Genomic DNA, 63107 nt, shown 5'->3' with positions numbered 1-63107 from the left:
GGCGGCTTTTAGCGTAATAAAGATACAAGGTGGGTTTTATTTAATTTAACACATTTATTAAGGGGAACTGGAATTTTTAATTAATATATATTTATATTATTATCAATATCAATTCAACAGTGTTTATAATTTAGTCTAATTATACATCAAATATGGAACAGTATTATAAATTATACAATCATATCTAATCTACTCCAATGTAATAGTAATAAAGACATGTATACCGATATTAATAACAAAGATGGTAAAGAAAATAAAAAGATTTTGTGAATGAGTATTTACCATCTCTGTAAACATTTGTTGGATGGTGGAATTCATATCATCCTTCACAACATACTGTCTACCAATCCAACTTCGAATTTTTTTTAAATTTGGCGTGCTTAAACTTCCTTGAGTAAAGATCTCCAATTTTGAACATACACTCACAATTACTTGTTCCAAGCATGGGAATTTGAAGGCACGTGTTGTTGGGCAGAAGCATCTGAGGCTTGATAACAAAGAAAGCTCCAAAGTTTTCAATTGGCAAAAAACGATCTCTTCTTCTATCTCGTTAAATTCTCCTACTATTACTTCTTTCAATAACTTGCATCCTCCTATTGTCATTTTTGTGAGTTGGACAAGAGATTTGACAGTTGAGCATGTAAATATATTTACTAATCCATTGCAATCCCATACGTACAGAGTTGTAAGATTTGTGAAAGATACTGAGGATCTCCATAAATGTGTCAAATCATGACATGTCCATATTCTCAGGTCTCTAAGATGTGGAAGAAATTGATCCACTTGAGAATCTTCTTTTGTTGCGTCTCTTTCATATAGGAATAGCTCTTTGGACCTAATATCATGTAGATTAAGGATTTCCAAATTGTATAACCTTTTGAGGAAGCCATAGAAAAATGGAATTGATTCATCATTTAATTCACGCAAACAAAGTTCTTTTAGTTTGCAGAATCCCTCCAATGGTCTTTTTGTTTGCAGTCTAAAGGCATCGACATTTAAAGACAATGATTCCAAATTGGGCATGACCTGTAAGTCAAATTGGATGAACAAGCAAGAAGGTGTTACTGAGCATATCATGTTATTGACCAACAAGAAGTCAGTTCCTTTGATTAACTTTTAGGAAACCATAAGCAAGCAAAACTATCTGACCTAATTTTTTTGTTTTAAGAAAAAAAAAGAAACTAATTGTATTAGGAAGAGACAAATTTGAAAAAGGAACTTGTAATCAGTACAAAATCGGTGAAATTTTTAACTTCCCCAATTAATTAAATTAATTATATGTTTTAAATAAATATACTTCAAAAAAATAAAAAAATACATAAGCTAACAAAAATGAACTTCTTAATTCACAAAAATCAATAATATCTAATCAATAAAAAAAGACCAACCACTTAGTTTACTGCCATTCGGTTTGAAAAGAGAAAAAACTTCAGTTGGTGACTATCTTTTACAGGCAAGTATGCAACACAAAATACATATATCACCTCAATTGTAAGATAATTAGTAGCAATGCCACAGAATTGGTACCATGAACATGTCATATTATGTTTATGTACCGAATAATTAAAATCACCCAAAACTTATGCACAAAATACGTCAAACAATTTAACAATAATTTTCTGCTATTTAATAGACATGAAAAATTATATCCACTTCTATAAAATGCAAAAGGAAATAATAACTGTATAAGGTAAAAAAAAAAAAAAAAATGATCTTATCTTCACAATTTTTCACAAGAAAAAAAAATATATATGATTTTGTTTCTTAGTTTTTATTTTCTCATTTGGTTAGGTTTTATATATATTGTTTAGTTATAAGTAGTTCTGATACTTTTAACCTTTGCATTACAGCTTTTGGACCCAATCAAGTAAGACCTACAACAGAAAACTAAAATTTTTTATTCCCAAGAAATTCTTCTGAATATGATATTGAATGAGTTCTTGGATTATCAAACATGAAATCTCATTCGTTAATTTACAGAATAATTTTTCAATATCAAGTTGGTAAAAAAGATCCAAATAATATATATATATATATAGACGCACACAACATGATTTGAGATATATGGTATCTTGCAATTACAAATTTTTTAATTACAATAGTTGTGGAGGCCGGGATCATGGATTGTTGCAAGAACAGGAGTTTGAGAATTTAACAGCCTAGTTATCGAAGAAGATAATAGCTCTTGCACGTCATGATTTTGGAACTGTCGTTGTATTCTTACTCATTTTTAAATAATAAAATAATGACAATAAAAATATTAGTGATGATGGTCATATATATATATATATATATATATATATAATCATATTAATAGCAACAATGCAAAAGAAGAACAAGCAAAAATATTCATTCATCAATTAATTCATGAGTCAGGTTTTTAAATTTAGAAGAAAGTTGCAATTTTGTTTATAACCATTTAACTTTCCAATTAATTATAGTAATTATATGTTTTAAATAAATATAACTCTGACATTCTAATTATAAACTACTTTAAAGTACAAAAATTATATAAATTAACATAAATAGATATTCAAGTAGCTAAATCAATCATTTATGTCTTACTCTGAAACATGACTAGTGGGTTACTATAAATTCATTCTTGATTTAAAGAGAAAAATGAAATAATAACAAAAAGAAAGAAATTTCATAAATTAACCTTAATGATTATGTTGCATTTTTAAGTTGCAATAGACGAAGTCATACCTTTTCAAACGAAAACAGGGCAGGTTGGCTCTCACCATCTGAAGCATATAATTTTGTCTTTCCACAGTTATACACAACCAACTGTTTAAGCATTGGCCACTCTATTGTATGCAACCCCAGGTAGAAATGTATGAGTTTTGGTAAATTATTAAGTCTGAGGAAGGTTAATTGGGGAAACAAAAAACTAGGGGCGTCATTTACTTCCTCCTTGGCAACAATTTCCTCCAACCCGCAAGAGGAAATCTCAAGCTCTTTAAGTTGCAAAAGACCGGTAGCTATGGAAACTGGGAACAGCCTTTTCATACACCAACAATTCTCAACAATTAATGTTTCTAGATTTTGAAAGGTAAGAAGTCCTTGAGTAGAATTAGAAGGAAAAGTAGTCATCAATTTTTCACAGAATTTGACTCTCACTTCTTTTAGTTTGGAAAAGGAATCTCCATAGAGTTGGTTGTGCCATATCAACTGCAAGTTATCCAAATGAAAGAGTATCATCTTTTCCAAGCTTGTAAAAGCAACCTACAAAAAAATCTGCTCATGTTAATGTTTTGGTAATGATAATGATACTAAAATAATATATAAGATAAAAACATATCAAACAAATTTTTGTCTCTCTTAAAAGAAAAAGAGAAAACAAAAGAATTTATAAGTGAATTTCTACTAATTATTTGCAGATAATGATGACATTAATAGCTATAAAGAATTTTAAAATTTTGAGGCCAATAGACAACATAAAATTTCAATTATAAGAAATAACTTTACCTTTTCGTTGAAGAGGGGATTTATATCAGTAATATGTTTTTCCAAGCTCACTTCGTCAGGTTCTTTTCTTAGCGTGTCTACACCAAAAGAGTTGTGGAAGAATGTCTTCAAATTAGAGCAACTCTCAATGTGAAGTTCATTCAAGGTGGGGAATTCAATTGAATTTCCGGTGCCAAATCTTGTGAGTTTTGGAAGACCCACAAGCTTTAGGTAGAATAGTTTTGGAAAACTCAAATCAATTATCTTATCTTCTCCTTCTAAGCCTTGTGAGTCAAAAATTACTGCTTCCATCAACTTACAGTCGCATATCACAAGCCTTTGGAGTTGCACGAGACTTTTGACTATAGAGGATGNAAGAATGTCTTCAAATTAGAGCAACTCTCAATGTGAAGTTTAATCAAGGTGGGAAATTCAACTGAATTTCCAGTGCCAAATCTTGTGAGTTTTGGAAGACCCACAAGCTTTAGGTAAAACAATTTAGGAAAACTCATATCAATTATCTTATCTTGTACTTCTAATACTTCTGAGTCCAATATCACTACTTCCATTGACTTACAGTTGCATATCACAAGCCTCTGGAGTTGCATAAAACTTTTGACCATAGAGGATGAAAACAAAAATTTAAGATCATTACAGTCCTCCACAATTAAACTTTTTAAGCATTTAAAAGAGGGAGACATTGATTGAGTTTGATCAACCCATATGTCCTCAATTTTAATTGACGACAGTTTCAAGTTCTCCAATCTTGGTAATACAATCTGCAAAAGCAAATCTCGCTCCATAAATAACTTAGAAAGTAATTACAAAACATCTTTCATATATGAAAAGAAAATAAAAGAAGAAAAAGAGAAAAAATACCTTCATGCCAAAACTTATGAATTGTGGTAGGCATTGTAGTACTAGGGAAAGCAATTGAGCGAACTCAAACTTACTATTCCTTTCATTTTCAACCATTAAGTCTACACTGCCTTCACCAAAAATCTCCTTTAGATTCTTACAATCAATGACTTCAATTTCTTGAAGTTGCGAAAACTTTTTATGCTTTGAGAACGAGAAGAGATGCTCCAACATATCACATTTTTCAACTTTCAAAATTCTTAGTTTGCTGAAAGACTCTGCATAGAGTTCGCCATCACATATCTTCTCTAATTTACTCAAATTATGAAGAAACAATGACTCTAACTTTGGGAAGACAGTTTTTCTAGGAACAACGTTAACAACACATAAGAGCTCATGACCATTTTGTACTTGAAGATGCTTTAATTGTGCAAAACCTTCCTCATCAAATTCATCAATAGCATTTTTAACACCATTCAATTCTAAATGGAGTTCTTCAGTTCTCTTCAACAAAATTTTGACTCGATGGATCAAGGAAATACTGTTGTTGAGCTTGATTTTCATCATTCTCGAGGTTTCACCACGAGTAGCATACCAGCTCCAATCCCACACATCTCCTATAAGTATTTTATATCTTTTCAACCTCTCTGAAAACAAGTCTTGTGGTATAATCTGGAGATCACCAACATGTATCTCTAGAGCAGTAAGGCAGGACAATTGCTTCAACTCAAGAACACTAGCATTCTTTCGTTCTTGATTGTTGATCAGCCCTTCAATCTCCCAATGAGAGAAACTATTGCCCATATATAGTTCTTCTAATCGGGAAAGGCTTGAAATGACATTTGGTGCAATTACTTTCAATTTTGAACAACTGGTCAAATCTAGCATCTTCAACCGAGTCAATTGTCCAATTTCTCCAGGCAACTTTTCTATGTCAGAATAAAGCAGGCTAAGAATTTCTAACTTCTTCAGCTCTCCAACTATGGCTATATCTTCTAGTAGGCACTGATCCAAACAGAGTGTTTGAAGGTTTTTTAGGCAGCAGAGTGAGGAAGGAAGTGGCCGGAAACGAATTCCAGTCAAATCCAAAACTTCAAGTTCTTTCATCCCTTGGAATAAGAGGTCTGGGATTTGTAGAGAGTGATTTCGGCTTAATAGATAAAACAACTTGAGTTTCGGATATTCCAAACTCTGAGGAAGCTCATCACCAATATCTCCATAGGGCAAAGTTATAGCAGTTGAAGTTTTGGGTATTTTTTCCTCCAGCACTTCTTTCAAATCACCAGCATTTTTAATAGTAAACTGAGGCGTGTCTTTATCTAAGTATGCAATTGATATAGCAACAGCCTGAATGATGTCATGCATTTTAACGGAATCATTGGTGATACCATCCAACAACAAAGATGAAGCTTTGAGATTATGGATCAACGTAATCAATCTATTTCTTCCATCTTCAACGGTACAAACATCTCGAAACAAATCCAAACCCATACTATATTTTAATAAGTCTTTAATGACTATACCACGACTTGCATTAAACAAACCACAGAGAAGAAATAGTGATTTTTCCTCACTTTCCAAAAAATTGTAGCTCAATTCTATAATTGAACCAATATTTTTAACGATTCCTTCAATGTGCCTGGGATTAGACCTTGTAAGTTGACGCAAGGCATCCTCCCAAATTGGAAGACTCTGACTTTTTAGAGCCTTTGCTACCGTTTCAATAGCAATCGGTAAACGTTCACATTTCCTGACCAGCTCTGCGGCTATAGTTCGAAAACCAGAAGTTTCAACAGAATCGCCCACAATCTTTCGAAACAAAGACCATGCTTCTTCATCCGATGGAAGATCAACCAAGAAGTTCTTTCGAATATTCATATGATTGCATAATACATGTTGAGCTCTAGACGTAAGCAATATCTTGTATCGCCTCTCATCATCTTTTCTATCTTTACAATCTCCTTTTCCTTGGCCAATCCCCCTATGAACATCTCCATAAGGAATTCCAACAGCATCCAAGTCAAGTTTGGCCCATATATCATCTAATATTACTAGAATCCTCTTCTCCCTCTTCAACCTGTCACGTAGCCGATGAGATCTTCCCGATACACTCTCGTCACGAAATGTTAGGCCTAATTGATCAGCAATTTCTCCTTGGATTATTTTAATGTCTGGTGTCTGTGTTACAGTAGTAATGACCACCTCATCAAATAACTTATCGTCCTTGGCCTGCCAAGCTACTTTTTTCACCAATGTAGTTTTGCCCACACCAGGCATCCCGTACACCCCAACCATGTCAACATTAGCATCCTTCAATGCTTCCATAATTTCCTGTAGAACTTTCTTCCGAGAATTAAAGGCCTCGTAGCCTCTAATATAAACGGATCCTGTCTTCTGTATTGGAGGACGGTAGGAAACACTACTGAAGTTCCCCTTTCCCGAGAGATACTCACCACCTGGTAACGCTTTTGCTGCCTTCTTGCCAAGCATGTAACGCTGAATCAAATTAGGACACAACCCTATGAAACAACGCTTCTTTGCTTTATCTTCACCACCAGTTATGGGTTTTACAACCCCTTCAGTGAACTCATTTACTCTTTCAAGCCATAGCTCCACTTCCTTTTCAATTGATTCCCCTCGTCTTTTAGCTTCATCAACTTGATGTTCCACCCTCTCTCTTGCATTTCCCAGATCCACAACTCGATTCTTGAGATCATCAATGTAGCTCTGGTACTTAAACAAATAAGATATATGCTGCCCAATGGAATCAAACGCTGACTCGGCAGCTTTTGATGCAACGCCAGAAACTGTAGCGCTACCTAGTTCAGCAGCCATTGCTCTTTTTTTTTTTTTTTTTGGGTTGCAACGAAGCGAATCCGAACCCGAGTCACCAAAGACAACAAAATTTAAGGTAGACAATCAACAAAGCCTTGTTGAATAAGCAGTGTTTGAAACAAAAAAAAGAGTTTTGTCCTGGCCGGTCTTTCAAAGATATGAATATTTAGAATAAGAAGAAAAAGAAACAAGATTGAGAAATAATTAGAAAATTGACACAAACAAAAGGAAATTTTTGATTAATTTTCAATACTAGAAAAATAATTATGAACCCAGATAAATTTCGTTTTCAACACAATAAATTAAGACGATCTATACATCAAACAAGTTTTTTTTTGGTGGGATTCTGAAAAAAAAAAAGATTTATTTTTGAAGAGCTATAAAATATTTGCAAAAGTAAAATATATTCAAGAAAAATAGCGCTGAACAAAGCAAATAAAATATGCAAAATAAAAACTAATAAGATAATTAACAAAAACTTTGGAAAAAGAAAATCTCAACAAAACTTAAAATTGCAAAGGAACACTAACAAAATGACAAAGCAGGGGAAATAAGGAAAAACCCTAAAGAAAGAAAAATGACAAGAAGAAATTAAGATACCGTGTTGAGGTTCAGAAGCAAGGCAAAGGTGCTCAAGGAAGGAACCAAACGAAAAGTTCTGTGGTAGCTGTGAATGATGATATGATGTAAGAATAAGCCACTGATGTAGACTTCAACAATGTTGCATGTAAATGACAGCCGTCGATTAGTTTTCATATTCGACTAGTATCATCTGTTAAGTGCTTAGTTCTAACTTACTTCAGTATTTTGTTTACTCTTCAGGTATGTTTAGAGAAGACAATTGGCATAAGGACTTACAAGTTTAAATTTTTTTTTGTTTCAGTCTTTTATTTTATGTTCCAAATCTATATACTGAACCTATGTGGTAATTGATTTGATATATCTCTCCCTAAGATGACGAGATAATTAAAATAATTTGACAAAGCAATTGTCACATGAGATAAACAAAGTTAGTATCATACATAAGTTGGTATGTATAACATTAATTCCCATATTAATGATAATAAATAATATTTTTCTTCCATATGTTCATTAATATATATAATGCGTTTTTTAAACAATATTATATCATAAAATTGTTATAATAGTAGTGAAATTAACATATACTGTATATACAACTAGACCATCTTTTATATTATCTTAGTATGATAATTGATAATTATGGATAAGAGAATTACAACGTACTGAGTATATTATTTAGGACAGGAATTTTTTCTTTCAAATCATTCTTTCTTTCTTAAAAATACAAATTAATGTATAAAATATAAAAACAAAACAAAAAATATATACCACATATTTATATTGATATTTAACAATAATATTTGCTTGAATTAAAATTATTATATATAAAAAAAAAAATGCTTTCATATATTGATTGTTGGAAAACTAGCAAAAAACAAAAGCTAACAAATTTTGAATGTAGATTTGATTGTATCCATTTTGAATTATATTATTGAGGAGACTATTCCTATTATTGCTTTCAACATAAAGCAAAGTAAATAAGATAATAAATAAACTCTTACAACTGATTAAACTTTTACAAAGAATTATCTTTAATAAAGTTAGCACTTTATTTTATTCACAAGAAAAGAAAAGAATATTGTCTGCTGCTTTTGTTAGAATATTTGGCTCCACCAATGCAATAATTCTACACGGAATGAAATTTAAAGAACCAAATTCTATTCTCTCACCATTTTAAATCACTTTTTATCAAATCGCTTTTTATCAAATCACTTTTTATCAAATCACTTTTTATTCCCACGCCAAAACTTTTCTCAAAGAGGAAGATTGCTGTAAAGGAAACAATTAGTGTACATTTGTTCTAGAAACTTGATTAATCTGATGAGATTGGTAGATTATTACTTGAAAAAATTGTCTCTATTTAACTCGAAATATGTATGACCTTGTTCTTCTCATGTGAAATCATAATGGATTAAACACATGAATTTAATTTCAGATACTAATTAATTTTCAAGTTGATTATAAAATAATAAATTTTATAAAAGAATTTGAAAATTAAATTATTTTTAAAGTTAATTGTTTAGAAGGACAATGGCTATTATATCCATGTATAATATTTCAGATTACAAAATAACTTTGTATTAAAAATTAATTAATTAAATCAATTAGTAAACATTCTTTTTAAAGAATCAAAAATTTGCAACAACTGCCAACACCGACAATGACACATCCGGTGATACTGTTGAGGCCGCCAAGATCAGCATGAGACAATCAACATGACCTCCATGGAATTTCCATGATTCGTGCCGGTTATTAACTGTATATGGAAGATGAATATCATACACCACGTAGGGTTAAAACACATATTATAAATGCACTTGTTAATTATATATCCAGGAGTGAAGTAAGTCCTTCGACAAATATTACTCTAAACATGTTTCAAGGCCTATACTTTAGAAATGATCTTAAGTGATAAACTTTATTTAACTCTAATGTTAAACAACAATAACTGTTTATTGTCTGAAATGTTATTTTTTATTAGTTATAATACCCAATTTAGAGATATAATCCCTTAACGTTAAGTTTAGTGACAATTTAATTAATTAATTAACGCGGTGTGACACGAAGTGGAAACTAAGGCACCTCCATCATTCAACTTTAATAAAATTCCAGTTCCATCATTGCAAAAATCTATCCCAAATGAAAGGTAAAGAGCTAAAATCTTCCTTAGAACTCTTTTATCATATGGTCGAAGAATACTAAAAATAACTTTAAACTGCAATACAAATGATAATTTTACTAATTGCCTGACTTTAAAAACTCCCAGACTACTTTAATATTTACTATGAGTAATATAAGTGAAAGCTTGAACATTCTTCCTATGCCTTGCAAAATTTTATTATCTCCCAACTTTAAAACATAAATACCCTCCAGGTTTAGTGTAAGTAACAATTAGACTTAGGGATTATATTACAAACCCAACCGGTACAATATAGAGACATTTTCATCCAATAACTGTTGTTAATTTAATCCATTAGATAGAAAGGTAAAGTTGAAAATGCGCTAAAATTTAATTAGATTACAAAAAAAAATACAAAAGAGTATATTTTTGGTATCACATAATATTACAATTGACCATGGGTAACAAAGGGACAACGTAAACATTTTTTGGATTTTTTATATTTATTGTATCTAATAAATGTTTTGTTTATTTTATTTATCATTAGATATGACATAATGATTTTTGTGTCTTTTTGTTAGATTTTGTATATTAGATAATGGGTTAGACTAACAATGGTTATTTTCTTTGATGAAAATATCAATATAATTTCACCACCTGAGAAATCAGAAAGATGAATGTGCAACCCGGGGGCGCTCTATTATTCAACCAAATTTCAAGACAACATCAGTGAAGATAGCAGAAACAAAGTCCCTCTTCATCTTCAGGAAATTAGAACCGCAGTGTATCTCAAAAAATGTATAACAGATTCCAGCTTGCATACGAAGAATGACCTCCATCTTTCCTTAGAACCCTGCATATTCTGCAATCATAAACATAGCATATTGAATTCATAAAATAGAAGAAACAAGATTCAAGCATTCTAAACATCAACTCATCAGTCATCAGCATGACTGATTAGCAATCTCTCCAAACTAGGGAGTCTTGCCTGAAAAATTCAATTACAATTACAATAACGAGATACCCATTATTAGTTACCTGAAAAATAATAATGTGGGCAAACTGGTATCAGCAAAGTACCAGCTACAGAGTAATTAACCTCCGGAGAAGCAAAGAGAACAATCAACTTAAAGAATCTTTTGACGAAAGCTTCAACAACGGGAAGTACGTTCCTTTAACTTCAAGATCAGTACTGAGCATTGGCAATAGCAATATGTTAATGTACTCTATTTCCATGCTCTTCACTGACTCCGTCACTAACTGCGTATCTTTAATCTAAGAACCCATTAAAAATCGGAATAAAATCAACGCAACAGGACCCAGAAAGCTTATATAGGAAATGGGAAAAAGGTTAGAGGAGACCAAAGTAGGAATAATTCCTCTGCATCTTGAATTCGAACTTTAAGCTCTTCAATAATGAATTCATCCTACCTTTTTCTTGACTGTTTTCTTTAGAAAAATTCATGGCTTCAGTACAAGATTGCTCCAAGGCTACTATATCAGGCTCTTAATCATATAGTAAATTAAAATAGTCCTTCCTGACATTAACCAATCTGCACATCTGAATAGTGTTTCTAATGGTATAAAAACTGTAATCCCCCAGCAAAATAATATGAGTTCTAGCTATAGAACTTGAGAATGAATTGAATAGAACTTCAAGTTACAATAATAAAATTGCCAATACTTTTAACCAGCTGTCAGATAAAGAGAGTTCGCTAGCTGTGGGCAAAAATTGACATTGATGAACTAACAAGAAAAATCGTCTCATATGTTTTTACAAGTAAACAAATATTCGAGTTGAATCTCCTGCAAAAGAGGACAATTACCAGCAAAGAGAAAACAAATAAGTAAACAAGTCTCTAAATCTTAAAACAAACATCAGAAAAACTAAATGAATAAAGTTCACACAAAAATATACTGAGTTTCCTGTATTTGAGATTCACCAATAGACTATTTTTTCAATCAAAGCACATAAATAACTTTTCATTCATTCTGCACATAAAATCAAAAGAAATTTTTGAACTCAATTAGCCAAATTCTGATATTTTGTAATCTTTTTTATACAAAATTTCCTTATATACCTCAATACAATAACCCTATTTCAATTTCCCCTCTAGAATGCGCCATTCTCCACCTCCAGCTCCGAACAAGCTGACGGTTACCTCTTCGCCGAAGGTGTGTTTTAATCATCTCAATTTACTTATATTTACTTCAATATCACTTGTATAGCTTTGACGTGTTGTGTATAATGCTTGGGTGCTTGATTTAATTAAAATTCTTGTCTGTATGTTGGTGTACTGTATTTTGTTGTGTTGATTAGTGTTATGGGTTCATGATTTCTTGGGTTTGTTAATTTGCTTGAAAATGGCTATCATGTGTTTGAAAAAAATTCCCCAATGAGAAACACACCCATACATTGTGTAACATTCCCACAATTTTTAACCCATACACTCAATGAGTAACTTTTCCGCCGGACAATCCTGAAAACAAAAGGCAGGACCCTCGCAGCCTAATGAAACAACTTCCTTAAAAGCACAAGTGAGGAGTATTTCAAAAAGATTGTGAGTAAATGCCTTAGGGTTTTGTTTTAAATTTCTTATATTAGTGGAAACCTCTTTTCTGGGATTTCTCTATTGCCATTTTTGTATTTTTATTCATGTACGTTGGTACTGCCGTGCAACACATGATGTACGGTTTTGGCAATGATCCTAATGTAAGTAATGGTAACTGTCTTTCAGCTTTTTTTCCCCCTTATCAACAGGATTGGGACACTGAATTGTGTTGTTGAGAAATTTCAAATATAATGATTTTGCTGTTATGCATGGAGCGGTATTTGCTAATTGATGAATATGTTATCTCCTCATTTTATTTTTTATTCATGTGGATATCTTCCAACCATAACTTTAACTGTAAGCTCTATTATCAGCCTTTATCATACCTAAATTAGCTCATTTCCTTGCATGCCCTAATTTTCATGTGAAATTACTCTGATGTTTAGATTCAGCTAATTTTTTGTTTCCAAAAGCATTGGACTAGCTTTAGTAAACCGGGGACATTTCTCTCTCTCTCTCTCTTAGAATTACTTTTCTTCTTCATTCCATAAAATTACAAGTTGCTTTGATTGCTATGGTTACTTGTTCATTCGGGTCACTTCTTGTTCATTTTGTTGACTCTAGCCAGTTGGTTTTGGGGTATTTTGTGAATTTGGTAAGATAAACCCAGAAAAGAGTTAGCAAGAATCTTGACATACTTTTTGAAGTTTGCTTCAAAATAATTTTCAAATTGTTTGCAGTGTTTATTACCTGTTTTAAGTGGCCTGTAGCTAAAACTTTTTGCAGTCATCATAATCCAGAAACAAAATAATCTTTTTCATGCCTCCTGAACATGTCCTGCAAATACATACCTGCATGCATACACATATATTATCTGATGGTTTATATTCTCTCTCTGAACATATAGCAGCTTTTTAATGAATTGATGTATATATCACTTGAATGATAATTATATGCCATCATAATAATACATGCTTCATTAACATCTAGAGACCTTAGTCTCCATGTGGTCACATTTTACTTTTACATGATTCACATGGAACTGTTGTTATTTTGTTATTGGAATGTATAATGATATGCATTTTCCTCTTTTAAATTTCATGTCTAGTTTGATATATGTGTGAATTTCTTGTTTTGTTTCACTCAACCACTTCCAGAAACTTTGGCACTTGTGGAGGACATAGTTTTGGAATGTGTCACAGATTTGGTATGCGTTCTTTCTGATTAGTACGTATCTTTTTAATTTCTCTAATAAGATGGCATGGCAGGTGTGATAGCTATGCATGCCACTTTTTCTACAGGTAGATAAAGCAGAGGATATTGGTTCAAAAAGGGAAAAGTTATCAGTTGAGGATATTGTATATTTAATTAGAAATGTATCTTTCATGAGAGCTTGTTTAGTTCACCTTGTTGTTAATGGAAACTTCAATGCACCTTTATAAATAAACTTTCTTTGAATAAAAAAATCTCCATTGTTCTTCCACCGAATGTCTGTTTATTCTATACCGTAAAAGTATCTTAGCACAATGATTAAATTATTATCTGGAAAGATTTTAGTATGAGATATTTCCTTGGCTTTTGTTGGAAATGGGAGGTGGTACAATGAAATTGTCTTTTTCTTGCTTTTTAATTTGAGGAAGTTTGGTGCTTTAGAGCTATACTTTTTTTGGTTGTATTGAAATATTGGTTGAAATTTTATTGATCGAGCCGGCAGGATTTGCCAAAACTTAAATCCCTAAAACAAGCAAGGAAAACTTTCGTCGTAAGAGGCCACCAAAAAAGTTGCATAGCATTATCTTCTGAATGACATTCATGCAACAGTTTGTTTCATTTCCAGATGGTTTTCTTTCCATCATAAGCAAAAGGGATAAAAGACAATGATGGTCGTGCTAATATAGTTCACAAGTTCATCTACGATCCATAGGAGTAAGAACAATCTAAACTCTCCTTGAACTAAAATCATATGGCTTTGCATATTGCAATTTAAGTAATTCCGTTATTGGCCTCTGCTTTCATAATAGAGCTCACCATACTGCAGAAAAATGTATTTCTATTTTATTAAGTTAGACTCTTTAGACACTCAGCAGATATCTACTTTCTTTTAATTAGAAGATTATGATGTGGAAGGCAATGATACATTCTGCCAGGGGGAGCCTTAATTAGAAGACTATGTTTGATCTTGAATGATAATGTCTGGAGTTATTTGTGGTAAGAGAAGTCGGCATAATTGTTGCATTGTAGTTTAACCTTAATTGTTGGATTCTACAGTTGAAATTTTTTGAAGGTTTCTGCTATTGCTTTATGAATTTTTCTGAATGGTGTTGGTGGTTAAATATTGAAATTTTGGCTACTCAGAGTTATGGAATGTTTGTGAAATTGTGTTGAAATGAGTGTCTAATATTTCATGCTACTGATGTGGAGACTAGAAGGAAGGTGTGATTTGAGAGGTATACTGATAGAAACCCTCCTAGTACTCAACCAAACCAATGAAATAGTAGCAACCAACAACCATGAAACAAGAAAAGGATAGATGTCTATATTGATATTCAACAAACAGATAACAACAGCAACACAAGATAACTGACACGACCCGCCTCAACCCTCCTTACCCCATAAGCTCCGGGCGCACCTATGAGACTCGGGCGGCCGAGACGTGCCGTGTGGGAATCTAAAAACCTGTATTCTAAATACGTTTTTCATAAAAACATTCGCTTGGATTCGTTTTGAAAGCATAAACACATAAGATATATATATGTATACATTTGAAAATCTGAAAGCTAACTTGTACGTTCATAAAATCCAAAAACGGATGGAATCAGATATTCATATCTTTTATAATCAACACAGGGGATAAACATAAGGATAAAACATAATTCGGTAGCGATAACAAGCATGATATTTTTACACACATGATGAGTCGATGACGTAAGGGCCCAACCTCGAAAGGAATCACTCCTCAGCACGACTCTTCCTGTGAACCTGGGGAAAAGGGTCTAAAAAGGGGTGAGCTGAAATACTCAGTGAGTGGGGGATTGGGGAGAGTTTGNTTCCTCCAACAAATCCTTTGTCTTTGTCTTCTTTTACACTTTCATCCTACGTATATAACATTATACCTCAACATCTACTTCAAATTTTCAAATCACATCAAAACTAGGGTTTTTAATCCTTAACTTAAACCCTTCAACTTGAAGATCCAAGGCTCCTATCTTGTTCTCCTTGAAAAATTATGCAAAACTCCTTTAAAACTTAGAGAGAGAAAGCTTGTTTCATGGAAGATTTGAGAGAAAATAGAAGAAAGGTTGAAGAAATGCTCTCTCCCTTGGGTTGAACAAATTTCCTCTCATTTATAGGAAAATATTTCATTAATTTTCCAAAATTATGCTATTGGCCCAATTATTTTAATTTTATAACTCATACGTCCTTAATTCTTCATATAAGGGCATTTTGGTCATTTCGCACTAAACATAATTATTACTTAATTAATGCCATTAAATGCAATTAAGTCTACCCATCCTTGACTTTTTCAATGGTTATCCATAGACAAAATGACTATTTTGCCCCTAATACCTTTATGTGGATAATTGATTCATACCGTTCCAAATGAATTGACTATTTTGCCCTTAGTTAGATTTTATGGCTTTTAATATAAAATTAACATCTAAAGGACTATTTTGAGTTAGGAACATACCTTTGACATCTTGGGTATTACATTTCTTCCCCCCTTACAATAATTTCGTCCTCGAAATTATAGAAACAACTATGAGTATCAACTTCTCATATCTTGCTCCATTTCCCAAGTAGCTTCTTCTATCTTGTGATTCCTCCAAAACACTTTAACTAGTGGAATTTGCTTGTTTCTGAGTTTTTTTACCTTTCTATCAAGGATTTAAACTGGGCATTCCTCATAAGCCAAATTATCTTGTAATTCCACTTTCTCCATCTGAAGCACATGTGAAGGATAACTAACATACTTACTCAACAAAGAGACATGGAAAACATTATGGACTCTTTCCATGCTTATTGGTAGTGCAAGTCTATAAGCTACTTTGCCAACCCTTTCCAATACTTCAAAGGGTCCAATGTAACGTGGAGTGTGCTAGCCCTTCTTTCCATCTCATAATATGTTTATAAGACACGACTTTTACAAAAAATTTGTCGCCCAAGGTATAAGTCCAAGGTTCAAGTCGTGGGGGAGGTGTTTGCAAAGTGGAAAAAGACCACAAAGCAAAATAAAACTGTGAGTGACACGACCTGCCTCGACCCTCCCTACCCCATAAGCTCTGGGCGCACCTATGAGACTCGACCGGCCGAGATGTGCTGTGTGGGAATCTAAAAAACCTGTATTCTGAATACGTTTTTCATAAAAAAAATATTCGCCTAGATTTGTTTTGAAAGCATAAACACATAAGATATATATATGTATACATTTGAAAATTTGAAAGCTAACTTGTACGTTCATAAAATCCAAAAACGGATGGTATCATATATTCATATCTTTTATAATCAACACAGGAGATAAACATAAGGATAAAATATAATTCTGTAGCGGGAACAGGCATGACATCTTTACACACATGATGAGTCGATGACATGTGGCCCAACCTCGAGAGGAAACGCTCCTCAGCAGGACTCTTCCTGTGAACCTAGGGAAGGGTCTAAAAAGGGGTGAGCTGAAATACTCAGTGAGTGGGGGATTGGGGAGAGTTTGCAAAACATTCTTCAAACAATAGTCATGGCATGCAATAGTTCTTATGAAATCCTGAAAACAATATGATTCTATCAATGTGTTATGGAAGTAACTAAATCATTCCTGTATGCATGTATAACTCGTTTTCTAAAATTGTTCTAAGTACTATAATCTCATTTAAGTTGAAAACAAATCTTGAATTATAACTCATCATTAAATGCTTAAAATTCTCTTTCTGGAAACTTAAAACATAACTGTAAATACTTATGCTTCTAGGAACAATGTTTCCTATAAGTCATGCTGCAACCATCTATGTCATCACTCAAGAATGCATATGATTATGAAAATAATAACTCTACTAGTCATGCTGCAAACATCCAAACCATCATTCAATGAACACTCGTGACTCTCAAAACAAAATCTGGTAACTAAATTTATAACTATTGTGATGATATAAAATTGAAAACTGATTTTTCTGAAGCTATGCACTGATAACTGATTTTGGAATACTATAAACTTTATGCTGATAACTGAAATTTAAACTAGATACTATAGCTTTTACTAATACTGAAAACTATAAGCTGATATCTTATTTTGAAACTGTGGCTAATACTAAAGGCTCTCTTAATATTCTGAAAACTCATATTGAGACTATTGCTCATTGCAGATGCTAAAAACTAAATGTGATTTTGAACATTCTAAAATTGATTCTGATGTTAACAACATAAAACTCTCACCGCAACTAGTACCCTCGGGGAAATCTGTCTTACCTGGTGTGCGTCCCGCACGTAGGCAGAGCAAGGGATGTACCTGTCATACCCGACAAGATCTATCATCGCGCGGGCAGGGCCACTGAAACTGTCATACTTGGCAGACCACTCAATGCCCCAGGTGGAGCCAATAAAATTTGTCATACCTGGCAGACCACTCAATGCCCAGGCAGAGCCAATAAAATCTGTCATACCTGGCGGACCACTCAACGCCTAGGTAGAGCCAATAAAATCTGTCATACGCATGCGCAGAACCAAAATCTGAAACTATCATACTCGGCGAAATCCTGCATCACTCGGGCAGAGCCAAAAATCTGTATCTCTGGGGAACGGGTACTTTGTAGGGTGGTTTGAAAACCACTTTTATTCTTATATATAGTCTAAAATGCATTTCTTCATGAAAAATGCATTGAAAAATATAATATTTATGCCCAAGAGGGAAAATATAGATTTATGAACATGCCTCAAAACTGACAATTTAACCCAGATAAAAAAATTACTTTCAACATCACATTACCATAGCATATGTCAGACACTAATCATAAGATATATACCACATTTCATATAAAAGCAAATCATGCCAAAACGTATGAAATTCCATGCAAAATGGGGGTAGAATACAAGTTTTAAAACATACTTTCAAAACTAACAGAATGCACCCCTTTTTTTTTTTTTTTTTAACCAAGAAACCATTTACCAACATCACGAACCTCAACCCGTATACAATTCAACCAATTCTCTACTCTCAACAGCAACATTTTATTCATATAGCATGAATATATATAAATTCTATATACCAAACTTCATCAAAACATTTAAAATAAAATCACAAGTTAACATGCAAACATGGATTTAAGCTTTTGGAAGAAGATTTGGTTTAATCCACTCACCAAATCAAGCTATAATTTCAATGGGGCATTCTAGACAAATATATGTTGATCCCGTAATATTTCAAGTCATTTCAGAATCAATAACTATTTAAAACACAATTTTCTTTCAACTCATTTAAATCTGTCAACTGTTTCCAGAATTGAGGTTACTGACTTGTAAAATTCATAACAATTCAGCCCTTAATCTAAACCTCATGAAACTCCCCAGAATTAAACTAAACACATATAGGATTCACCAGAATTTAAAATCACTCAATTTGGATAAGTATAAGTGCATTATTTCGGTTCTTAAAAATGCATGCTCTACAGAAAACATGAAATTCCAGAATTTCATAGCAGAATTCAAAATTCATTAAAAAATCCAATACTTCGAATTTTGGGGTGAAATCAATTTTCAACCAATCTCTAATAAGTCTAAAACAAAATATCTGAAATTTAGCTTCATTTGCAAACCCGAAACATATATAAAATTTTCAGAAGTTCAGGCTGTCAGAATTTCACAGCATAACTTTTTATAACCAAAAACATACTTTAATAACTCTTGGTTCTTTAGGATCAACATATATGCTCTACCCATATAGAACTATTGCATTAAATCTCCAGTTTCAGTCAACAACAAAATTCAGCCACCATATCCAACATACTACTTCCTATAATTTATTTTCTATCACAAACATTGTGAATATGCATAAAAATGCACATATGCTTGTCAAAATTAATCAATATATAAAATCCATAATTTCCATACCCTTTGTAGACGTAAAAATCTACCTGTACGGAAGGGGGGTTTGATCCCGTGAGGATGAGGCCACTAGCGATCTGTTGTACCTGCACACGTAGAAAAACACACGCGTGAAGCGAACGGGAAACACCGGGGTAGTGTTTGCCGTAGGCAATCCGACGCTCAAGTCAGCAAGGCTGAAAGGCTAATATAGTGAGGGCTAGGGAGTAAGAGGTTATCGAAAGTCTAGTCGGGGACTGTGACTACGGCGGTGATGTAAAGCTCTTGAGTATGAGCTTTGGGTGTGAAGGTGTAATCTCCCCTCTTTTGTGAGAGGGTTGGCCTCTGTTTATATAGTGACTGTCTGGTCTCCCAATCCTGGTAGGAGTAGGAGTCCTAATGTGACTGTGGTGCAAACCCTAGAAGAATTAAGGTCGTGGTAAGCTGTCTTACCAATGTCCGAATAGGAAGGTGATTCTGATCAGGAAAGTGTTCTGAACAGGAAAATGACTTCGAATAGGAGATTGATCAGGAACAGGAATATGATCAATGGGCCATGGGCTCGGAACTCGCCTATAAACCCAAGAAGTGAGCTGGAACCGGGAGGCCCGTACTCAGATAGTTTGGGTCGGCCATATTTCATATCAAATGGGACCAATCTGGCTTGGGTCTCTTTAGGACTGGGCCCGGTCTTTCCTTCACTAGTGGTCCTGTTTGCTTATTTGGGCCAACGGTGATTTTTGGCCTTAACAGTTTGTCCCCCACTCTCTGAGTTAAGAGTTTCTTAAGTTAGAGAGTAGGCAGCGATCGAGGTGCTCTCGGTCTTCCTTCCTGGACGAACAATTGTCGGCGTGAGTAATCTTATTGTTGCAGGTGATTATTTGGTCGGGTTTCATTCGGTATCCATTCTTGATCCGATGTAGGCTATCATTGCAAAATGATGTACCTGATCGGTGTGGGGGGCCGAAGGAAAAGAGAAACAGGCTTCGAAGGGTCACACGCTCGTTCGCTACGTCCGATCAACTAGAGAACTAAGCTGTAGTACTATAGTCGGGGCGTTTGTTCGGCATGTCGAGTTGACTGAATCAGGGATCATATTGAACCGAAGGTTCACTCGGTCAGGGTATATGGGTGATCAAGTGAGTGTAAAATGCGGGTCTCGACCAGTGATTGACTACTTGTTCGCTACAGAAGAACGAATGAGCAAGGCATCCCGGTTTGGTCGCCTGGAGAACGAGTGTAGGCCGAGCAACTTGAAGCTTCTCGACCGATCGGGAGGACCTCATGGGCCTGTGTAGATTGGATGCGTGCCGGGTACAATCTGGCTGTCGTGTGCTGGCTCAGTCGAGGTGCTCGGCCGATCTAACACATCTTCCATATGACACTGCAGTTTCCTAGGTTACTTAGATTCTTGCCACGCGTATGGTGCTAATCCATCTTCGTTCTAGAGGCGGGAAAACAAGGAGTCTCTCTGATCCTTGGCCACTCATGGGTCGCCACGTGTCGGCCTATGTCAGATCCCTTTTATAAAAACGAGTTTACAGACTCTTCGTCTTCCATTTCCATTTTCTGTGTTTCAAAAATTTTTCTTCTCTTTCTTTCTTCTTTTCATTTCTGTTTCTTGAAGCGATGGTGGCCTTCTCTCTGCAGTGTGTCGCTTTACGGTAAATCTTCTTTCCTTTGGACTGATTTTTGGTTTGTTTCCGTTATTTGCTGGGTTTTTGGATGATAGGGTGAAGTTTTTGGAAATTTGAGTAGTTTTGACTGGTTTTGAGGAGTTTAGAAGTGTTGGCATTTTGGTTTTCTAGAATAGGCTCAAATTTTTAGATTTTCGGTGTGTTTCCGGCAAGTTGGCTATTATTTTTGGTGTTTTTCCAGGCGTTTTGGGTAGAATCGGGAAGACGAAGTCGACTTAAGTATTGTTTGGTTCGGTCAGTCCGTCTGACCGAGTGGTGAGGGGGCGTGTGGCGTGGATTGAATAGGTGATCGGTCATCCAGAGCGAGTGGGTGTTTTTAGGTTGGTGGATTGGTGAGCAGGGCGAGTAGGTACTTAGGTTTGAGCTTGAAGGTGGGTCAGTCGTCTGGGGCGAGCGAATTAGTGCTCTGTTGAACCTGGTTCCAAGGTCGGTCAGTTGGAGGGGTCGATCAAGGGTAGGGAGCGATCTTGTTGTCGGGTAGGTCAACTGGTGCTAAAGGGCGATTAATAGTGTATGAGCCTCTTCCTTCGGTCGGTCGCCCATTCAGGGCGAGTGGTTCTTTGACAGTTTTTAGGAATTCCGAAGCTAACACGGAGTCGGTCAGTTGGGCTGGGCGATTTGACCGTCATGTCAGACACCGAATCAGCAAGCTCCAGTGAGGTTGGGGTGGATGCTGGAGATGAATATGAGCGTGCCCCCACCATAGTGATGATGCCTGAAGAGGGCGTCCCAATTGGGGTGCCGACCGGAGTTAGTGTAGCTGCCCCAGGTGCGAGTACTCTTGGCCTGAGTAGTTCGGGTAGGCATGGGGGAAGTGGGGAAGACTACGAAGGAGTTGGTAGTCCGTCCTCCTCCGATAGTGGCTCCAGGGAGGCGCCGAACCAACAGGGCAGTGAGATTTTGACTAAAGACTATCCGCCCGTGCTGAAAGATAGTGATGTGTGGCGCATCCAGACCTTGTATCACATTCCAAGTTTAGTTGACATCCAGATGCCACGATCGTATGAGCGGGTTGACTGGGAGGCTAAAGGTTGGATCAGTGTTTATGAGAAGTGGTTTCACGATGGTTTGAGGCTACCCGTCCCTCGCCTCGTGTGGGAAGTACTCAACCACTTCATGATTGCCCCGTCTCAGCTTATGCCGAATGCTTGGAGACTGCTAATGGCTTTGGAAGACCTCTATGTTTGGAACCAAGTGAGGTTTGGGCTGCACGAGCTGCTGTACTCGTACTTCTTGAAGGAGAATGATAAAGAGAAGGGTCGTTACTTTTTTGAACTTGAGGCAGGATCGGTCTCACTTGATGACCGATCTACGGTCTAGTGGTAAGAACTGGAAGGACCGATATTTCTATCTAAGGGGTCAAGCTGTATTTGGAGAAAGAGGCCAAGGCGAGATCCCGATCGGCTGGCGAGCTACTGGTGAGACTTTGTTGTTTCCTTCGTACTTTTGATTACTAAATCTTGATTGTGTTTTTTGCTTGCAGAGCTTGATTTCAATCGTATTGGGCAGAGCGGGGACGGCTTGGACATAGCTACCCAGAGGGTGTTAGCCATCCCATTAGAGCAGAGGGATTGGCGAGTAGTGCTAACAGAGTCCAACCTGAGGACCAGCATTCTTTGGGCCGGAGTAGAGGCTATACAAAGAGGTACTCCCTTCCCCTCGCTGAAGCAGACTTGGGATGTGCTTCTGAGTCGATACTACAACCATATCATTTTTGGTGAGTCCGGGCTGAATCCACTAACAATTGGAGAATTTGCACTTGCAGAATCCATGATGAAGAAGTTGACCGTCCAGAGCACGAGTGAATCTATCGCTCGGCGCCGAGAGAAGAGGAGGAAAGAGTCCTTGGCCAGGGAGGATAGGAGGGCAGAGGATGTGTTGGCGACACTGCCGAGTCAGCAACCGCCGAGTCAACAGCCTGCCACCGGGGCCAGGTCAACATGCTACAGTTTTGGACGAGGAGTTCGGGACGATTACATTCACGATTCTGGCTATTGCATCGACTTATTCTGATGCGACCTCTATGAGCAAGTTGGCCGACTCTTTCTTGTTTCCGGCAGATGAGGTGCATATGAATCAGATGGGGGCAGTTGCTACTGCTGATTAGGGGGTATCCCGCGCCGTTCAGGTATGACAATATTCCTCGGTGTTCTCGTTTTGAATTTTGTTCTGATGGCAATGTTTTGTTGTGCAAGTGCTCACTAGCAGTCTTCATTTGAGGAAGTCCGTTGTGGCGCAGGAGAAACAGATACAGGATGTGTCCAAGGCCAATACTAGCTTGCGCCAGAGGGAGGCAGCGTCCCGGAAGGCTGAGCAGGAGAGTCAGCAGCGCCTCAGGGATAGTAAGCATGAGGTCGAGAGATTGAGGCGTGAGTTGGCCGAGAGAACCGCAGAGGTCGAATCTCTCAAGGAGCAGTGCATCTCCATTGCTGATGATGCTATCATCAAGGCCCGAGGTGAGCTCATGCTGGAGTTCAAGGAATGACGGACCTCTAATTGGGATCCAGATGAAGACATCCTGCTCATGCAGGAGTTGCTGGAAGAAGGAGGTGGTCATCCTAGTGGGCAGGACGATGAGCAGGTACCTGACCTTAGCCAGTCGAGGCCATCGGGTGTTGATGATGCGGGCAGCCAGGCTGCTGGGCCGAGCGCTGGCCGTGCAGACATGGTGACCGGTTCGGCAATGGAGGATGAGGTTCGTGCTGAGGATACTTAGCGTTTTTTCTTTATTTATGTATTTTGGGGCCTGCAATGCCCTTTTATCTAGGGTGTGTGCCATTTTTGTATTCTAAACTGGGCTGTTTGATGCTATATGTATAACATTTGATCATTTTGACTTCTGGTGTTGTCTCCTTGGATGAATGAACTGTTGGTTGTTTCTTTATTTGTAGGTACACTACGTCGTGTATGTTACTTTAGAGTGGCCCAATGGTTAAGGCATGTAGGCCTTATGTTGGGCTGGGTTGGTGCTTTGCTTGTCAATGGTGTAAAGACCATTCATTCGGTCTGGTCGACCGAGTGTGCATTCCCTTGGATGAACGAAGTTAGACTGTAGTTCTTGGATCGGATCGGGCCGACTGGGTGGTGTGAATCATAAGTCGTGCTGAGTTTCGTAGACCGAGTGGGGCCAATACTACGGTACAACTCGCGAATCGGGCAGGGCCAATATTTAGTACGTTTTTCGACAGGGCCGATCCGAAGGTGTCATTGTGAATTGAGTAGGATCGATTCGAAGGTGTATGTACGTTTATCGGGCAGGGCCGATTTGAAGGCATTAGTATGTTTATCGGCAGGGCCAAACAGAAGGTGTTATCGTGAATTGAGCGGGGTCGATTCGAAGGTGTACGTACGTTTATCGGGCAGGGCCGATTTGAAGGCTTTAGTACGTTTATCGGCAGGGCCGAATAGAAGGTGTTATCTTGAATCGAGCAGGGTCGATTCGAAGGTGTATGTACGTTTATCGGGCAGGGTCGATTTGAAGGTGTTAGTACGTTTATCGGCAGGGCCGATCTAACAGTGTCCTCGTGAATCAAGCATGGTTGATTCAAAGGTGTACGTACATTTATCGGGCAGGGCCGATTTAAAAGCGTTAGTACGTTTATAGGCAGGTCCGATCTGACGGTGTCCTCGTGAATCGAGCATGGTCGATTCGAAGGTGTACATACGTTTATCGGGCAGAGCTGATTTGAAGGCGTTAGTACGTTTATCAGCATGGCCGATCTGAAGGTGCCCTCATGAATCCAGCATGGTTGATTCGAAGGTGTACATATGTTTATCGGGCAGGGCCAATTTGAAGGCGTTAGTACATTTATCGGCATGGCCGATCTGAAGGTGTCCTTGTGAATCGAGCATGGTCGATTCGAAGGTGTACGTACGTTTATTGGGCAGGGTCGATTTGAAGGCGTTAGTACATTTATCGGAATGGCCGATCTGAAGGTGCCCTCGTGAATAGAGCATGGTCAGTTTGAAGGTGTACGTACGTTTATCAGGTAGGACCGATTTGAAGGCGTTAGTACGTTTATCGGCATGACCGATCTGAAGGTGTTAGTAATTCATCGACCGGGGTCAGTTTGAAAGACAAAAGTTTCTGAATAATGTTTCATTAAATTTTTTGCCATGAGGCCGACTGTCTAAGAGGAGGTGGATAGGCCCACTCATCCTTTTTAAAATGAAAAATAAAGAAAAACAAAGTTCACCTAGTAGTAGTAGCGTTTGAGGTGAATGGCATTCCAACTGTTGTTGATGTCTTTGCCTTCATGGGTCTGGAGTTTGTAGGCGCCCTTCCCTGCTGTTTTGATTATCTTGTAGGGGCCTTCCTAGGTAGGGCCGAGTTTGCCAGAGTTGATCTCCTTGGTGTTTTGGAATACCCTGCGGAGGACCCAATCGCCTATCTTGAAAGTACGGATCCTCACATTGCAGTTATAATGTCGGGCAGCCTGTTGCTGGTAAACTGCGTTACGGATGCTATCCCATTCCCGTAGCTTGTCCACGGTGTCTAGGTTCTGGCAGAGATTGTGACTGTTTGATTCCTCGTCTGCCCATTGGAGCCTGGTGGATGGAACTAATACTTCTGCTGGGATGACTGCTTCAGAACCGTATGTGAGGGAGAACGGGGTTTCGCCCGTTGATGATCGAGCTGTGGTTCGGTACGACCAGAGGACTCTGGGTAGCTCGTCTGCCCATGCACCTTTGGCTTTCTGCAGTCACTTTTTCAATGTCTGAATGATGGTCTTGTTTGATGACTCGGCTGGACCGTTAGACTGGGGGTTGCAGGGAGTTGAGAAACTCAGTTTGATTCCTCACTTGTCACAATAATCCCTGAAGCTTGAGCTAATGAACTGGGACCCATTATCGGCGACGATCTCCTTCGGTATCCCGAACCTACAGATGACATTCTTCCAGATGAAGGCCTTTACCTTTCGATCTCTTACTTGTGCGAAGGCTTCGGCTTTGATCCACTTGGTAAAGTAGTCTGTTACAGCCAACATGAAGACTTGTTGCTCGGGTGCAGTAGGTAGCTTTCCCACGATGTCTATTCCCCACTTCATGAATGGCCAAGGTGTGAGGATGGAGTGGAGTCGCTCTGGTGGGAGGTATGAGACATGGGAAAACCTCTGACAGCTGTCACACTTCTTTACGTAAGCGGTCGAATCGGTGCGTATGGTCGGCCAGTAATATCCAGCGGTGATCACCCAGTGTGCAAGACTGCAGCCCCCTATGTGGTTCCTGCATTCGCCTTCATGGAGTTCGGCTAGAACGCTTTGGGCTTCTTCTGGGCTTACGCATTTGAGATAAGGGCCTGAGAATGACTTTCTGAGGAGTTGGCCCTCATGTATGGTGAATCTGGCGGCTCTTGCTTTCAGTCGGCGTGCTTCATTCTTGTCAGTCAGGAGTTCATCATTTTCTAGGTACCTTACTATCGGAGTCATCCAACAGTTGGCTTGTTCAATGCCCATGGCTTCTGCAGGAGACTTGTTCGGTAGTTGTTCCTTCCAGTTGGCTGGCCACTGCATGAATAAGAGAGGAATGGATGACTGGGAGGAACATGGGAGTGCCGAGCCAAGGTTGGCGAGGGCGTCGGCATGGTAGTTCTCAGTTCTGGGGATCTACATGATGGAGAACTCTTCAAATTGGGTCTGCAGTTCTTTGACCATGCTCAAATAGGATGTCATCTTTGAGTCGCGTGCTTGATACGTGCCTTGTAGTTGATTGACTACAAGTTGGGAATCGGACTTCACTTCCAGTCTCTTGGCTCCAATTTCTCTGGCCAAGGAAAGTCCAGCTAGGAAGGCTTCATATTCGGCCTCGTTATTCGTGTACTTGAACCCACACTGGATTACTCGCTGGACGATGTCTCCCTCTGGTGCGATCAGTACTATTCCGAGTCCACTTCCATTGACATTACTCGATCCATCTACTAGGAAAGTCCACTTTGAGGATGGTGCGCCGTTCATGCATAGTAACTCTCTTTCGGCCTGGGTGGTGACGCTTGGTGTGAAGTTGGCAATAAAGTCTGCTAGTGCCTGGGACTTGACGGCGGTACGAGATTGGTAGGATATGTCGAATTCACTGAGCTCTACTGTCCATTGCGTGAGTCAGCCTGATAGTTCTGGTTTGTGTAGTATCTTCTTGAGTGGGAAGGAGGTGATTACAACAATGGAGTGGCATTGAAAGTACGGCCTGAGCTTCCTGGATGCATAGATGAGGGCGAGGGCTAGTTTCTCCAGTTGACTGTATCGAGTTTCTGCGTCAAGGAGCGACTTGCTCACATAGTAGACCGGTAACTGCTTTGATTCTTCTTCCCGAATCCTTGAGACCGCTAGGTAAGAGTAAAGCGGCTCCCCGTCCATAGGTTTGGAAAGAAGCGGGGGTGTGGTCAGATACCTCTTCAGCTATTGTAAGGCTTCTTCGCAGGAGGGGTTCCAGTCGAACTTCTTGGACTTCTTGAGGGCATGGAAGAATAGGTGGCACTTATCAGCTGATCTGGAGATGAAGCGGCTCAGAGCGGCCACTTGTCCTGCAAGGCGCTGGACATCTCTGATGCAAGTCGGGGATGGTATGTTAAGGATCGCTCTGATCTAGTCGGGGTTCGTTTCTATCCCCCTCTGAGTAACCATATAGCCCAAGAATTTAGCTGATGAGACGTCGAATGAGCACTTGGTTGGATTCAGCTTCATGTTGTACTTTCGGAGGACGGCAAATGTCTAGCTAAGGTGGTCAAGGTGTTGTTCGGCAATCAGGGACTTGACGAGCATGTCATCAATGTAAACCTCCATAGTTTCTCCTAAGTAGTTAGAGAACATCTTGTTGACTAGCCGTTGGTAGGTGGCCCCGGCGTTCTTTAGTTTGAACGGCATTACTTTATAGCAGTAGGTTCCCCTCTCTGTGATGAAGGGTGTCTTCTCTTGGTCGTCCGGATGCATCAGGATCTAGTTATATCCCGAGAAGTCGTCCATGAAACTAAGGAGTTCGTGCCCTGCGGTCGCATCTACCATCATGTCGATATGTGGGAGTAGGAAAGAATCCTTGGGGCAGGCTTTGTTCAAGTCAGTGAAGTAGATGCAGACTCTCCACTTCCCGTTCTTTTTCTTTACGACCACGACGTTTGCTAGCCATTCGGGGTAGTGGACCTCTCTGATCATGCCGTTGCTCAGGAGCTTTTCAATCTCTTCATTAACGATCCGATTTCGCTCAGGTGCGAATTTCCTCCTCATCTGCTTCACTAGTGGGTGATCCGGATCTGCCTTGAGCTGGTGGACCATTGCATCTGGGCTGATTTCGGTCATGTTGGCGTGGGACCAGGTGAAATAGTCTTCGTTCTGTTTGAGAAATTCTATCAACTTCTCTCTTGTCTCGGGTTCGAGGCGGGAACCTATGTGTGTCTTTCTCTCGGGGTCGTCTGAATGTATCTGCACTTCATCCAACTCCTCAATGGTCGGTTGGTCAGGCTCAATCCGAGGGATTGGATGAGACTGTAATTGCTATGAGGAGTTTCCTTTGCTCTTGAAGGCGTTCTTGTAGCAGTCTCTGGAAGCTTTGGGGTCGCCCTTGATCTCTCGCACCCCCCACTTGGTTGGAAACCTAATCGTCTGATGGAAGGTAGATGGGACTGCCCGCATGTCGTGGATCCAAGGCCAGCCCAAAATGACGTTGTAAGGAGATGGGCAGTCGGTCACCAGGAAGACGGTCTGTTTGTTCACTCCGTTGGCGTAGATGGGAAGGACCATCTCTCCAATAGTGTATTTCTGCTCCGAGCTGAACCCAACCAGCAGTGTCGGCCGCCTGTTGATGTTTACTTCTTCTAGTCCCATTGCTTTTACTGCTTCGAGGAACAGGATGTTTGCTGACGAACCTCCATCTATGAACACCCTTTTCACTAAGATGTTGGCAATCTGTAGGGATAAGACTAAAGCATCGTGATGAGGAGCGGCCATGGTGACCGGTTCATCATCTTCAAACTGAATTACCTGATAAGAGTGTGACCACGAGACCGGATGGATGGACTAGACTTCATGGTGGTGGTTAACTCTAGCATACCGCTTGGCCGATAAGTAACTTACCCCACTGATCCCTGATCCCCTGGAGATGAGCGAACAGAAACCTTTCGGTGTGGGTTCCCGCGGAGGGGGTGACGGTTCTTTGGAGTTTTTCTGGCTAATAGTGTTCTTCCCTTTGTCAGTAAGCAGATCATGGAGATGTCCCCTTTTCAGAAGTGCGGCAACCTCGAGTCGTAAGGCAATACAGTCTGCGGTGTTGTGCCCATGGTCGTTGTGGAATTGCACCACTTGGTTATGTCTCTCCTTGCCTCGGGATGGAGCTTGCCAGACCACTTGACGGTGGATCCCAATCCGTTGAGGTTGTACTCTGGTATCCTAGGTCGGCTAGATCTGAACTGCCTGTTATCATTTCTCGAGGGTTGGCGATCATAAGGCTTCCTGACTCTGCCCATATTGCGTGCTGGAGGGTGGTAGCGATGCTCTACCGGTCTAGGCTCTGGCTTCCTGTTGCTCCTTCTTGGTTCATATCTAGAGTGAATCGTTCGGTTTATCTCATCCTCCTCCCACCTTATTTGGATCACTGCCCGGGGTAGGGCGTCTTCCATTGTTGTGCATCCAGCTTTGTAAGTTCTTTGTATAGCTCTCCGTCCGGGAGGAGACCCTTCCTGAAGGCGTCTACGGCTGTCTCAGGGTTGCATGCTGGGATGGAAATCTTCTCTCTGTTAAACCTGCTGACATATTCTTTCAATGGCTCGCCCCTTCTCTGGTATACCCTGTACAAGTCGGCTGACAGCTTCTCGAGTTTCTTGCTGCTGGCGAACTGCTCCACAAACGTGTCGGTGAGTTGAGTGAACGAATCGATGGATCCATTCGGGAGGTTCATGTACCATTGTAGTGCTAGGCCGAATAAGCTCGAACCGAAACTTTTGCACATGCAGGCTTCCCTAAGCGGTCGGGGTATCGAGACGATGAACATCCGTTGTTTGTACGAGGCTATGTGATCATCCAGATTGGTTGTGCCATCGTACATTTTCATGTTGGGGATAGTGAACTTCTATGGCAAGTTGGCTAGGGCGATCTCGTCCACGAAGGGTGAATCCGCGTAACAATAGGGCCTGCTCTTCTTGGTTGGGACCGGTATTCCTAGAATGCATCGCATCACTGCTTCCACATCGGTCAATCTCTTGGCTAACACCTGTTCCATAGGAGAAGGGGACGCCACTAGGTCATCCCGCGTGACTGAGTCAGCCTTTGCACTTATCTTTGGTACATTCCGTTGGTTCATCCCTCTTGGGGTAAGCTGACGAGTCCCTTCATGCGTTCCTTGGTAGCATAAGTCTTCGGTCATTCCTTCCAGTTGGATGACTCCCAGGGTAACTGTTCTGGTGTTTCGCCCTACATGGATGGTTAGGAGAGTCCTCTAATAGTCATTCGGTTGGTCAGGATGGATAGGCTCGGGTGCTGTTGGTTTTGTTTGGCCGTTCAGCCAAGCCGAGCCGAGTGGAGTATGTGTTAGGATGGTTAGATTGAGCTGGTCTTGTGGATGAGGGCTCTCGGCCACCGGATCATCTTGGTCTTGATGTTGGGATGAATTGGCTGATTGGTGCTCTTCAAGCATAACTTTATCTCCATGAATTAGGACAGAATTGTCGACTGCAGACAGGTTTAAGGGACACGGCCTTTTGCCAGAGGCCGAGGGTCGGGGCTCCGGCGTAAGCAGAGGCTGCATGGGCGGAACAGGGGTGCGGAACCGATTGAGGGGTGTTTGGCCAGGAAGGAACTCTATGTCATAGAATTGACTTACCTTCTCCTTGAGGGATTGGTTTTCTGACCTGACAGACGCGTTTTCTGTCTGATCGCATTGTTCTCAACTTCCAATGCCGCCACCTTGTCCAAGTTCTGTTGCATGAGAGCAGTTAGAACTTCCAGTTTGGCCTCGAGGCCGGGGTTAGCGTTATCGGAGTTGTCAGCCATGGAATGTTCCTCCACGTAGCAAGGTTCATCGAGCCGAATGATTGCTAGAGGCCCACAGTGGGCGCCAAACTGTAGACATAAAAATCTACCTATACGGAAGGGGGGTCTGATCCCGTGAGGATGAGGCCACTAGCGATCTGCTGTACCTGCACACGTAGAAAAACACACGCATGAAGCGAACGAGAAACACCAGAGCGGTGTTTGCCGTAGGCACTCCGACGCTCAAGTCAGCAAGGCTGAAAGGCTAATATAGTGAGGGCTAAGAGTAAGAGGTTACCGAAAGTCTAGTCGAGGACTGTGACTACGGCGGTGATGTAAAGCTCTCGAGTAGGAGCTTCGGGTGTGAAGGTGTAATCTCCCCTCTTTTGTGAGAGGGCTGGCCTCTGTTTATATAGTGACTGTCTAGTCTCCCAATCTTGGTAGGAGTAGGAGTTCTAATGTGACTCTGGTGCAAACCCTAGAAGAATTAGGGTCGTGGTAAGCTGTCTTACCAGTGTCCAAATAGGAAGGTGATTCTGATCAGGAAAGTGTTCTGAACAGGAAAATGACTTCGAATAGGAGATTGATCAGGAACAGGAATATGATCAATGGGCCGTGGGCTCAGAACTCGCCTATAAACCCAAGAAGTGAGCTGGAACTGGGAGGCCCGTACTCAGATAGTTTGGGTTGGCCATATTTCGTATCAAATGGGACCGATCTGGCTTGGGCCTCTTTAGGACTGGGCCCGGTCTTTCCTTCACTAGTGGTCCTGTTTGCTTATTTGGGCCAAGGGCGATTTTTGGCCCTAACACCCTTCATTCCAACCATTACTGCCACCAATTAATTTCCAAACAAACCAGCCCTACCAAAATTAACTGGAATTCTCAATCACCAACCAAATCAAACAGGCGGAAACACAAAATTCTACTTTCCATTCAGCAAAATTTGGTATAGGCATAATTATTTATACATGCATGTCCACACTTACTTCCAAATTTCATGATATATAACATCATTCACATGCTTGCCAAAGATAGTTTACAGAAGATGAATATAATCATATCAAAGCTGAAATAAATTCGAAGTTAAGGCATTTATGCACAAACATAGAAATCATTTCACTAAAAACATGATTTTATGCAAAGTTCTACTATTCCACTCACAAACATCATGCTTGTAAGGATTTTTGCAAAAACAAATGGACGGTAGTAAAAGGAAATCAACATGCAAGGGCATAAGCTTAAGTTTTTAAGGAAAACAGTTTAGATCCACTCACTATTCTAACAGCCGAAGCTCTCTGCACTCTCCTCCACTCTTCTCTCTCACTCTACCATTTTTCAGCCGCACCCATTCCCCTCTCTTCTCCTTTTTCTTCTTTTCTTCTTCTTTCTTTCTATCCTCTCTTCTATCTTTCTCTCTTTCTCCTTTCATTTTCTCTTCGCTCTTTTCCCCTTTTTTTTTTTTTTTTTTTTTGCTTTGTTTTTACTTTCTCCCTCATCTCACGTCTTCTTCTTCTTCCTTTGGGCGACCTGCCCAATTTTCTTCTTCTTTTAAACAAAACAGTTTTCTAAAATTTAAATCTGCCCCCCAATTTTCTCTTAATTCCAGTCTAACCCTGCCTTATCATCTTTTCCTTGCAAAAACCTCCAGATTTTGTGCCCTTGCTACATGCAAACCCAACAGTTTCCATTTCTTCGTTTTCATCCCCAACCAAACTTTAAAATTTGACAGAAAAGTCCCTCCTTATAAACAAAACCAAAGGGAATATATATATAATTAGAATGGGGTTTTACAGTGAGGGTCCGAAGGAGGCGTGGCCAGAAGGACCTATAACAAACAATACGTTGGACGTGTCTGGAGCGCGGGGAAAGCCCTTGAGCCAAAAGTGGCGACATAAAGGATAGCCCCCGGTCATGACAGACATATTTTAGGCGAGCATCAACTAGCCTCCACTGATGTTATTGGAAAATTTGTCAAAAGTCAGTTTGTTGAAAGGAAAGGTCCATAACCTAAGGACATTCAGAGATTTGTGCGCACAAAGTTGGGATGAAATGTTAGTTACTGGAAATGTTGGAAAGGGAGACCACATGCATAAGATTTTGTGAGGAGCACGCCAGAGCACAGGTAAGCAGTATTAGAAGTGTATTTTTATATGCTTGAGTTCACAAACCAAGGTAGCAAGACGGCTTTGAAGTGGGACAAGAATATGAGGTTTAATTATTTTTTTCATTGCTCACAGTGCTACTATAATGGGTTTTGTAAACATGAGAAAGGTGTTGGCTGTTGATGGTTGTTTTTTGACGGGAAAGCATGGAGGTACATTGTTGGTGGCCACTGGACAAGACTGTGAGAATCACACATATCCCGTTGCGTGGTGTATGGTTGACTTTGAGAATGACAAATCATGGACTTGGTTTTTTCAACAATTACTTACAATGGTACCTAACAATGATGAGTTGTGCATAATATTCTATAGGCACAACTCTATAAAGAATGGGATTGCCACTATTTACCCTCTAGCACATCACGGATTCTATATGAGGCACCTTGGCAAGAACATAAAACAAAAGTTTAAGTGTACTAGCTTCCTTCAGACATACTACATGGTAGCAAAAGCTTATTAAATTGATGAGTTTGAGGAGCACTTCTGGCAAATCTGAATCAAGGATAATAAAATTGTTAAGTATCTTAAGCATGATATTGATTTCAAGCAAAAGAGTAGAGCTTACTTTCCTAGAAGAAGGCTCGATGTCATGACCACAAAAATAGCCGAGTCCATAAATTTGAAGTTATTAATAGAAAGGGAGTTTCCAATTGTTGCCTTTTTTGATGCAATCCAAAGGAAATTGTCATGGTGGTTCCATGAGCGTCGTACAGAGTCAGATAATTTTACCACAACCCTAGTTTCATTGGCTAAAAAATCATTGCGAGAACGTATGGAACTGTCAAATGCATTGTTTTCCTATCCTCTCAATGCTCAAGAGTTCACCATGTGCGGCTATGGTCCAGATGCCGTAGTTAACCTTCTTAGTAAAACTTGCAGCTGTAAAGTGTTTGACATTCAACGTTTACCTTGTCCTCCTGTACTAGCAGCACTGAAACACCAACGCAAGCCAGATTTTTGTTCAAGAATTTACATGAAACTTTGCTCTCCTTTCTATATTGCAAACCACTACATGTTGGCTTATTTAGAAACGATATATCCAGTTCCTCTAGAAGAGCAGTAGATGGTGTCGCCAGAGTTGTTTGAATTATCATTCATCCACCATTCAAGAAGATAGAAAAAGGGAGAAAAAGAGTTAAGTGTGTTCCATTAGCCTGTGAGGTTACTCAGAGGATGAATAAGTGCTCAATTTGCAAACCACTTGGCCACAAGAAAAGCAGTTGGCAGAATCGATCACATGCAGATTAAGAAAATTAGCTTCAAATCAATCAGAAGCAAGCAACCTGCTGTTATCAGATCGCCTAAGGGATCTGCTGTTCAAATTTACAGATAACAGAAAATCGCTTAAGCTATAGCATGTTCAGACTGTAGATAATTGCAAATCGCTTTAAGCAATCTACTGTTATCTGCAGATTTGAATAGCAGATTGCTTAAGAGATAGATTATAGCTTAAGCGATGTGCTGCTCATATCAAATCTAGTGAACACCAGATCGCTTAAGGGATTTGATGAACTTATTAATGCTGATCCGTTTAACAGGTAATAGACACCTAGATGTTGTTCTGTTTACTTGTTCACTAGTTTCTCTTGACTGTATGTCAATCTTTTGTGGTGCATTAAATTGATTTTATGTCCTTGTATTTCTAGCTATGCCATCAAGAAGAAGGATGAAATTGAAAGAGTTGTCAAAGCCAATCGTTGAAGACTTAGTAGTGAATCGAGAGAGTTGCCAAGGCCAACCGTTGAAGACTTGTGTTTTCAATTTTTTATTTTCACAATTGGATATCTTTTTGTTTGAAGTTTTGAATAGATGATATTAAGCATGATTGTAGTTACTTAATTGTTGCTCTTATTGTGCTACAAGAAAATGTATAAATATGATTTTTTTCACATCAGTTCTTGGCAAAAAAATAATATATAAATAAATATTGAGATGTTATTATGCTACTAAATTAATTCAATATTGACATGTTATTATGCTACTAAATTAATTCAATATTGAGATGTTATTGTGCTACTAAATTTTAGAAGGAAATGTTAAATACAAATAAATTTGGCTTTGGTCGCTTAAGCGATGACGGCTTATTTGTACAAGATCGCTTAAACGAGAGCTTACATTGCTTAAGCAATCATGAATTTGAGAGGGAAATGTTAAGTACAAATAAATTTGGCCTTTGTCATTTAAGCGATGTCGTCTATCGCTTATGCGATAACGGCTTATCTGTACAGGATAGCTTAAGCAAGAGCTTACATCACTTAAGCGATCATGAATTTTGAAGGAAATGCCAAGTACAAATAAATTTGGCCTTTGTCGTTTAACCGATGTCGTCTATCACTTACGCGATCACAACTTATCTGTACAAGATCACTGAAGCAACAGCTTACATCGCTTAAGTGATCATGAATTTTAGAAGGAAATGCCAAGTATAAATAAATTTGGCCTTTGTCGCTTGAGCGACGTCGTCCATCACTTAAGTGATCACGGCTTATCTATACAGGATCACTTAAACATGATCTTACATTGATTAAGCGATCATGAATTTTAGAAGGAAATGCTAAGTAAAAATAAATTTGGCCTTTGTCGTTTAAGCAACGTCATCTATCGCTTAAGCGATTATGGCTTATCTGTACAGGATCTCTTAAGCGATCATGAATTTTAGAAGAAAATACTAAGTACAAATAAATTTGGCCTTTGTTACAGGATTGCTTAAGCGAGAGATTACATCGCTTAAGTGATCAAGGCTAATTTCCTTTTGTACTTTGAATAATCATTCTCAAATACACAATCGCTTAAGCGATGTCAAATCTCACTTAAGTGATCCAGTTTAGAAAAGTTGTGATTGCTTTAGTGATAGCCTATGTCGCTTAAGCCACCAAGGCCAATTTGCTTCTTTTCTCCTCAATCTTTTGATATTGTGAACGTTTGATTGAGAAATTATATTCCGTATTGTGGGTCAACTCTATATTCAATCATAACCATTCATATCTGTGAAATGAGGTACGTTTCTACTAACGTGTCACACTAGTGTGCTATGATATTCCTCCATGTATCATACGATTGTATGTCACATATCATAGCTGTTTGATGTTGTGAATGCCTGAGGTTTAAATTAACATTAATAATCTTCTTACATGGCCTTAATATGTGTCGATGGAATTAGGTTGTCAAATAATCATTCTTAATTAGCCTTAATATGTGTTTCTAATGATGTCACTTAAGTGATCAAGGCTAATTTGCTTCTTTTCTCTCAAATCTTGTGATGTTGTGAATGCCCCAAGTTAACATTAATGTTACTTAATATGGGGTTGTCAAATAATCCAAAAAAAAAAAAAAAGGGATTGCTTAAGCGATGCAGTTATCGTCGCTTAAGTGATACCCAAAATCGATTAAGCGACCCGAAATCGATTAAGCAACGAAGGCTTATTATTGTCAAAATCATCCTCAAGTGCACGATCGCTTAAACAATGTCATGGCTCACTTAAGCGATTTAGTATACATAAGTCTTCGTCACTTAAGCGATACCATACATTGCTTAAGCGATCAAGTCCAAGGCAGTGCCAAGATCATCCCCAAGTGCACGATCGCTTAAGCGATGTCAGGTCTCACCTAAGCGATCCAGTATATTTAGCCTTCGTCACTTAAGCGATACCATACATCGCTTAAGCGATCAAGTCCAAGGCAATATCAAGATCCTCCCCAAGTGCACGATCGCTTAAGCAATGTCAGGTCTCGCTTAAGCGATCCAGTATATTTTGCCTTCGTCGCTTAAGAAATACCATACATCGCTTAAGCGATCAATTCCAAGGTAGTATCAAGATCATCCTAAGTGCACGATCGCTTAAGTGATCCAATATATTTAGCCTCCATCGCTTAAGTGATACCATACATCACTTAAGTGATCAAGTTCAAGGCAGTATCAAGATCATCCCCAAGTGTACAATCGCTTAAGCAATGTTGGGTCTCGCTTAAGCAATCTAATATATTTAGCCTTCGTCGCTTAAACAATACCATACGTCGCTTAAGCAATCAATTACAAGGCAACATCAAGATCATCCCTAAGTGCACGATCGCTTAAGCGATGTCAAGTCTCACTTAAGCGATCCAGTATATTTAGCCTTCGTCACTTAAGCAATACCATACATCGCTTAAGCAATCAATTCCAAAGCAGTATCAAGATCATCCCCAAGTGCAAGATCGCTTAAGCAATGTCAAGTCTCGCTTAAGCGATCCTGTATAGGAAACCCTTGATCGCTTAAGTGATACCAGACATCGCTTAAGTGACCATGGCTAACACATATTAATTCCATCTTTTCTCCTCAATTTGACAATCTAATTGCACCAACACATATTAATTCTATATTTTCTCCTCAATTTGACAACCTAATTGCATCAACACATATTAATTCCATATTTTCTCCCCAATTTGACAACCTATTTGCATTAACACATATTAATTCCATTCAACAAGATTACTAAATAAACTCAAAGTCAAAAAAGAGAAAGAAATATGAAATTGCTCTTTTATAAATCTGAAAATACAACATTATAAACAAGAAATAAATGTCCTAAAGGAACCCAAAATAATAGTAGCCTTGGCAGCCTCCATCCCCCCTCTTCATCATTGTCTTCAGCCACTTCCCCATCCTCCAAAATTATCCAGCACCCCTTTAGCAGCAACAGTAGCAATAGCAGCAGCCTCTTTGTCTTCTTCTATAGCACCCTTTCCAACATTATCCAACCTTGGCCTTGGCAACAAAGCATACATAACATTAGTTTAATGCACTACAACACAATTATCAATAGCCTAACGCCTAACAACACCAGCTTATCCAATTCAAGAAAACCCAATTATCCATATAAGAAATGCAATTCACATAAACTATAAAAATCTAAGTCCGACTTCCATACCTGTTGATGACAGCATCAATAATGACTTAAATTGGGTTTTGCTCAGTCAAAAGATTGATAAATTTCATGGTGTGCTTCACAATCCTAACAACCATCAGCAGAATTTGTATTAATATTGAAAACAGCATTACACTTGGTCAATGACTCAATGATCCATGCCTACAACATCACCAACAAACACAAAATAAAAGAATTGGTACAGATTAGTGATCACAAGCATACCTTCCATAGTAACTAAGAGATCTATATGACCGTGAAAGCACTCAACAACCAAGTGCTCCCGAAAGTTGCTCATTGTATCGTCATTCAAGTTGTCCATTGGAGTGTTGGTCATGTCGAACTCAAGAAATGCCAATGCATATACCCCACAATCAGCACTACAATATGAGGAAGAAATTAGTATTAGAATTAGCTTATAGAACAATTGTATTATGTAAGTTTTATACAAAATTTACCTCGAGTCATTTGTTAGGACGGGAACACACTTGAGTGGCCACTTTCCTGTTAGTAGTTCATCACCCAAGTGCTGAAAAATCCCTCTATCTTGCAACAACTGCAGGAACAATGTACACAGCAACTGCATCTCCTTGTCCAACTGCCTCTCCCGACAAATACTCAAGTTGCAATCAAAGATCTTGAGCAAGCCCTCCTCCAATAGCCAGACGATGGTTATCCATTGCATATCCTTGATGTTCATGATGAAGTATACTCTTTTCAAGTTTGCCCAACTGTTGAGTATTTGGGCCTTTCCCCCCTTAGATACTACATCATCCTTTCATCAAACTAATAGTCAGCAAGGACACCGTCAAACTCCTCTGTAACCATTCTTTTCCACTTACCTCCCCTTGTTGCATTTCCATCATTGACCTTTTTCAATAACAGCTCATATATACTTACTAGCCTTTGGCCAAAGGACACATCGGTGATAGCACAGTGCAGATAAAAACTATCACCATTAGTGCTCTGTCGCAATCTCATAAGTGTCAATACCTTATCAATGTGCTGCATCAAATCAAAACAACATGATAAGTGTCTGGGCAAACACTGTACAAGTGTTTTTCTTAAGAATCTGTTTTTTTTTTTTTTTTAACAAATCGCTTAAGCGATCACACAATACCTCATGGAAAACATAAGGAAAATATGGGAAATAACTCACCAAGTCGTCAAGCCAGCGACCCATTGTAATGCTTTCTTTTAGCTAGTATACTCGTAAAACACTCACTAACATCATAAAATATATATAAGAAAATACACATATAATATATGAGTAATAAAGTATGGGCCCATATTTAATTTTCTTTATATCAAATATTTACAAATATTCTCAAAAATAGCAACTTGACAGTGTAGCCCGACCCTTCACTACACGACGTTCCCAGCGACCGCAACTCACCTATTATCTACAAAACATTAAAAAAACGGAGTGAGCCACTAATGGCTCAGTAAGTAAACCCACTATGCTACCCTTCTCTCTCTCGTTGCTTAAATTCTGAATTTTCTTTCCTTACATCACATTCCGATTATTCTCTATTCTTTTCCTGTTCTCTCTCTGTTCTTTCTCTGTTCTTTCTCTATTCTTTCTCTATTTTTCTCTGTTTTCTAAATTTTCACTACCCATGATAAGAGCATGGTATTATGCATATTATGATGCAAATGCACAAATGCATAAATTATGCATTTTCTTTTCTATTTTCTTTTCTTTTTCTTTATTTCTTTCTTTCTTTTCTATTTTTCTTCTTTCTTTCTATTTTTCTTTTCTATTCTTCTTTCTTTATCTTTCTTTCTTTTCTATTCTTTCTATTCTTCTTTCTATTCTTGCCGATCGGAATCAATTGAGGCATGGATTTGGAGCCTTGGCCATGTGAGTGAATCTATAATTCTGGGTACAATCCTTATCCACACACACTTCTAACGGACTGTACTTTCTTCTTTCTGAATTTGAGGCCCCTTACTAAAGGCGGGTGCAGTGGGACTATGTCACTCACGGCTCCCCACGCCAACCCTTCTCTCTTTTTATCTTTTTTTTACAATTCTTTAAGAAAATTCAGATTTGAATATCTTAATATTCTCATTCTTTCTATTTTCTCTTTAACCTATTTTAGGGCATTTTCATACTCTTATGAAATGTATGCATGTAGATGGTTTCATGCTTATATCTTTCTAAATTCACATATTTAAATGCAATTATGCATATAGAATGCAAACATGTCACTCTACCATCTACAAACACATCCTAAGGTAACACATAATCATACTCCTATGCACTTCTCCTGGCATTTCATCAAACATTCATGTGCCAAATCAACACTAATTTGGCTACACTTCTATCTCTATTTTAGGCCACAAAAATTTGGAATAAACTCCTCCATAATTAACACCAAATCTGCCCAAAATACACACTTCAAAATTTTCACTTCAATTCTTCCAAATCTCATCCAAACATTTATCAAATAACAACTACGCCAACACAACTTCTCATGGATAGGTTCTAATTATTATTCAACACCAACTGTAACGCCCCACTTGAGGTACATAGTTAAGTATGGTGTATTGCTTAAATGTATTGTTTTGTTTTTTGGGTCGATATATTGTAATATTGGTTGGTTGGCCCTTAGTTGAATTTTTGTTAAAGTTATTTTGCGAAAACTGTAGAGAAAATCCCTTAAACTTTCATTAGGGTAAAAAGGTCTTTTCACTCAAAATTAGTTGAACTTGTGGGGAGTGAAAAGAGATAGAATTTTATAGAGAATGCATTAAAATGAGGGCATTATTGTAATGACTAAGGGACATAGATGGAATTTCTAAGAAAGAGCAAGGGCAAAATGGGAAAGTGTGGTTATAAATTAAAGTGTTAAGGGTTTGAAACCCTCATTTTCGTTCATTCCACCCCCACACTCCTCCTCTTTTTCTCTCAATTCATTCACTTTTCCAAGGAATTTGAGGGCTTTTGAGTAGATTTTCATAGGGTTTTGATTCAAGGCATCAAAAGGTAAGGAATCCAGCTCTTTATCTAGATTTATTTGTGTAAAGTTTGAGTTCTTATGAAGTTTTGCTTAGGGTTAGAGAAGATTGGAATCCAACAAGAATAGAGAGCTTAGGAGAGACTACTCAAGCACAAGGTAAGTAAATTCCACTCAAAATCCAACTCAAGCTAAAATTTAAGAATTCAAGTGAGTTGAGAATTCTTCTAAATATGCATATGTTTTGATTATTGAGAAATTGAATGAGATTGATGATGAATTATGCTTGCTGTTGGATATATTTGAATTAGAGTGATATGTGATGATTGTGGATGGGTTGAAATTGGAAGAATTGGAGAAATTTTTGTGGAGTGTGTTTGCCATGTAGGTATGGTGATGCTACAAGAGAGTTTTTCTCTCATTTTGGATGGTTTGAGAACTAAATAGAATGATAATTGAATTAGGGTGTTTATGCACAATTAATGTTTGATGAAATGCTAAGTGAAAACATGTTACCAAACTGGCCTGTCACCGCTGTGACTTTCTGAGTGATTTTTGGACATCTTACGGATTGAACTGGGTTTAAACCAATACATAAAATTTGTAGCCCTGTCTCTAAGCTTTAAAACGAGACCAAAATCAAGCAATCCGACGTGTATAAATCAAGTTATTCCTTCTTGAGTGTGACCTGCGCAGAATGACAGTTTGATTTGATATTTGCATTTGTGCATTTCAAAAGTGCATTAAGTAAGAAACTTTAAGCCATGACCCTCCTTATGCATTAATTGTGCATTTGAAGTAGTGTGAGAAAGAGTAGAGAACTTTGTGAATGGGCTACTCTAAAAGTAAAGAGAATGAGAAAATCTAAGAATGGGTTGTTGCTTGTGAACTCCAACGGAAGTCACGAAGAGTGGGTTGCTGCTTGTGAACTCCAACCGGAAGTCATGAAGAGTGGGTTGGTGCTTTGTGAACTCCACCCGGCGTGCCTCCAGTAAGATGAGGCCGTGACATTCCAGTGAGAAAGATGAGAAAATATAAGAAAGAATAGAGGAAGAGAAAGAGTGAAGTCACGAAGAGGGGGGGTGCTTTGTGATCTCCACTCAGCCGTGCCTCCGGTAAGATGAGGCCGTGACATACAACAGAAAGTAATAGAAAAGAGCTATGTGAAAAGAAACAGAAAGAGAAAATAAATGAGATGAGAAGAGTGTAAGGAAAGAATTAAGAGAAAGAGGTTTACGGGATAGGACGAGCTAGAGGATTACTTATGAGCATTATTTTGTGCTCACCCCGTTGTTTTTCTTTGTGTTTGCAGGATCTAGGTGAGGACGCAGTCGGATGGGCATCGGCAAGCGAGGAGTAATAGCTACATTGTCCACTGTTTTTGATAACTTTTACTTATGATGCCTTACTTTGTATAAAGAATGATTAAATGTATTAAAAGAAAATTGTGGGCCCATTTACTTTTGCTAATATAAATATATTTACTTGATGTATTTCTATACGTATCCTAGTATGAAGCAGTTATTACAAAATCCATCAACAATTCTACATATAACACATATATATGCATAAAGAAAGTTCTCTACACAACATAACTTAAATCATACATAGAGTAGGATTTACTTACCTTTGATATGAGCAAATTCAACCCTTTAAGAATCTCCTTTGATCAAACTCTTTTCCTCTTAAATGCTATGAGCATAAACCATCAAAATCAACACTTTAAAAACTAAAATTCACTTCTTAGTGCAAGGATCTTACCTATAGCAGCTTAAGATTGAAAATCCACTCAAAAACACCCAAAACCTATGAATTTGCTTTGAAGAAGAATTGAAGAATTTGGGAGAATATGGAGGTGAAAGTGGCGTGCAAATGGGTAAGAGTGGCTAGGGTTTCACTCTTCAATTTGATATAACATAAAAATTATATATTAGATTCCCATTTTGCCTTTGCACTTTCTTCAAAATTCCATCTATGTCCCTTAGTCAATTACCATAATGCCCTCATTTTTATTGCATTCTCCATGAAATTCTATCTCTTTTCACTCCTCACAATTTCAACTAATTTTGAGTGAAAAGACCATTTTACCCTTAATGCAAGTTTAAGGCATTTTCTCAAAATAACTTTAGCAAAAATCAACTAAAGGTATAAGAGCATAAATTAAATTACGTACCTCCATGTGGGTGTTACACCCATCCCCCTTTTATAAGAATTTCGTCCTCGAAATTCAAACAAACAACTCCAGGTAACGGTTCTGCATATCTTGCTCCACCTCCCATGTAGCTTCTTCAACTTTATAATTTCTCCATAGGACTTTCACTAAAGGGATACTTTTGTTTCGGAGCTCTTTAATCTTCCTGTCCAATATCTGAACTGGACGCTCTTCATACACAAGATTTTCTTCTAAGTCCATATCTTCTACACTTAATATATGGAAGGGATCACTTACATATTTCCAAAGCATCGAGACATGAAATACATTGTGTACTCTGTCCATGCTGGGTGGTAAAGCCAACCTATAGGCTACCTTTCCCACTCGCTGTAATACTTCCATGTGGGTGTTACACCCATTGTCAAAATTTGATCAAACAACTTACGAGGATAATCCCTTGTCTTGCACTTCACAACCACATCGCTTCCTTCATCATTGTAATAGGCATAAAAGGATTTTTTTTCTCTTCCTCATCTACCGCCCTAAACAAATCAAGCTTTAATTGCTTCACTTCCCAACTTCCTCCTTATCAGCCAGTTTAGCTACCCCACTTCCTCCAGCTTCCTCTTTTTCTTTCGCAACTCTCTTCTTCTTTGGATACCTTAATTGCGTGAAAGGGGATTTCACATGCTTGCTTTTTTGGGTCTCTGTTTTCTTCAGTTGAACTTCAGCCATTTCCAAGGCCACATCAACCTTCTCATCTACCCTTTGCACCCTCTCTTCCAATTTATCTACCTTCTCATAAACGGTGCTGCTCAACATGTCAAACTTGTCACTCAACAAGTCAAACTTGTTTTGTAGACTATTTATAAGGCCAACCACCTCAGATTGAGGATGCGTTGAAAAACTGATACTTGGTGGCAAACTGGTACTTGGTGTACCAATTTGCCAATTAGGAGGAGGCGTACGAATTGGAGCCTCCATGTCTTCCTCCTCATCTGTCCCGCCTACTGCACCTTTAGCCTCAAACACATGCTCAGCAAGCAACCCTTCAACTATATTCAAATGCGTGACTCTTTCTAAGTCCCGCATTAGGCGATTTATCTTCTCATCAGAAACATCGTCCAATGGTACGAACGGTGTAATATAATCCATCACCGATTCAACCCTAGTAGGAGTGATGAACGGATGGACCACTCCCTGCAAAAAGAAAAAAAATCAATCAAATTTACAAAAACCATTTACTCTATTACATATTCAAAAGACAAATCCTTTAATCTTACCCGAGCAAGTTGAATTTCCATTTCTATTTTGTCATAGCTCCAATGGGCGCTCTTCTCGGTGTGCCACCATAACATCCTAGGAAATTGCGGTGCCTCATCTAAAGTCTCCTTCCCCCCTAGCCAAGACAAGGACAGGCTCATACATCCAAGCCTACATTGTAAAAAAGCAGTCCATATCAGAATTAAAACACATATAATACAAAAAAAATAATAATAATAAACAAAACCCTATTAATATTTACCTGTATTGCCTAAGGGAAGCCAAATAAATTGTATGTGTTGGTTTCTCCTTCTCAACATATTGGCGGTATTTTATCGCCATGTCTTTTCCTATTAATATTTATCTGCATTGCCCAAGGGAAGCCAAATAAATTGTATGTGTTGGGTTTCTCCTNGCTTAATGACTTTTGAATGCTTGATCACTATTCAAATGTCTGTTGTTCACAATGAGACTGAGAAGTAATTTGTGATTGTGCCTCTTGGGATAAATACCATAGATTAAGCAAACGCTAGAGATAGGTTTAGCGATCTATGAAATCTAGATAGTATTCCATAAAGCTTAAAAGACTTTGAACTATTAATCTTCATTTTGTTAGGTGCGGAAGCTTCATAGGAATAAGTAGGAAAATATAGTCTAAGAAGGTATGTTTTACAACTTAGGGAATTCCTTGGGTAATAGATTCTATGATTTGGGTTAGCGTATCTAGGTGAAATCAACAGCCTAGCATTTTTTTTAGAATTAGTTAAATTGTTGGGTTTTGCTTTAATTTTATTATCATTCATTTATATTTAGTTGTTAATTTTCCATCAATCCAATTTATTGTTGCTTTAATTAGGACTTAAACTAGGGAAATCAGTACTTACTAACACTATCCTCGTGGGAATGATACTCTACTTATCACTTTATTACTTTTTGCAACTAGTGCACTTGCTATACATTGCATGTTGTAGTTACAACGCAACATTAACTGAAATGATAACCTTACCCACGGATAAGAATAAAAGAAGTCATTGTTACTTGCATATCGTACCTAAACCAAGTTTACAGATTTTGTTGAGTCACAAGTCATTATGATTGAATGCACAAACCATACCAAGCACATTCAGAACTTCTCTAAAGAGCTATACTGATTTCCTTCCGCTTCTAGCCTCTCCTTTAAATCATGACCCAAAACTGACTGCTGCCCTGCAAGAACCTTTCTAACAAACGTTTCGGCAGCCTTGCTATTCTTTACCCTTTCTTCAACTTCTAATTCTGGAAATGGCCCACAATTTGGGCCCGTCATTAAGTAGAATTCCATCATCCCAAATCGAATTGGCTTTCCATCAACCACAAACCACATTTCGTTCTTCCTTTTGCCTTTAACAGAGTGCATCAAAAGATAATGTGCACCCTACCCCCAAAAGGCCTTACTCCAATTATCTCCTAACCCAAAAAATGACTGAAACATGAGCTTCTGAATCGGTCCATCCCTCTCCGATGCCTACCTAGAATGTCCTTAATTTTCCTAAACACTTGCTAACTAGACCTAACGGTAACCCGTGCTAGGAAGTATGGCTCAACATCATTTACAACCTCAAGCCCATAAACATTATAATTTATGCTCCTGGAACACTGCACAATCGATATACACTACATATCAACACAACAAAAAACCAAAATAAGCAACATGTTGGAGTGCATTGGAGGAGTGGTTGTTTTTGGCTTCCAGAGGTCCGGTGAAGACAAGGGAGGCTACTGTGGTAGGTTTGGTGCTCTGGTCTTCGCAGAAGAGAGCTGCATAGGGGGGGCTCAAGGCTTGCCTGCATATTATAGGGCTAACTGCGTGTGGACAGCCCTGCAATATGTAGGGCAGCCCCCCTATATGTAGGGCAGCCCCCCTATTCCACTCTCTTTGTCAACAAAAGTCATCCAAACTACCACAAACAACCTCCCTATGGCCTCTCTTGGCTTCCCCAGTCCTCTGGAAGCCCAAAACACCCACTCCTCTAATGCCCTCCAACTACTTGAAAAAATGCAACAATGACCCTAACAACAAACACCAACCAAATATCCCTAAATTGGCACAAACAAACAATAATTTCAGAAAATATATAGATTATTACCTTTTCTTCATCTTCTTCCACCTCCTCGCCTGAAGTTGCGTTGGCATCCTCCTCTTCATTTTCAGTTTCAACTCTTGCCCTCCCTTGTTCGGCTGGCGAGAAGTCTTCTGCCAGTGTCGTATCCTCTCCTGGTGGAGTAACTTCAGTCATCGGAAGTTGCTCCATCGCAACCTCCGATTCTCCAATTTTTGAACCACTCGCATCCATGATTTGGAAAGAGGTTGGGTCTTTGTCAAAATGTTTGTTTAGGTCAGCCATTGTTTCTTTGTAAGTAAGAGGGAATGCCTTCAATACAAATAGCAAAGGATTTCGACAATGGGTAGCAAAAAAGGGGAAGAAAAACACGGTGAAGGGTGGTTGTTTTTGTCGGGGTTTTTTAAGGTCGCTTAAGCGATTTGAATGTGGGGGAGTTGAGTCCGCTTAATTGATTTTGATTGGGGGAAGTCGTTTTTTATTTTTAAAATTTAAACAAATTTTCGCTAATTATACTATTACCCATATATGTTTAAATCTTTTCAGTCTAACCCTTTTTACATGTTTAGTGATTCTTAAATGTGCCACATCAGTTTTTCAAACTTTAAAAAAATGCAAAATATTTTCAGAGTCATTTTCTTAAATGCAAACTTGGGAGGTCATACCAGTTAAATTTCCTCTCGTAGATTGCCGAGAGGTTTTTGAAGGAGAGAAAAGAAAAATTGATTCTTTGGTAGGATGAGGCAAGTTGGGATTTCATGCATACATTCATTTCCCGAGCTTATTTTTATATCTTATTCTTTCTTTCCTTGAGAATTTGCTGATATTTTGCAAAAAAAAAAATGAAGTAACTAGGTGAAGGAGAGAAGGAACCCGAGCCTTAATTTGATCAAGTAAAGAAGAAGGTTTTGTGGGTGAGTGGTATATATATATATCAAAATGATTTTCAATTTCATTCCTTATTTTCCCGCAATTGTGCAGGTATACAAATTAATGATTAAATTAAAGTTGTTAATGGTATATTGTATGTGCTTTTCGGTTGCTGGAAAGTTTTAATAATGGTAAGTTTGTTTAATTGCATTGTAAGATGTAATTGCATGTGTAGGAAGTCAACTGAATAAATTGTTCGTGGAGTGTGATCGTACTTGAATGTGGATGACATGGGGGTGGTTGTGCATGTGTAAAGACCTGTGCAGAGATGTATTACATGGGAATTTGCACCCAATGCTTTTTACCCCACAATCAGGCACTACAATATGGAAGAAATTAGTATAGAATTAGCTTATAGAACAATTGTATTATTAAGTTTTATACAAATTTACCTCGAGTCATTTGTTAGGACGGGAACACACTTGAGTGGCCACTTTCCTGTTAGTAGTTCATCACCCAAGTGCTGAAAAATCCCTCTATCTTGCAACAACTGCAGAACAATGTACACACAACGCAATCTCCTTGTCCAACTGCCACTCTTCCCCCGACAAATACTCAAGTTGCAATCAAAGTCTTGAGCAACCCTCCTCCAAGTCCAGGACGATGGTTATCCATTGCATATCCTTGATTTTCATGATGAGTATACTCTTTTCAAGTTTGCCCACTGTTGAGTATTGTGGGCCTTTCCCCCCTTAGATACTACATCATCCTTTCATCAACTAATAGTCACAGGAACCGTCAAACTCCTCTGTAACCATTCTTTTCCACTTACCTCCCCTTGTTGCTTTTTCCATCATTGACTTTTCATAACAGCTCATATCTACTACTAGCCTTGGCCAAAGGACCATCGTGATAGCACAGTGCCAGATAAAAACTACACCTTTAGTGCTCTGTCGCATCTCATAAGTGTCAATACCTATCAATGTGCTGCATCAAATCAAAACAACATGAAGTGTCTTGGCAAACACTGTACAACTGTTTTTCTTATTAATCTGTTTTTTTTTTTTTTTTTTTAACAAATCGCTAGCGATCACACAATACCTCATGAAAACATAAGGAAAATATGGGAAATACTCACCAAGTCGTCAAGCCAGCGACCCATTGTTGCTTTCTTTCTAGCTAGATACTCGTAAAACCTCACTAAACTCATTAAAAATATATATAAGAAAATACACATATATAATATGAGTATAGTATGGGCCCATATTTAATTTTTCTTTTATATACATTTTACAAATATTCTCAAAAATAGCAACTTGACAGTGTAGCCCGACCCTTCCACTACACGCCGTTCCCACGACCGCAACTCACCTATATCTACAAACATTAAAAACAACGGAGTGAGCACTATGGCTCAGTAAGTAAACCACCTACTGCTACCCTTCTCTCTCTCCGTTGCTTAAATCGAATTTTCTTTCCTTACATCACATTTCCCGATTATTCTCTATTCTTTTCCTGTTCTTCTCTCTGTTCTTTCTCTGGTCTTTCGTCTATCTTTCTCTATTTTTCTCTCTGTTTTCTAAATTTTTCACTACCCATGATATGAGCATGGTATTATGCATATTCATGATGCAAATGCACAATGCATATTATGCATTTTCTTTCTATTTTCTTTTTCTTTTTCTTTATTTCTTTCTTCTTTCTTTTCTATTCTTTTTCCTTTCTTTCTTTCTATTTTTTCTTTCTATTCTTTTCTTTCTTTCTATTCTTTCTTTCTTTTCTATTCTTTCTATTCTTCTTTCTATCTGCGGCCGATCGAATCAATTGAGGCATGGATTTGGAGCCTTGGCCATGTGAGTGAATTCTAATATTCGGTACAATCCTTATCCACACACACTTCTAACGGACTGTCTTTTTCTTCTTTCTGAATTCTGAGGCCCTTACTAAAGGCGGCGTGCATGTGGGATATGTCACTCACGCTCCCATCGCAACAACCTTCTCTTCTTTTTAATCTTTTTTTTAACACTTCTTTAAGAAAATTCAGATTTGAATATCTTTAAATCATTCTTTCTTTCTTTTCTCTTTAACATATTTTAGGGCATTTTCATACTCTTATGAATATGTATGCATGTAGATGGTTTCATGCTTATAATTCTTTCTAAATTCACATATTTAAATGCAATTATGCATTATGAATGCAAACATGTCATTCTCTACCATCTACAAACAAATCCTAGTTAACCCATAATCATACTCATAATGCACTTCTCCTTGCATTTCATCAAACATTCATGTGCCAAATCAACACTAATTTGGCTACACTCTATCCTCTATTTTAGGCCACCAAAATTTGGAATAACTCCTCCATAATTAACACCAAATCTGCCCAAATACACTTCAAAATTTTCACTTCAATTCTTCCAAATCTCATCCAAACATTCAATCAATAACAACTACGCCCCACAACTTCTCATGGATAGTTCTAATTATTCATCACCAATCTGTAACGCCCCACTTGAGGTACATAGTTAGTTATGGTGTAGCTTAAATGTTTTGTTTTGTTTTTATTGGGGTCGATATATTGTTAATATTGGTTGGTTTGGCCCTTAGTTTGAATTTTTGTTAAGTTTTTGCGAAAACTGTAGAGAAAATCCCTTAAACTTTCATTAGGGTAAATGGTCTTTTCACTCAAAATTAGTTGAACTGTGTGGGAGTGAAAAGAGATAGAATTTATAGAGAATGCATTAAAATGAGGGCATTATTGTATTGACTAAGGGACATAGATGGAATTTCTAAGAAAGAGCAAGGGCAAAATGGGAAAGTGTGGTTATAAATTAAAGTGTTAAGGTTTGAAACCCTCATTTTCGTCATTCCACCCCCCACCCCTCCTCCTTTTTTTTCTCTCAAATTTTCATTCACTTTTCCAAGGAATTTGGAGGGCTTTTGAGTAGATTTTCATAGGGTTTGATTCAAGGCATCAAAAGGTAAGGATCAGCTCTTTATCTATATGATTATTTGTGTAAGTTTGAGTTCTTATGAAGTTTATGCTTAGGGTTAAGAGAAGTTTGTAATCCAACAAGAATAGAGAGCTTAAGGAGAGACTACTCACGCACAAGGTAAGTAAATTCCACTCAAATCCAACTCAAGCTAAATTTAAGATTCAAGTGAGTTGAGAATTCTTCAAAAATTGCATATGTTTTTGATATTGAGAATTGAAGATTGATGATGAATTATGCTTGCTGTTGGATATATTTGATATGAGAAGTATATGTGATGATTTGATGATGGGTTAAATTGAAGAATTGAGAAATTTTTGTGGGTGTGTTTGCCATGTAGTATGTGATCTACAAGAGAGTTTTTCTCTCATTTTGGATGGTTTGAGAACTAAATAGAATGATAATTGAATTAGGGTTTGTTTAGTGCACAATTAATGTTTGATGAAATGCCTAATTGAAAACATGTTACCAAACTGCCTGTCACAGCTGTGACTTTTCGAGTGATTTTTGGACCCTTACGGATTGAACTGGGTTTAAACCAATACATAAATTTTGTAGCCCTGTCTCTAAGCTTAAACAGACCAAAAATCATAGCAATCCGACGTGTATACCTCAAGTTATTCCTCTGAGTGTGACCTGCGCAGAATGAACATTTTTGATGTTTTGCATTTGTGCATTTCAAAAGTGCATTAAGTAAGAAACTTTAAGCCGAACCATCCTTATGCATTAATTGTCATTGAGAAGTAGTTTGAGAAAGAGTAGAGAACTTTGTGAATGGGCTACTCTAAAAGTAAAGAGAATGAGAAAATCTAAGAAGGGTTGTGTTGCTTTGTGAACTCCAACCGGAAGTCACGAAGAGTGGGTTGCTGCTTTGTGAACTCCAACCGGAAGTCATGAGAGTGGGTTGGTGCTTGTGAACTCCACCCGGCCGTTGCCTCCAGTAAGATGAGGCCGTGACATTCCAGTGAGAAAGATGAGAAAATATAAGAAAGAATAGAGGAAGATAAAGAGTAGAAGTCCACAAGAGTGGGTGGGTGCTTTGTGATCTCCACTCAGCCGTGCCTCCGGTAAATGAGCCGTACACTACAACAGAAAGTTAATAGAAAAGAGCTATGTGAAAGAGAAACAGAAGGAAAATAAATGAGATGAGAAGAGTGTAAGGAAAGAATTAAGAGAAAGAGTTACCGGATAGACGAGTAGAGGATTTACTTACTGAGCATTATTTTGTGCTCCCCCCCCGTTGTTTTTTCTTTGTGTTTTGCAGGATCTAGGTGAGGACGCAGCGGATGGGCATCGCAAGCGGAGAGAATAGCTACATTGTCCACTGTTTTTGATAACTTTTACTTATGAGCCTTACTTTGTAATAGAATGATTAATGTATTAAAAAGAAATTGTGGGCCCATTTACTTTTGCTAATATAAATATTTTACTTGATGTATTTCTATACTATCCTAGTATGAAGCAGTTATTACAAAATCCATCAACAATTCTACATATAACACATATATATGCATAAGAAGTTCTCTACAAACATAACTTAATCATACATAGAGTAGGATTTACTTACTTTGATATGAGCAAATTCAAACCCTTTAGAATCCCTTTGATCAAACTCTTTTCCTCTTAATGCTATGAGCATAAACCATCAAAATCACCACTTTAAAAACAAAATTCACTTCTGTGCAAGGATCTTACCTATAGCATCTTAAGATTGAAATCCACTCAAAAACACCAAAACCTATGAATTTGCTTTTGAAGAAATTGAAGAATTTGGGAGAAATATGGAGGTAAAGTGGCGTGCAAATGGTTAAGAGTGCTAGTGTTTCACTCTTCAATTTGATATAACATAAATTATTATTATTCCCATTTTGCCTTTGCACTTTCTTCAAATTCCATCTATGTCCCTTAGTCAATTACCATAATGCCCTCATTTTTATTGCATTCTCCATTAAATTCTATCTCTTTCACTCCTCACAATTTCAACTAATTTTGAGTGAAAGACCATTTTACCCTTAATGCAAGTTTAAGGCATTTTTCTCAAAATACTTGCAAAAATAACTAAAGGTATAAGAGCATAAATTAAATTACGTACTCCATTGGGTGTTACACCTCCCCTTTTATAAGAATTTCGTCCTCGAATTCAAACAAACAACTCCAGGTACGGTTCTGCATATCTTGCTCCCACTCCCTGTAGCTTCTTCAACTTTAATTTCTCCATAGGACTTTCACTAAGGATACTTTTGTTTCGGAGCTCTTTAATCTTCCTGTCCATATCTGAACTGGACGCTCTTCATACACAAGATTTTCTTCTAAGTCCATATCTTCTACACTTAATATATGGAAGGATCACGACATATTTCAAAGCATCGAGACATGAAATACATTGTGTACTCGTCCATGCTGGGTGGTAAAGCCACCTATAGGCTACCTTTCCCACTCGCTGTAATACTTCCATGTGGTGTTAACCCATTGTCAAAATTTGATCACCAACTTACGAGGATATCCTTGTCTTGCACTTCACACCACTATCGCTGCCTTCATCATTGTAATAGGCATAAAAGGATTTTTTTTCTCTTCCTCATCTACCGCCCTAACAAATCAAGCTTTAATTTGCTTCACTTCCCAACTTCCTCCTTATCAGCCAGTTTAGCTACCCCACTTCCTCCACTTCCTCTTTTTCTTTCGCAACTCTCTTCTTCTTTGGATACCTTAATTGCGTGAAAGGGGATTTCACATCTTGCTTTTTTGGGTCTCTGTTTTCTTCAGTTGAACTTCAGCCATTTCCAAGCACATCAACCTCTCATCTCCCCTTTGCACCCTCTCTTCCAATTTATCTACCTTCTCATAAACGGTGCTGCTCAACATGTCAACTTGTCACTCAACAAGTCAAACTTGTTTTGTAACTATTTATAAGGCCAACCACCTCAGATTGAGGATGCGTTGAAAAACTGATACTTGGTGCAACTGGTACTTGGTGTACAATTGCCAATTAGGAGGAGGCGTAGAATTGGAGCCTCCATTCTCCTCCCATCTGTCCGCCTACTGCACCTTTAGCCTCAACACATGCTCAGCAAGCAACCCTTCAACTATTCAAATCGTGACTCTTTCTAAGTCCCGCTTAGGCGATTTATCTTCTCATCAAAACATCGTCCAATGGTACGAACTGTGTAATTATCCATCACCGATTCAACCTAGTAGGATTGATGAACGGATGGACCACTCCCTGCAAAAGAAAAAAAAATCAATCAAATTTACAAAAACCATTTACTCTATACATATTCAAAGACAAATCCTTTAATCTTACCCGAGCAAGTTGAATTTCCATTTCTATTTTGTCATAGCTCCATGGGCGCGCTCTCGGTGTGCCACCATAACTCCTAGGAAATGCGGTGCCTCATCTAAAGTCTCCTTCCCCCCTAGCCAAGACAATGGACAGGCTCATACATCCACCTACTTGTAAAAAAGCAGTCCAATCAGAATAAAACACATATATACAAAAAAATAATAATAATAAACAAAAACCCTATTAATATTTACCTGTATTGCCTAAGGAAGCCAAATAAATTGTATGTGTTGGTTTCTCCTTCTCACATATTGGCGGTATTTTATCGCCAGTCCTTTTCCTATTAATATATCTGCATTGCCCAAGGGAAGCCAAATAATTGTATTGTGGGGTTTCCTCCTTCTCGACATATTGGCGGTATTTTATTCCCATGTCTTGTCCTCACCTGGAATCAGGTATCTGTACAGGATCTCTTAAGCGAGATCTTACATCACTTAAGCGATCATGAATTTTAGAAGGAAATGCTAAGTACAAATAAATTTGGCCTTTGTTATAGGATCTCTTCAGCGAGAGATTACATCGCTTAAGTGATGAAGGCTAATTTCCTTTTGTTCTTTGAATAATCATTCTCAAATACACAATCGCTTAAGCGATGTCAAATCTCACTTAAGTGATCCAGTTTAGAAAAGTTGTGATCGCTTTAACGATAGCCTACGTCGCTTAAGCCACCAGGGCCAATTTGTTTCTTTTCTCCTCAATCTTTTGATATTGTGAACGTTTGAGTGAGAAATTATATTCCGTATTGTGGGTCAGCTCTATATTCAATCATAACCATCCATATTTGTGAAATGAGGTACGTTTCTACTAACGTGTCATACTAGTGTGCTATGACATTCCTCCATGTATCATACGGTTGTACGTCACATATCATAGCTGTTTGATGTTGTGAATGCCTGAGGTTTAAATTAACATTGATAATCTTCTTACATGGCCTTAATATGTGTCGATGGAATTAGGTTGTCAAATAATCCTTCTTAATTGGCCTTAATATGTGTTACTAACAATGTCGCTTAAGCGATCAAGGCTAATTTGCTTCTTTTCTCTCAAATCTTGTGATGTTGTGAACGTCCAAGTTAACATTAATGTTACTTAATATGGGGTTGTCAAATAATCCAAAAAAAAAAAAAAGGGATTGCTTAAGCGATGCAGTATATATAAGCCTTCGTCGCTTTATTATTGTCAAAATCAGCCTCAAGTGCACAATCGCTTAAACAATATCATGGCTCGCTTAAGCGATTCAGTATACATAAGTCTTCGTCACTTAAGCGATACCATACATCATTTAAGCGATCAAGTCCAAGGCAGTACCAAAATCATTCCCAAGTGCACGATCGCTTAAGCAATGTCAGGTCTCGCCTAAGCGATCCAGTATATTTAGCCTTCGTCGCTTAAGCAATACCATACATCGCTTAAGCGATCAAGTCCAAGGCAATATCAAGATCCTCCCCAAGTGCACGATCGCTTAAGCAATGTCAGGTCTCGGTTACATGATCCAGTATATTTAGCCTTCATCGCTTAAGCAATACCATACATCGCTTATGCGATCAATTCCAAGGTAGTATCAAGATCATCCCAAGTGCACGATCACTTAAGTGATCCAATATATTTAGCCTTCGTCGCTTAAGCGGTACCATACATCACTTAAGTGATCAAGTTCAAGGCAGTATCAAGATCATCCCCAAGTGCACAATCGCTTAAGCGATGTTAGGTCTCGCTTAAGCAATCTAATATATTTAGCCTTCGTTGCTTAAGCGATACCATACGTCGCTTAAGCAATCAATTCCAAGGCAACATCAAGATCATCCCCAAGTGCACGATCGCTTAAGCGATGTCAAGTCTCGCTTAAGCGATCCAGTATATTTAGCCTTCGTCGCTTAAGCAATACCATACATCGCTTAAGCAATCAATTCCAAAGAAGTATCAAGATCATCCCCAAGTGCACCCTGTATAGGAAACCCTTGATCGCTTAAGCGATACCAGACATCGCTTAAGCGACCATGGCGAACACATATTAATTTCATCTTTTCTCCTCAATTTGACAAACTATTTGCATCAACACATATTAATTCCATTCAACAAGATTACTAAATAAACTCAAAGTCAAAAAAGGGAAAGAAATTCTAAATTGCTCATTTATAAATCTGAAATGTGTCATTTACATGAAAATACAACATTATAAACAAGAAATAAATGTCCTAAAGGAACCCAAAATAATAGTAGCCTTGGCAGCCTCTATCCCCCCTCTTCATCATTGTCTTCAGCCACTTCCCCATCCTCCAAAACTATCCAACACCCCCTTCAACAGCAACAGTAGCAACAGCAGTAGCCTCTTTGTCTTCTTCTACAGCACCCCTTTCAACATTATCCAACCTTGGCCTTGGCAACAAAGCATACATAACATTAGTTTAATGCACTACAACCCAATTATCAATAGCCTAACGCATAACAACACCAGCTTATCCAATTCAAGAAAACCCAATTATCCATATAAGAAATGCAATTTACATAAACTATAAAACTTTAAGTCCGACTTCCATACCTGTTGATGACAGCATCAATAATGACTTAAATTGGGTTTTGCTTAGTCAAAAGATTGATAATTTTCATGGTGTGCTTCACAATCCTAACAGCCATCAGCAGAATTTGTATTAATATTGAAAACAACATTACACTTGGTCAATGACTCAATGATCCATGCCTACAACATCACCAACAAACACAAAATAAAAGAATTGGTACAGATTAGTGATCACAAGCATACCTTCCATAGTAACTAAGGGATCTGTATGACAGCGAAAGCACTCAACAGCCAAGTGCTCCCGAAAGTTGCTCAGTGTATCATCATTCAAGCTGTCCATTGGGGTGTTAGTCATGTCGAACTTAAGAAATGACAATGCATATACCCCGCAATCAGCACTACAATATGAGGAAGAAATTAGTATTAGAATTAGCTTATAGAACAATATCATTCTCCTTGGAGCCCCGAGTTCTCTTATTTTGTTTATCCTATCATTTTCCTTGGAGCCCACTACCCAAGTCTAACATTACAAGCTTGCAAAGACCTTTTGATCCTTAGTGATGTCTAGTCCATATTAGTGGAGAGTAGTTCGATACTTAGGCTTGTGGAGTCTACCACCATTTGATAAACTTTACATTTCTGCATAAAATAATCCAGGAAGTTGGAAGGTGGACTGAAGTGGGGATTACCTGATAATCCGTAAATTATACAGTTTTTATTTGATCTTTTTGTCGGATTTCAGGTACTTTCTAGTGCATTTTTACCTGAATTGGTGCTTAATTCTNTGTCATAAACTCAGCCCAAGAATATATGTATTTGTTGTTTCTGAAAGATAAACACATGCATCAAACTCATCCTTTAAGTTTGTTTCGAATTTAAAGGCCAACCATTCACTTGCTCACTTTCCAAATCCTTGCACAGATAATACTATTAAGCATATTTTGATAGGAAAAAAATAATACAATTTTAAGGCCTGAGGTTATTGAATTTGTTAAGGTTGGAAAGAAGTAAAAACTATAGTAAATGAGATGATTTGATTCTACTACATTATTAATTAAATTTTAAGTCCTTTTAACTTGTTTTGTATATAAACAAATAGTTGATAAAAAATTATTTTATATCTCTCCTCGATCTACTGTATTGATACGTATATATTATATACTCTTCGTTTTTAGCTAAGAAATAATAAATATAAAATAACAACGTGAATATATATTAATTTCTATGCTTTTTTTTTTTTTTTAATAAAAATCTGGTTGATGATGATGATGGAATTATGTAGAGCGGAATTTTCCATATCCCTGTCAAGTGTCATCTAGTCAATTGGAGAATGGAGCATATGCATATGATGCCTGCCAGATATTCATATTAAAAAATTAAATTAAATTATTAAATGTGAAGAAGAAAAGAAAAGTCAGCCAGATAATAAATAAGGTAGCAAACGATCATATCTTTCCATGTTAGTATATTATTTATAGCTCATGAAAAAAACCTGACAGTTCATCCAGCAGCTTATAATAATATTAATTCCTTTGAATTTAAATTTATTAATTTTATATAAATCATAGATTCTGTGAATTTTAATATAAATAGTTACAACTTATATATATATATATATATATATATATATATACATATACACACACACTCCTCATCATTGATGACCATGCTTGTCTGTAGAATATGTATAAGAAATAGACATGAAAAAAAGAATGGAAATGAACTGGAAAGTAAGTAGACCTAGACAAATAAATATATAATATGCCAGCTTGGGCATTATGGCACCCACTGTGCATAACATTAATCTTCAACCATTAATAATTAACAATCATCACTAATATTCACCAAACACAGTCTAACTAAAATTAAATATGAAATTATCATGCATGCTTCCAGTAGGACTGAATAAATGCATTTCTGGGTAAATCAACTCATAGACCAGAATGCCTAAGTCTCTGCTCTATGAATTGCATATGCCTTTTGCATCTTAAAGTTGACTCTCTAGTACTATTTATATGAAAGAAGTTCAGGTATATAGCCTAGTGGTAGCATTTGCAAATTACAATGTTATATGAATTGCCTCTGTTCTTGATATAATTTCTTTTAATTTTCATGAATGAAATCGGTAGGAGGCAATATAGAGGACTTACGTAAGAGGATAAGCAATTATTTATTGAGGAATTAAGGAGGAGCAGTGGTACAGTTAGGGCTATAATTAAATAGTATGAAGAAAGTTTATAAACTACGGGACCTTAATCCCTATAGGCCATAGTGCATGTTCTTATTTGATGATGAATGAAAAAGCCCTACCCCATTCCGAAATCAATTACCTCATTAATTATCACCCATTAATTCAGTTTTATATGTCTAGCTACCCAAAACATTTAAAAGTTTAGATACATTAATATTCAACTAATAATGGGTACTCTACATACATAGATCATCATTTCCATGGACAAATTGGAAATAGAAGACATCACAATGAACTAGAACATATGGAAGACTGATCCATATGCTATCTTCGTGTTATTAATATATAAATTTATTTCCATAATCACTTAGGTTATTTTTAAGGAAACAACTTGCACGATTCACTTTATTTTTAACATGGATCCCTAAGTAAAGATCTAGTATGGACCCATTAATTATAGATAGCTCTTACATGATTGAGCAACAAGTTGAATTTCTTATCATGATGACTCAGCCAACACTATATGATATATAAATTCACCAACCCATCAAGGTAGATATGACTAACTAATTTTAACCGCTTCATTAAGGTAGCTACGAAACCTCATTTTATTACTGAGTGGATAAAGCCGAAAATTCAGTTGAACCAGCAAGTTAAGTAAAAAGATAGAACAAATTAACAAACATGACACATCTTCAGTTTTACCCATTTAATGGTGATCGATAATTAAGGATATTACATATAAGAAGATAATGTAATTAGGGTTACGTTAATTTGCGTAAATAAATAGATTAATGTAATGCGAAGAACATACATCCATGCATCAGGAGAGAATTAAGTATATATAAACTTGCAAAGCCCTTAAAAGAAATATGTTTAACCAATCATTCACTGCACTATATATAAACAAAAAAGCAAATTAAGCCAACTGATAATCTTAAATGCCCAAGAAGTCCCACATCTCGGATTGCCTGTCATACAGTACGTACAGAAATTAAAGAAGAGTTAGGATGATCCATCAAGGAGACCAGGCCATCTGATGAAGGGTCAGAGATGATTAAATATTTGGGACAGGTATGGAATTGAAAGGTCTTTAATTATACCAACCATCAATTAAACTGTATATATATAGCTAGCACCATTCCTTTATATGAAAAAGAGGAAGAATATATAATACGATCATCGATCTCGCTACTCAGTGGTTCAACATTGCTGGCATTTGGCAAAATGACCTGCACTTCACACCACCTGAGAGAGCAACTCAAGATTGAATGTGGTCTTATGTGGTGGGCTCCTCCTTCCTAGTATAGGCTAGCTGGACCTTTTTTCTGATTTGATCATCATGGTATCAAAATCACAAAATCATATATACCCACAACACATGATTAATTGTAGAAAATTATCATAATGTAAAGCATTATTTAATTTAGTTTCCTCATAATTCTCACCTGTTGAGTGAACTAGGAGATAAGAGATTATTAGAATGTGAAGTTTGTTAAACCTAATTAACATCAAGTGCAAGTTAGTAAAGAGTCTCAACAAAATTTCAATATTGCATGCATATTAGTCTCTTTCTTAAACCCAAAGAAATGTTATAGCTATAGCTAAGTAATCTTGAAAATATGACAACATTCTTAATTAGTCACACCCAGAAGAAATTAATAATAATTAAGACTTCTTCAGAACCAGCTAATACTCCTGTTCGTGTTAATAATAATTAATCTCTCATCATCAAACCCTAATTAAATTTCCTCAGCTCTCACACCAAAAATCTGAATATTCAACTCAATATCAAAGCAGTGCCTCATGTGTAGCAATATGCACATATATAAGTAAAAGAAAATTAACAAGACGATGATCAAACCATACACTCAGGAATGATGACTAGTTGAATCTTGGCCATCTTCACCGCCATGGTGTTGATGAGAGGCACTGGCCGGAGACTCCGAAGCAACAGAACCGGGAAGGGTTCTATATGCATTAAGCGCAGCAAGCATGCCTAAATGGCTATCACTCATCATGCCACCACTGCCACCAATTCCTGAACCCAATTGCTGTCCAGGCAAAAGCGCCATAGGTGTTGGAAAATTCACAAAATGAACCCCACTAGACATAGAGCCCCGATACATATTACTGTTACCAACCGAAGAAGGAAATGTCCACATGGGGTCACCACCACCACTCACAACTTGGTTACTTGGATTTGCCACCATCCAAAATGTCGCCGGAGTCGTGCTTTGACTTGCCGGAATAGACCCTGTACTTGATTGAATCAAGTAATTCCCCAACTGATTTTGCGCCAATTCTTGCTCCGCCACCGGCCTTCTCTTCCTTCCCATACTCGTCTCCGCATTATTAGACACCATATCTAAACTTGTGTTATGATCACGTAACTCTTGCTTATGATTATTAGTTTGTAACATAGCATTCACATTACTAGAACTTAAAGGAAAGCTCAAAGAATCATCCGATGATAAAGGAACACCGGGAAACAAAACCCTTCTCTGTTGAGATGAATCATCAATTATATTTCTTTCCCATTCATTTCGAATATTCCTTAATTGTTGTGAACCGAAATTCGGATTGAAATAACTGTTCCTCAAATGACTTGCAGACATACTAGAACCTGAACTCCTTAAAGATATATTAAGGGACGTAAAATTTGCAGGTATAGTACCTGTTCCAGTGGCGGCAATCACAGCTGGCTCTGCCTGTTGAAGCAACCACTCAATGGTTTCACCGTCCGATTTGTGGCCAAGTTCTCGGGTCAACTGAAAAACCCTAGCTGCACAGGCGGCAGGCATGCGGATCCGGCGCCCACGTCCATCAACTTTGGTGTGCCTGTCCTTCGTTGAGGTCCTCTTCGGAGGAGGTTTCTTCGGCGCCTCAGAAACTTGAGTAGCAGAGCGATTTGAGAAGCTGGGTTCAGTGATGTTGTTTGTGTCGTCGTCGTCGTCGTTACCGGTTATGTTCAAAGAAGGATAGGCGGAGCATGAAGCTTCTTGTTGTTGATGTTGTTGTTGTTGTTCTCTTTTCTCTAAGAGTTGTAGAGGGAAATTTGGCCTGCGGATCCCACGGGATATTTTATTAGTTGGCGGTTGTGCTCGACAAGTGTTGGGTTGAGTTGTTCCCAAGTATTGGTTTTGGGTGTGATACTTGTTTATTTGAATCTTTGTCTTGTTGTGATAAATTGAAAGTGGTTGGTGGTTGGTTAGTGGACTGGAAGTGGTGTTGTGCAGTGATTTTGCAGTAGACGGGTTTTAAAAATTTGATTTTTAGCGCTTGTTGTATATGGTGTTCATATGAAATTAAAGGTTGCTGAAAATGATTAATTTAGTGATAGGAACCATTCCAATAACCCAACAATTTATGTTGGGCCATGGGCTTTCATAGGCTTGGATAGAACTCCCCTGTAGAAAACCCGTTTGTCAAGGGAGGGTGTCAGCCTTTATAATCCACATGTCACACCTTTTCTCTTTCAATGTGGGATCCTAACATCCACCACGCTTCGCAACCGACGTCCACATCGGCCTCTTACCTTGGGTGACTACGCAGATCCTCTTTTCCCGGGCCTCCATGCCCTTTCTCGGGGTAGCAATTGGGCCCAAGGTCAGTCTGCCAGTGTACGTTGCCACATAGGTGCAAGATCATGTTTTGATACCAATTGATAGGAACCCACTCAATAACTCAACAACTTGGGTTGGGCCATGGGTCTTTCATAGGCTTGGGTAGAACTCTCCTAGAAAACCGGCTTGCCAAGGGAGGGTGCCAAACCTTTAAACCCACATGTCCACCATTTTCCTTCAATGGGATCTAACATTCCACACGCTTCTGCAAACCGACGTCCACGTCGGCTCACCCCGTCGGCTCTTTACCTCTTGGGTGACTACGCGAATCCCCTTTCCTTGGGCCTCCATGCCCCTTCTCGGGGTAGCAGCCCAGGCCCAAGGTAGCCTACCATGGGTCAGCTTGCCAAGCGTGTGCTGCCACATAGGCACGGGATCATGCTCTGATACCAATGATAGGTCCACATTCCAATAACTCAATAATTTGGGTTGGGTCATGGTCTTTCATGGGCTTGGATAGAACTCTCTGGAAAATCGGTTTGTCAAAGGAGGATACTCAAGCTTTTATAACCCACAGCCCACCATTTTTTCCTTTTAATGTGGGATCCTAACATTGAGGTGTGATTGATGGCATAGAGAGGAGTTGGTTTCGGCTGACTGAAGAGTGGGCCAGAAAACCAATGCAAGTGTGCGAACAGGACACACGAGGTGAGCCAAATGCAAGTGTGTAACATGTACACGAAGTGGGCAAGTGTGCAACGCGCACATGAAGTGAGCACATAACTATTGCGAGTGGCACAACGCACACAAGTGAAGACATTCAGTGGCTCTGGCTTGTAGGGGCACTTGCAGAGGTGTGGAGTTAAATGTTCTTGAGGTGTGTGGTGAGATTTATCCATTGTGCATCATCATATATCTCATGATATATGCCTTTGTGTTTGTGTAAATAAGGTCTCAAAATATTTGTTT

The 63107-nt window shown here is 38.2% G+C and overlaps 3 protein-coding genes across 3 annotated transcripts; all 3 read right to left on the bottom strand.

Moving 5' to 3' along the window:
- Positions 1 to 3809: 3809 nt before the first annotated feature.
- LOC116133463 (probable disease resistance protein At4g27220) lies at positions 3810 to 7140 on the bottom strand. The gene is made up of 2 exons (XM_031419169.1): positions 4327 to 7140; positions 3810 to 4226 (listed from the first exon to the last, which is right to left on the bottom strand). Exons 1-2 carry the CDS (start codon positions 7138 to 7140, stop codon positions 3810 to 3812), a joined length of 3231 nt encoding a protein of 1076 aa, XP_031275029.1.
- Positions 7141 to 29732: 22592 nt separating this feature from the next.
- On the bottom strand, positions 29733 to 30185 carry LOC116133462. Its single transcript, XM_031419168.1, has one exon. It carries the CDS (start codon positions 30183 to 30185, stop codon positions 29733 to 29735), a length of 453 nt encoding a protein of 150 aa, XP_031275028.1.
- A 30149-nt stretch (positions 30186 to 60334) lies between these two features.
- On the bottom strand, positions 60335 to 62636 carry LOC116133461 (transcription factor TCP15-like). Its single transcript, XM_031419167.1, has 2 exons — positions 62448 to 62636; positions 60335 to 61727 (listed from the first exon to the last, which is right to left on the bottom strand). The coding sequence occupies exons 1-2, from the start codon at positions 62634 to 62636 to the stop codon at positions 60444 to 60446; spliced, it is 1473 nt and encodes a 490-aa protein (XP_031275027.1). The 3' UTR covers positions 60335 to 60443.
- Between the last annotated feature and the right edge of the window lie 471 nt (positions 62637 to 63107).

The sequence above is a fragment of the Pistacia vera genome, unplaced genomic scaffold (genome assembly GCF_008641045.1).
Source record: "Pistacia vera cultivar Batoury unplaced genomic scaffold, PisVer_v2 Contig27, whole genome shotgun sequence".
In the NCBI taxonomy this organism is placed as follows: Eukaryota; Viridiplantae; Streptophyta; class Magnoliopsida; order Sapindales; family Anacardiaceae; genus Pistacia; species Pistacia vera.
The sequence above is the reverse complement of the archived record's forward strand: the minus strand, read 5'-3'. Positions and strand labels throughout refer to the sequence as shown.

Excerpts from the sequence above, each read along its gene's own strand:
- LOC116133462 (XM_031419168.1), bottom strand. The coding sequence starts at position 30,185 with ATGTACGATGGCACAACCAATCTGGATGATCACATAGCCTCGTACAAA.
- LOC116133461 (XM_031419167.1), bottom strand. The coding sequence starts at position 62,636 with ATGACCCAACCCAAATTATTGAGTTATTGGAATGTGGACCTATCATTG. Across the intron at positions 61,728-62,447 it reads TTCGCGTAGTCACCCAAGAG|TATCACACCCAAAACCAATA; the intron begins GTAAAGAGCCGA and ends CAAATAAACAAG.